Here is a 72,089-nt window from a genome sequence, read left to right as displayed (position 1 = left end):
TTTGGCCTTCTCAAGTCTGTACAGTCTGATCAAGGCTCAAATTTCATGTCTGGAATTCTTCAACAAGTTATGTAAGTATTAGGTATTCAACATTTCAAATCTTCTGACTATCACCTGAGAGCCAAGGGGCATTATAAAGATTCCATCAGACTTTGAAAAATATGATTTGATCATATTTTTAATACGGGTAAAGATTGGGATTAATGCATTCGTTTACTATTGTTTCTGTTAGTTAGGTAATCATTTCAAGAATATTCGGGTTTCAGTCCCATTCAACTGGTTTTTGAAAACACTGCGTGGAACATTGATTATATGAAAGAGACACTTCTTTCTAATGCATTTTCCGAAAGTAATCGTCTTGATTATGTTTCTAGTTTTAAGAAGAAAATGTCAAAGGCTTGTGAGGTCGCAAGATCAAATCTGCACTTTACTATATTCAGAATGATGTCAAGATATGATAAAAACTCGAAGAGAAGGAGCTTTCAGTCTGGTGATAGAGTCCTGGCTCTCTTACCGAAACCACAAAATCATCTTCACGCCAATAAGTATGGTCCTTACGCAGTTGACAGGAAAATAAATGATTCAAACTTCGTCATAAATACTCCTGAGATGCGCAAACAAAAACTACTCAGTCACATAAACATGCTAAAAGAGTATATTGAAAGAGATCGCGAGGTTAAACATGCAATTAATTTAGTTGTACCTGTCCCACTCAGTGACGATTAAAGTGAAGGAATATCATCGGATTATACTGATATAGGAGTGACAAATCTTCGGAATTCAGAAATCATGAAAGATCCGGACCAGAAACTTTCACGTTTGCAAGAACAAGAACGAAATGAACTTAAACAGCTATTATTTGAATATAAGCACTTATTTCAAGAATTTTCTGCATGAACCAAAAACATGAAGTTGAAATTGTAAGTTTTAAGCCTGTGAAACATCATCCGTACAAGATAAACTCTCTCAAACAGGAATATTTTTAAAAAAAAGAAATTTAATATTTGCTGGAGAATGATTTTATAGAGTTATAGAACCTAGAAAAAGTGACTGGAGTTCACCATGTTCCTAAACCAGATGAAACTGTCCGTGTGTGTACTGATTATAGGAAGGTGAATAGTGTGACAAAAACAGTTTAATTCCCATTACCAAGAATCGACGTCTGTATTGATAAGATTTATGAATGCAAAATATGTCACCAAATTTGACCTTTTGAAAGGATTTGGGCAAATTCTACTACCAGAAAGAGCAAAGGAAATTTCGGCATTCATGAGTCCAGATGGACTTTACCAACATAAAGTAATGCCGTTTATGATGAAAGGGTAGCCAATTACATTTCAACGTCTAATGAATATGATTATCTATGGTCTAGAAAATTAGGATGCTTACATCGATAATGTCATCATCTACAACGACAACTGGAAAGAACATTTAGCAACAATTCAGAAATTCTTTGATAGACTCACTTATGCAATTTTGACAATTAACTAATCCAAACGTGAGTTCTGCCGTGCTATTGCAACTTTCCTAGGACACATCGTGGGACATGGACAAGTTAAACCTATAGATGCTGAGGTAAAGGCTGTCTCTGAATTTCCCGTGCCTGTTGATAAAAGCAACTTATGCGACTTTTATATATGGCCTGATAATATTAAAAAGGTTTGTTCCAATTTTTCTGTAATTGCTAAACCTCTGACTAATTTATTGGGTATGAAAAACAAATTCCTTTGGACTGAAAAATGTCAACAATATTTTGACAAGTTGAAAGCCATACTTAAAAGGCGCCAGTTCTAACAGCTCTTAATTTCAGCCAATCATTTAAATCGTATGCCGATGCGAGTGATGTTGTGGTTAGAGCAATTTTTATTAAAGAAGATGAAAATGGTATTGATCATCCAGTGTGCTATTGTTATAAGAAATTAAATAAGCACCAAAGAAATTATTCAATAATCGAGAAAGAATGCTTGGCTTTGTTACTACCATTACAACATTTTTGAAGTTTACCTGAGTTCAGCTCCTTCGATTATTGTGTTTTGTGACCACAATCACCTTACTTTTATCAGCAAGATGACAAATAAAAATCAAAGACTATTAAGGTCGAGTTTGCTGTTACAGGAATATAATCTCGATATCAGGGACAACAAGAGAAAATATAATTTTTCTCGCGTATAACAATGTGCACTGTGTGTAATATATTTGAGTTCTTTACAACCTCATGTATAATTAGCATAGTAAAAAAAAAGCTTTTTGTTTCTATCTTTCTTTTTTAAGGGGAAAGTGTGATGTATATTTGATTTAATTAAATCTGATTTAAGATATGTTCATTTCAAACTTAATTGTTTGTCAGTTTTAATTTTTTTTATTTTCCATTACGTGCTGTTCTAATGTAAATTTATTCACTAAAGATGTTTATTCGAAACAATAGATCACATACTTGGTAACCCGTATTGACAATGCTCAACATCTAAAGTAAATGTGTTCAGTCACGCTATAATTACCATGTCTTTTTCCTGGCGGAATGAAATCTTGATACAGGAAAGTGGGGGTGTGTTCTAAAACCGTTGACATACATTTCTGTTCGTCGAAATGCAAGGGTAGCCGATGAATGCCTAGACTGGTTATACTGTTATAAGTTTCTTGAACGAACATTATCTGGTCACTTTTGTTGACATTAATGTGCATCTCATGCAGATCAGTAACCTTACAAATGTTAATTTCATTGGTTATCATGAAGCACGTAATAATGTAGTTTCGCTACAGCTGAGAGCATAAAATCAAAAAGACGAGATTGGATGAAATGTGGAATCCAATAAAATGAAAAATAAAACACACTCAAATACAAAATTGTCAAGCATTCAAAATTAATTCTTATTGCGAAATAGAAGGAAACGATTGGGCATGGAACAAATAACAAATTATATACGGAATGTATTGAAAATGATAATAAATTACAAAAAAAAACAAAATCTTATAAAACGTTGAAAAAGGAACAACTCTGATAGTAAATTTTACAAGTATTTATGAAATACATTAGCTGCAAATAAACTGTTCATAATTTTCATTACTCGTAATGCCCGACTTAATTGAGTATAGGAAATGGAACATTTATTTTATGAGGAGGGGTGAACGTTTCGTTCGAGCTGAGATATTTGCTTTCCCTTTACCTTATAATCTTTATTTTTTTCAACTAATATAATTGTTCTAATGGTTCTTCTGTTCAGCTAATTCGAGTGTTTACGTAGGTCAAGTTGAATATAAATAATTGTTATATGCATTTGTTGTCATTTCTTGAATAGTTGTTGTCAATTCTTATAATAACTGTTTATACACCAAGATGTAAGTTCACTTTCCTTACTTTATTGGCATCTTGATATTAACAGAAATGCAGCAAAGGACTGTATGAATATGTTTCATGGTACACGAGGCAATATCCTGGTTCACCATCTCAATTGCCAGCGTCTGTTTTATATACAGTACTATGCTCGAATTTCCATGCGTTATCTTTTTCACAATACCGACTCAAACGGGAAACGAAACTTAATCATTGAGGTTATGCTAATTACAAGTTCATATGAACGTCAGTAAACAATTAATCTCAAAATAGTGCATCAGTTTTACATAATTTTATACACTCGAGTTACCGTATTTTATATTATTCGCGATGCCGACTCAAGTAATGCTGCTGATAATTTCATATCCACGATAGTACAAAAATATAAGCAATTTCTCAAATACCGAGTGAAATGTAAAATATCAATGAATCCTGGTTGTTTGTACTTTCAATGTTAAACTTATCTATTTCTGTATTTAATTTTGCTTTTTGCATTTAATGTGTTTTATCTCTGTGTAATTGAAATTTTGTTTTACTATATTATCTCTTAATCTTAATCATATTAGAAAACATTATTTCAAATCCATAAATACATATATGATTTAAACAATATTACAAAACTAGGCAAATAATACGTCGTTGTAATGTTTATTCTTTTACAGAAATGTAGCCATTAACTGGGAATGCGTGGTTAAAATTTATTGATTATCGAATTCATCTACATATATGATTTTCCAAAGCTGTACATCAATTTGGGTGGAAGATAACAAGATAACAAGAAATGTTACCAATGTTCAAGTATTAACAAAACATTTGGTTGCCGATTTGATGCTGAAGAAGTGCCATAACTGTAGGAAATGAAAGATCAGCGTGATCTAGAGTTATTTCCTTGGGCTGTAGCATCATGGTTTTTAAAACAACGCAACCACAAGATATTCGAACGATTTAGTGAATTTGAATGTGTTCATGGACAAATACGCGTCAGAAAGGACAATAATGTGCTTAAGCAAGGACGAACTATTTTAATGTTCACTCCACAAAACGGTGGTCGATGAAATCCAAACGAGAGCAAGGTACATGTAATATATGCATATATATATATATATATATATATATATATATATATATATATATATATATATATATATATATATATATATATATATATATATATATATATATATATATATATACATGTTACGAATATGTAGCAACGACCAAAATCATAATGAAAACTAAAACTGAGTATCTATGACGTAAATAAAAGTATGTGCATGTACCTGACACTTTCATAATCGCAAATATATTTTCTAAAATGAAAATTGCACATATTTTTCTATGTAAAGACCTTTGACACCCTGCCCAGGCAGCAGACTTCAACAGGTTTTGTCTTTCGTTGGTGACACAAAATTTTACAAATACGACAAATGCAAAATGATCGATAGATCCAATGAAGCAAATATTATTGCAGCAATATGTGCATATAAATGTCGCTCATCTTCAAGATCGTAAACGTAACGGACATAATAACTTTCTATAATCCACAAAAAATGAAATGCACATTGTTAATCGGTATCGAGACGACACCACTTAGCTCTACCGTCACTCTATGTTAGCTGCTAGCGGAAATTAAATAAGATGTATGTACTATATTTGGATTGGAAAGTGAGTATCTTAAATATAGTTTATATTTCTGCATATTTATTATGACGACAAGCTCATTAAAGAATAAACATCAATACATTTCTTTATGAGCAGGATTAGCGAAAGATATGAAACTAACGCAAAATTGGGACTTCAGTGGAATATTTTTTATTTTATTTTTTTGTATTTTTTTAAACTAGCCCCTCAGATTTGAAAGTAACATTTTAGAACATTTGAGGCTGATTCATTAAACATGCAAGCGGGATTGTTTCTAAGCATAATACGTCAGAGATAAATAGGAGAAAATCGATTTTGACAAATTAGGTTGCAATCATGTTTTGAACCAAAACACACTCCTTGTCTTATACTAACTGGAATTGTCACTATGTTAGGACCCACCCAGTTTCAATTTATATGTGCTAGTTAATATTTCTTTTCTCTCTCATACTAAATCACTTGATCCTTGTTATTTTTTTTTCTGTCTGCAGTTGCGCCTAATTTCATTGTGCATTTTAAGCTTTTCAGTAGATCATGTGGTAATATATTTTCTCATTTGCACATTGTAAAATGATAGCTTAGTGCATGCAGTGGGAACCGCTTGATTAAATCCATACATGCTATGACATGTATAGTCCGTTTTAAACTGTTTTTGGTATATGTAATGTACGTTCTTGTACATGCTTATTTAGATTGCTTTTCAAAATAGCAGTAAAATCACGCCTTGATCACGAGGTATCAATTTGTCCTGCTAAAGATGGCAAGGTAAAAGCCGTACCACAACTACGAAAATGTTGCTTTGCAGATGCTACTCAATTTATGGATTAAAATGTTTTTACTCAAATGACAATTTCCAATAGCGTAGTCAATTGGCTAAAATAATATGCTAAAATAAAATGCAAATTTAGAACTTCTTCAGTATTCATAGTTGGTGGTGTACCAATGTTTACTTTTCCCAATAGCACGCTGTAGGTTACAGAGACAGCAAACTTTAGCTAAGCAACATACATTGTTATGACGATTTTTTTCAGGCGACATCTGTTTGGAACAAAATGTTTGTTTTTATTTTTGCTAAAATCCATGAATGTATTTTAGCAATTTAAGTTTGATTTTGATTTTGGTGCACATTGCCGTGGTATAAATATATTTTTTGCCTCTGCAATCGTAATAGTTTATCATTTAAATGTCTATATACTGTCATCTGGTATACAGGCACCACGAAAAAGGTAAAGTTAATCCTGCAATTATCTGTCTCTCCACGTTGGTTGGCACATTAATTGCCATGTTCAACATCTTCGAATGCATCTTTATAAAACTGTATAACCTCAAAAATAGAATTTATGTTCATTTTTAACTCGACAATTGGGCGTGGACAATATGCTGGATGGTGACCAATGTGTTGTATCAACTCGCTAAGAGATCCAACCTAAATATGCACTTAAACTCACCGTTCGAAAAAGACATCAAGTAAAGTGCTTCAGGAAATAAGGATGAGAGCAATAAAAGTAAATATCTGTTTAATATATACGTAGGAGAAACCACGACTACAATGTAATATACCACAGCATATATCAAAATGGTGAACTTACAAATGTTGTGAATATTATACACGATACACACGAACAGATGATTTCGGGATGTGTTTATAATGTTCATGTTCTCAAAGCAACAATATGATCTATCCAATCAAATGTTGAGATGAGGAATGAATTGATCACAGGTTGCAAAAATACACCAGCAGATCAATATACCTAGTGCAAGTATAGTTGTAATATTTTCAAAGCACACCTAAACCAGTAATTAAACACCAATATTCACTGGAGATTTTTAGAGAAAGTATTGAAAGGTTTCGTGAAACAATTTCACACCAACTATTGTATGGTAACATTTTGGAACGATTATTGAGATAAAAAGGACTTAACCATTACTCATATATCTGCAAAGATATCAATAATTATAACAAGTGATGTTTTCAACAAATTAGGTAAAATATCTTGTTTTTTAACCTTCCTTAGCCTAGCACTCCACATCTTTATTCCCCGACCAGTCCACCTATGTATCCTACTATATGTCTGTCGAATCCTCATACCTCATGAGAATTGTTATCTTTAGAAAACATTACCTAGAACCATTTGGTAGGTTATGTGCTTAAATTAGCAAACAAATCAAATAGCACGATAAGAATATCCGAAAACGGTGAACGGAATACTGCTCAGGATTGTACCATCTTAAATCCCAAGGAGAAACAGCAGTACTAAATTCCCCACAAGCAGAGGCAATTGACGAGGAGCCTATTTTTCCTGAGGAAGTATAACTGCAGCTAGGTCATAAAAGAAACAAACGTCAGCTGGCCTTGCCAACATACCATCAGAAATGATTCAAGCAGGATGAGAAGAGATAGTCACAATCCTAACATCAGTATACAACAAGATATGGAGGTCAGGAGAATGGCCACCATATGGACTCATTATTTGGTCAACGCGCTTCCCAAGAAAGGAAAACTACAGCTATGCCAAAACTACAGAACCATCAGTCTGATCAGCCACTCAAGCGAAGTCATGATGAAGATAATTCCCAACATAATAAAGCATAGACCAGAGACAATTACTGCCGAAGAGCTGACAGGCTTCCGAACATAAATGATAATCACATATCAAATATTCAGTCTCAGACTCCATTGCAAGAAATAGCTTCAGCATCAGTTTAGTATATGTCATGTCTTTTTACATTTCCTTTACAAGGCCTTTGATAGGGTATGGCATGAGGCCGTATCGGCAACTATTAGGAATTACAACATCAGCTCAAACCTGGTGTGGGTTGTTGAGCAGTTATATGAGAAATCCACCAACGCTATCCTAATCAATGGTAGCTGAGGAGATTGGTTCCGGACAACAATTGGAGTCAGACAGGGTTGTATACTGTTACATACACTCTTCAATATGTTTCTGGAAAGGATCATGGATAATGCCTTGGGAAAGCAAAATGGAACTGTCAGCATTATTGGAAGAACAATTACAAACTTTTGATTAGAAGATGATATTGACATTGCAGCAGAAGACGAAAAAGAAGAGGCTGACTTGGTTGCGCGCCTCGACAGAACCTCCGCAGCGTACGCTAAGCAGATTAGCGACGGACAAGTCATAATGATGGCAAACAATAACAATGTCAACAATAGAAATAAAGGTCAGTGGACAGAAGCTCGAAACAGTCGCAAACTTCAAACACTTAGGATCAGTTATCACCGACAAGGGCTCCAAACCAGAACTACTTTGCAGGATTGCCCAGACAACACATACAATAACAAGGTTGAGACCAATATGGAAAGACGCCAACATTGCTCTTGGTTCCAAAATAAAGCTAATGCGCTCCATTGCCATATCCATTATTATGCATGCTTCTGAAACATGTTCGCTCACATCGAATCTGCAAAAAAGGATTCAAGCCTTCGAAATGAGATGCTACCACAAGATATGGGACATGTAAGACACTGACCTTGTGACCAACAGAGAGGTCCACAGCAGGATTCGGTGAGCTACCACACCCTATGAAGACCAGGTCTGGACCACTGTGGAAACAACTCAAACTGAAGTGGCTTAGTCATGTCCTATATCATCTGGACTGGCAAAACAATCTTGAAAGACACAGTGCAGGGGTGCAGAAGAATAAGCATACAGAAAAATGGGCATGGGGTTTGGAGATTCCTAAAGGGCAGTATAGAACCGGGAAATATGAAGCGAATTGGTTGTAAAGTTAATTTTGTTCCCCAACGACCTCTTGGGTTACGGGATTGCTGCTGCTGCTACTGCTGCTGTTGCTGCTGATGATGATGCTGATGCTGATGCTGATGCTGATGCTGCTGCTGCTGATGATGATGATGATTGTTGGTTATCTGATTAGTTAGTAACTTAGCAGTTCGGGCGAAGATGTTATGCTTTTTCTTATTTCTTGGTATTAATCAGGTGACATTACTTGTTTTTGGCATTAGAGAATTGATATGCTAACTCCATTACGTTTTCAAATGTTTTGTTATTGTGTGTTGTTGTTGTGTTTAATTTCTGTATTGTATCGCTTCGCGTGGCATTTCAAAATATATGTACATAATCAATCTCGGCACATGAATCGCCATTGAGATGGTATGACTGTTTTCTGTGCGTCCTTCATAAATCCTGTAGTGGATTTTCAGTGCCATACTCATGTCATAACGCAAGAAAAGTAGCACCATCCAAAACAAATGTATGAGCAAAAATAGTAGATTTTTGATTAAACCGATATCTCGTGTTTAATCCATTTCTTGGATAACTATGCGGCAACAATTCGGTACACCGAGACTTTAAGAACAATCCTAGAAATATACCAAAACTTGATGATGACGGCGCCTTGAAAGAAGAAAAAACCAAAGCAAAGTTACAGAGGCCAAGAAACTTTTTCTCAAAATCAGTACCTTGGGGTAACAGTTTTGCGTATGTCTCATACAAGTCCATGACTCGATGCTTAGTTTCTGTAATCGATTAAATGGGGCGGGCGAGAGAGAGATTATATGTGATATACTATATTCAACCGTTCCTGTTTCCGCCTTCGAGTCTTTCCAAGGCTTAAAAAGTGCCCCATATTAAGAGATGTCAATTTGGCTTCAAAACACTGACTTGATCACACGTTTTATAAAACAAATATGACCGTTTTTAACACTGGTCCAAATATATATATATATATATATATATATATATATATATATATATATATATATATATATATATATATATATATATATATATATATATATATATATATATATATATATATATATATATATAACTATATATATTCTTATCACATAACAGGGCTCACAAATTCAAATGATCTCATTGACCTTCTATAGATAAATTCGAGATTTGGAATTGCACCTGTACACCAACTAGAAACTTGTTTGTGTAGTAAAATTTGCAACCAGTAAGAATGATGTGGCTTACAAATAATTGGTAATAGGAAATGCAATTCATTATAACAGGGCTGAATTTAACTTAAGTACTCCACTAGATTTACCAAGCATACCTGCCGTGGTTATATCTACGAATCTACCATCGGTGTCCTCTTCCATCCCTGGTCGGACACTAAAAAAGAAATGAGTGAGATGTTTCCAACTTGTATTGAACTAAATGCCCCGAAGAACGTGAACGCAGGGATCCAGGGTGAAATCAGAAGGGTAATATCCAATCAAACCTGACGTCTTGTATTGCAATGCAAGATAGAGAATCATAATGAATGTGCATTGGTTCAAGTTCCACTCTTTATGCAGTCAAAAAAGTCAATGGGCTAGACTCATCATTAATTAGCACACTTTCTGTGATAGTCATCCTTGCTATTATTATTAGAAGTAGCATTTGCAACAGTATAATACATCTGCGGATTCCTACTACTGCATTATTACTACCACAATTGTTAAAACTACTAGTATTACTAAAACTATTGTTACCACTATTTTTATTACTTCTAATAATAATACTACTACTATTACTTATAGTAATGATGGTACTGCTATTATTACTACTACTACTAATACTGATACTACTATTACTAATACTACTAATATTACCGTTACAAGCGGTAAAGCATACATATCATATACTCCAATATCATTTGAGGTCCGATGTGCATGAATTTGTACCCAAAAGTTATCACAAAAGTTTAATATTTCAAACTTTCTTTCTTGAACTTAATCATTTATATTCAGTTGGTATAAAAAACATTCTTACGTAAACTTTCTTTTCTCACTGACTCCGTAATATTACTTCTCTATGCAACTTTTTACACCACAATAATATTTTTTAAAATTATTTTTATATAAAACAACCATAATGTATCATGTCTTGCTCATATCGTATCAATACATCAACTTTTGTGCAAAGATTAGATTTGGAACACTGATTTTAAGTTTATGTGGAAACGATGATATAAAGTAAAGTTTGAAAATTAAATGCATAGTATGAATCTACAAATGTGTTTACAACTAAAATGAATATGAGAGTTATAAATAACATGATCATAAGATTATGACACATGTTTAAGGAAAAGTACATCAACATCAACACTATTAAAGATAAAATCTGTTGAGAGGCACTTGCACATTCTTTCACAACTACTCGACGGGACGTTTAAGATCAACGTAAGGCTCATTTTAACAATAATCTCCACAGGATACAGCTGTTAGCATTACTTCGTATAACATCACTGGATGTTGCAACATTTTCCGCTTCTTTCTTATCAGAAAACCATGTAAGGAACTTAAATTAAATAGCTAGTTTCAGATATCAGTTGTGCAATAAACTATCAATCAACAACTGGGAAAATATTAAAGATTGATTATCCTAAATAATTTTAGAGGGTCGGCAGAAGGTTTCACATTATTAATAACTCTTTCCCAAGAAACCATAGTAAGAAATATCCATGTTCATTTAACACTATCGAAAGTATTGGCTTCAATAAATTAACATTTTACCCAATGCAGAATAAACATTGTGTACAAACTGAAAATTTCGGCAAAACAGCAAACCGAAAAAAATACAGTGTATGTGGCAAAATCTGTATACTATACATACATTCGAATATGTCCAATCTTGAACGAAACACACGTTTGGATCGGTATATAAAATCTACGAATACATTGTCCTCATAAAACCTGTAACCACGCATTGTAATCCGTGAAAATGTTCCAACAGGTGCTTATGCAAGAGAATAGCCATATAGTGTAGAAGACTGACCTTGTTCAGTACCCAAAAAGGCCGCTATTATAACGATAATATGTATAAACGTCCTTAAGATCATTTAAAAACAAAGACAATTATACTGTAATTAAATGCTTATATAATAGCATACATAGCATAAAGTATCTGTAATTGATATTGCAGTGAATGTTATAGTTCTAGTGATTGAGTAGTAAGAGACTCCTCCAGCTGGAACTAGACTCATAAAATGTAGGAAATATTATCCGGATATCATAGCAGCAGATCTAAAGTCACCCATGGGATGAAATCCATCAAGCTCTTTATATATTAATATAAATATTTCAGAGTTTATGTTTCATTTTAGCACCTTGATATCACTGAATTTTATATTCCCATAATTATCAGTTGCAGTATCAATGTCGTGGATTGGCATTTGGACCATCCATCATAAGGTTTTCAAGCGCTGCCTTGCTAGACATTTCAACTTTCAATACCGTATATGTGTAAACGTAGTCGTTGATAAAATCAAAATATACGCCTTTTTTAACTCATTCGTATTCGGTGATTACGGCCAGCTTTTGTGCGAAGCGCTTCGCCGCTTGACAAGAATATATCGACTGTCCAAATTAGACGCTTTAAGTTTTCTGGATCCATTTTCAAAACTAGCAAGCGAGCTCGGCTCAAAGTCATCAACACTTCTGCCGGTAAACTCAACCAAATCCATTTTTATGGTAAACCTGGTTACACCCATATCAGCGCCGCGCCCTTAGACAGTTATTCGTCCAGAAATGTCAATACATAATTTGGTGGTGTAGATCCATACAAGGCAAGATACAAAAGATGTTCGGGTGTCGCAACGTGAGTTCGTTCTTGTGAATATTTTAACGATTCCAGGTTGAAGAACTTACGCTGTCCTAGAATTAGACTCACATATTTCATCAGTTCTCATCATTGCGGATGTTTCTTTCCACAATTGTATTCGTCCGTTCTGTGGTTTCACACGTAATGTTTTTAAAAGTCCGCTGTGAGGTCTTCCCACTCGGATTGTCGCAATGTAGGCATATATATGCAACGTTCACGAACATCTGTATAATCTAAATAATTTTCAGTCGATCATGAACAGCTTTGTTACATCAATCAATTATGACATCGTTTGCAGTTTCGTCTAATAGTAGAACATACATTTGTTTAATCAGTGGGATATTTGAGCAGTCAATCAATCAGGTCAGCCTTGAAATAAATATATAGATCCTGGGATTCGTATGCAAACATGTCTCGTTACTCACCCCACTTGTGGGCAGCATCAATCGAGTTCCAGTCACAATTTGAGAGATCATGCTCTTCAATGCCGCGAAATATCATTAACACTGCTCTCTCTCTCTCTCTCTCTCTTTCTCTCTCTCTCTCTCTCTCTCTCTCTCTCTCTCTCTCTGATAACATTATGCACGTGTGCGTATGGTTGAGTCGCATAGATCATCTTTGTATATGTGTGACGACCTTTCGGTTTGCTAGGTGTTCAAACATCTCATCTTCATAAATTACAATATTATTTGTGCTCGAATCAAGATGAACAATGGTAAGAGATTCATCGAGATTCATCGATTATGGAAAAGGATTAAAAGGTAGATACTTTACTTCTCACGATTACTGAAGTCCAATCAAAGAAACTTCTATAATGTCATGGCTGATCTTCAATTATGCAAATCCGGCCTCATCCATGATCTAAATATAATAAGTTGTACAGTCGTAAAACAAATTGCCAGACACACCACCAAATGAGGCATGAAGGCCAATATTACACTTGGAATTAAATATATATTTAAATGATAGTTTCTTGCAGGACTTTGTTAGAAATATATCACTGTCCCGGCCTTTATTAGGAAGGTGTAGCTGCCTTTGAAACATTAACAAAAGTGGCAAAGGATCCTGAAGGAGCTGCTACAGCGTGGCTGACCAAAAAAGCGTTGAGATAAAACGGCAGATATCCGGTGTTTGGTTGGTATGATGTCAAAATACCTAACGAGGTTTATCAGGGTGGTCTTTTATTTCTGCCACATGATCATTTACCTGACCGACAAGGTTGCTCCCACACAAACGAAGATGAGTCAACGAATGTAGGTGTTGAAAGCAGATAGCTGGTAATATTAGTTTACATTGCGACCAAGTTTTTGTGGAACAATTTAACCGTAACTTCTTGAGCGATTATTTGGACATAACAACAAGCAAATATTATTAACGAGGTCTCGTACCAAGAGTGCGCGATCTCAGGAATATGTAACATGACTTCAATCAGTATAACAAGCACTTAATAAAGTCATCAGATTCCCGATTCGATTAGAATCTGATGGTTGCTGTCCGGCTGAATGCTGTCACCGTTACGTACCAAATGATTTCACAACCACTGCGGTTATAAATATTTCGAAACAATTTGTGTATTCAGTAGGTGGTTAGAGGGCGGGAAACATCGCGCTACGGACCTTGTATAGTCGACCGATGTATTTATAATTTCAGTCAGAACTGATTTTCTAGGAAACCCTACACTTTTCCTTTGGAGTCTTTAGAATGAGTCCATCTATTTGTACGACAAGAATTGCTAATCGCTTCTGGAAATACAGAACTACCACTAAGACCTACATTAGTACGATAATTTGGCGCTTGTGAAGCACAGTTTGTTGCATCAATTAATTGGTGCCCGTAAGTGTAAGTTTTGATTCCATCAGGAATATCCATCGTTTGGTGTCCAACAATGTAACAAGATCTGTATTGGACGTGTTCAGCAAGTTGAACTGTATTTTTCTCGTTTTGGCCTGGACCAGAAATTTCATCTAACCAAATATGAGTTCATCAAAGAATTACCGATATTTCCGTGTCTGGTCTGTTTCTCCTCGCATGGGATAAAAGCAATCAATCGTCATCGCGTTTACCACTCTGAGATATGCATGGCCGTCAGGGATGATACGGCATGTAAGGCAATGGTCGTCCTACATTGTTCAAGTTTATGTAAATAAAAACGAAATCAAAAATACACATGGTTAAAGTGTATGCACTGCATAAGTAGTCTCTTTTATTTCCTATTGAAAAAGAAACCTTTGCTGATCATATTTTTTTAAATTTATTGATTGATTTATTTATTTATATTATATCGTAATTTACTTCTAAAAGCAAGACATTTAATATATTCAATGTGAGAATGTCGACAGACTAAAATTAATTCAACAAAAGTGGACTTCATTTTAGGCAGTCATGGTAATTAGGTAAATAATTTAGGTCACCACGTCTGCATAAACGGAAGGATGTTTAGAAAACTATATATTGCACCTTTTCCGACCATGTTTTTTGTACTTCATGCTTTTAACTTAAATCAAATACTATACCATAAATTTCTGAAATGTGAAAAGAACTTAAAAAACTAGCAATTTGAATCAATTAATCCGTTTTCAAAATTCTTGACCACTGTAATAAGTAAAGAAGGATAATATCGGTATCACTCAAAATGAAGTTTTTTATTTATTGTTTTGAACGTGTACGCATGAGCATTCCAAATTATTGAACTGCCTCTAGTGGATACAAGTTTAAGTGTCAATTCATACATCAAAATCACATATAACAAATTACCCGCACAGACTTCTCACTATTGACTTGACTGTAACGTGTATACAGGAGTTACATATGGTGCTGGTTTGGATGCAGCAATTTAAGAATCAGAAACACAATCATACACAAATTCTCCGTTAGTAATGCCTTAGAAAAGTATGAGACGCAACGCCGTAAAGACGTGTCTCAGCCAAAATATAAGCTTCCACTATTAAAAGTTATACGGAACAAACTTCCAAAAACACAAGAAGAACAACATCATGCACCCGCACCACCACCAGTAACACCAAAACGTACATAGGAAGGAAGAAGAAGACGTAGAATCTAGATTGACCAGAGAACAGTTACAAAACTAGTGACAGTAGCGCACACCAGAAACAAAGAGAGGGCACTGTGTGACTCTAACTATCTTGGTGATCGGTTGGAAGAACTCGTGGGATTAGTTAGTGCGGGCACCCGAAGTCATTAATGAAGCTAGTACGATTTGTCGGCGATTGCTCACTAATGATCTTATGGACCTAAACACATATCGTTTGCTGATGAATACACGTGAGGAAGATACTCATGATGATCAGTTCTGACACAATCGAGACGATGCTTGTGCTGCATGAAATATATGCTTCAATGTAACAGTTGGTAGTAAATACAGACCAGTTCGTGACCCAGATGATTACTATCTCATCCTCAAAACCAGAATTCACTCTGACCTTTTCTACACCTGTGACTGCTGGTGACTTAAGCACACCTGAGATCGCACTAGCATCGTTGCGAGTCTATTACAGTTGGCCTATTATTTGAACCCAACCGTTTGATGGTCTATACGCGAGGAATTCATTTGTGTTTCTGGCAGATACTGGAAGGGAGCTAGCATACTAATGAACTTCACTTTGATGAGAAAAACACAGAATTGATAAATGAAGAAATCTGATGAAACAGTCGGTGTTTGCTGGCAAAGATTCAATAACTTTGATAGGGGCCCATGAAGCCACACTAAGTTCTGTCATTGCCACATAATTTCAAACGAATGCGGTTGATAGTGCACATCAATAATCCAATCAGTTTTATGTTGGTCTTTCAACATTCCACATGATAAACGTTTTTATTTTATTTGTGGGATATCATACCGCGTTTGACATTGTGAGATTACCTCAACAAAGCAAATCGACGAATTTGCGAGTCAATGAGTGGCAGTAATGAAAGTGGTCATCTGGAAAGACAAGCGTTGTAGAACAGGATTATATTTTGTTTGGTGTTTTGCGATATTGCATAAGCTCAGCCAGATTATATCAGATAATGGTTGCTCAAATATTGCCATGAGATAGAATCATCTTATATCAATCAAACACAATTTACAGCTTATAGTTTAGAGCCTTAGGAACCTCGAGAAGGAAAAACTACCGATGCTGAGCTTTAATATCGGACAAATAAAATCAATATGCAAAGACATAAAATCAGTATCCAGTAACACACTTAATTTACTGACAAATATGACTAAAACTACAGCAGAAGCGTTTGTTCAACTCATGATAGTTGCAAATGTTTCAGCAGTAGCCGCACATATTATCATGATATTCATGCAATATAGTCTAAAACAACGACATAGAGTACAACAACGTGAAAAAATGACAAAATAATTTTCTGACAAATAAGTAGGGAATTGTAGTGATTAGTATATTTACATTCAGTAATACAAGCCTATTTGTATGCTGAAGATTAATTCATGTGTCTGTTTATTGATCGCTGCTATAGGCTGGCACAAATAAATACACTCTGCGTTTTTACAATAACACAATAGTTGGAAACGTTAGCTTTTGCCTTTTTCTTTTAAAACCAGTGGGGCACATCCATCGGGACAAGACTCTACCCAATACATGTAAGGATCACGTATGTGCGAGACGTTAATAACCCCGCGGTAAAAAAAAATCTAAAAGTAATTACCTAGCGAAGCTCGTGTTGGAGCTAAATTTTCTCTCTTCTACTTTGTCAGGATATGTTTATCCACTATCAATCTCTCTCTCCCTCTCTCCCTCCTTCTCCGTCTCTCTCTCTGTCTCTGTCTCTATCTATCTATCTATCTATCTATATATATATATATATATATATATATATATATATATATATATATATATATATATATATATATATATATATATATATATATATATATATATATATATATATATATATATATATATATATATATATCTGGATAGGAAATGTGTGTCTTCCTATACCACATGTTATAGCAGACGACCTTTACTTCTTAAGGTAGCATTCGTAGCCACGACCTACTGCCTGCTTGTGCTGGAAGTCCCACTTGAGAACAGTATTAGATATATTGATTAATTAAATAATTCAATGACGGATTCATTATTGGTTCCAATGACAAAACCTCTGTAAACAAGAAAATCAAAAGTGGCTGTATGGATGGACTGGTCTGCACGCAATAAATGTTGCAATTCATGTTTATATCCAGGTGTGCGAGAATTCATTCGCCACAGATTGCAACAAATAAATACCAACTTACGTGAATCTATGAGCAATATTGTCAAAGAAATTGACCTAAACCAATTCTGAAAAAGAGTTGAAAACAAAGATAAAGGCAAATCAGTCAGCTATGATATTGTTATGTTTTTAGGCTCAAATATACAGCAACACAGAAAGAGTGAAAACAACAAGCTTTTTTTAATTTAACAAATAATTTATTTTCCTGGAAAATTCCGTAAAAATGACACAAGGAGAAGAACTTACGAACTCCAAAAATAATCTAAGAATAATCCACAAATGAAATTGCAAAAGTCATAGTAATAAATGTTCTATTAATTTCAACTTCGAATAATGATGGAAAATCCAAGATGGATGACAATGACGGATGCTGTAGTCAGTACTGTGCTTATCAACAGTTCCGTGCAGAAATACAAATAATGGCACTCCAGTGTTGGAAATCCAATTTAAATTTGTAAGCAATGTCTTTGTTCAATTTCTATGTGATGACTCCTCAAAATATTTCCAACGAATAAAGAACTAATCCTTTTAAAATCCAACTGATCTGAAGACGTAGTACTGTATAGCTAAATTCTGGCTACAACAAATTAACTAGACATCTATATGAAAATGCCAAAACTGAGAAATCTCTCTCAAAACAAAGATTATATTGTATCATAAGACGCAGTTTTGAAATTGCCCCAAGTTGCGAAATCCGAGGTGGGTCACATAATCATGTTTATATCACAGACACAGATTACGATCTTGATTAGACCAAAGATTTTATTCCAGAATACAAATTTAAAAAGTGTTTACTTCTTAACCCACGTAGTACCATCATGAACTTGACAGCAACCATTCATTTTAAAATAAAATAGAACTTTGTTTACTAATTCTGAATCCAGGTTATAATTTAAATAAACACATGTTGTTTGTAAACTAATTATCAAGGTGAAACACTTTTCTGAAAAAGCATCATCACTAGTGAATAAATTTACATTACAAAAGCATGTAAGAAAAATAAAATTTGAAAACTGACAAACAAATAGTTAAATTAAAATATATATGTACATTAAATCCTATATACATAACCATATTTAAATCTCAATGATCTTGTTTTCATGAAAGCTATAGCATTCTGTTTGAAGGGATTCCTTACCAAATAATATGACTCCAAAGAATATTGTACATGAAAACAATGAGCTAAACTCAGAGAGTAACCATAATTAAAAGACCATAGTATATAGGTTACACTAATGTGATTTTTATAAAATGGTACATTGCTTCAGATGACAGATGGCACATTTAGACACCATTTTATGTGACTCTTAATGTAATAATTTTGTTGAAAATTACCAATGCGCAAGCTATAACCATAATGTTAGCACCAGACGTAAGGATAGTGGAACAAGATGGGAAGCCCAAAAATGTAATCATTTCATAATTGCCTTTCAGCTCTTAATATTAACTGGATAAATTCTTCCAAAGACAGTAACGGTCTTCACGATAACAGTGCAGTCAATGTGAACATGTCATGTGTGGGTAGTTGTACCATTGGGGTCATTAGCAGTTGCACTATGTGTCTTGGACGTGTCTGTCCTCAAACCAGTTGTGTTTCCATTCACAGCCTTATTAGCGAACCAGTCAAAAACCTTTATAAGTCAATGTAGATGAAGCAGTGTGAATACTTTCAGAGCAAAATTTCGTACATATAAGCCATATTCCAAACTAAATACACCAGCGCAGATTCATCAATACACAACAACACCATTATTGATGCAAACATAACTAATTCCAGAAAAATTTGAACTTGTCGCGTGCTAGACATACTTTTCGAAAGAATATAGCGTTTTTGTGTTCTTAAAATTGAAATTTGGAGTCATATTGTTCATAACAAAAATGTTTCTATTTGATCTGGAATGAATATATTTTGGTATTTTTGTCAATTCTACGAAATTTCGTGATCATGGACTGGATTCATCTGTGCAAATTGTACATGAAATACATCGGATCGAAGATGCGCGAGAGACGCGTGTTGACATTTGCAAATGTGTTTCTGCTTCTGTCATTGAATGTAATGGAAAATATATGAAGTCTTTCAATTGCAATTATCAAAACGACGCTATGGAATTTAATGAGTATTTCATTTTGAGTGCTCTAAGAAGGATGTAATTACACATGGAATATAGTCGAAATAAAAGAACAATTTCGAAATGTGTAATCAAGCTTGAGAACTATTGACATGGCTCATGTAATTCGGATTTGCAGAACTAAGATGTATATTCTGAGGAAATTCATGATGTAAACATGTGAGTATATTTTTGGCAATTCTTATTACCAGCGTAAAAAAGACAAGTTTATGCCTTGTCACTTGCATGTTATTTGTGAGGACCCTATCTTGCATCTACTATGTAGTTATCTTAAATCCAAAACATTGTATCAAAAATTGTTAAACGTGCAAAAGCAGCTAGGATGTGGCAGTCCACGAAACATCTGATTTAGTTCATCAAGAAACAATTTTCATCAACCAAAACGTAAAGCGCCTAATACGCGAGTGTACATGATTTGTTTACAAATCAAAAGTGCTAGTGTCTGCGTACATTGTTTGTTTACAATAGAAAGTAGTTCCTTTGTGTACGTGAATGTAATATATAGGTGTGCAATATCGTAAAATACCGAATGATTGTGATAATGTCAATGTAACGTTAACAGAGAAAACAAAGAGCATATAATCAGTTATGGTTATTGTAACTGAACTTTCACCATTGTTTCAAGAAAAATTGGTCAAACTATACCGATTACATAAGAACAATGCGTTTAGAAGCAATACCAGAGAGTTTCGGTACTACTTAACCTGGATACACTGTAGACATAAAATATCTAACATTCCTAAAACGGTGCTAAAAATGTCTCGTTTACACCGGTATCGATACGCCACGACAGGGTCAAGTTTTGAATATTAAATTTGAAAATAGTGACAACATTTTGGAAGGTGACATCAGTTTCAAATATGAATAACTATTCAAATCATTCAGCTAGGCATGGTTAACCGAGGGTTTAACATCTAAACACATCATTATATAAATCTGCGCTTAGAGTCTGACTGTGGTCAGCACCAGCTACGACGAAATCGAACTTTAATCATATTTTATTGTGGAACAATAAGTATTGTATGTGTCTGGGATAGTTGCAATGACATATCAAAATCAAAGATAATCAACACTCAGTCTGTTTCCCTCGTGTCAGTAATTAAATATAAGTGAACCAGGTTGATAACGCTTCCCGCTTCTTTTTAACATTATACCTTATTTAATAATTTTCACAACTGTATGAATCACAATAAAGAGACAAATTAACGTTTTGTTTCTTCCATCAGTTTGCTCAGCACTGTTAACAAAATATAAATAGAACAATGAAGCATTCACTATAACAATAATAATAACTATTATGAGGTATACTATTTGTTTTAAAGTCAAATTCTACATTATGAAATTACGATGTAATAAAGGTCAGCATTGTAGCCTCTATTCAATACAGTATCTTTGATCGCCACTAAATTATTCCTGAAGTTACAAACATTGAATTTTTTAGAAGTTAGTTACCTAAAAATGTTATCATTCAGAAACTTGCAGAACGTTTAGGGAAACATTTATTACAATTTTACGAAACGGACAGACATAGTACACACAATGCGAAAAAACTTTAAAGAAAACGAACAAATGAAATAATATGACGCTTTGTAAAATATAAATTGAAACTCATGCCTGTCTACTATCAAAGATGTAAAGAAATATATACAACTATTTTGCTATTTCAATATATATACATATTGGTAAATATACACATGATTTAATGTGTGTGGATTGAAAAGCTATTTTCATTTTTTGTAATTTTAGTTGCTTGTTTGACCGTTATTTTAGGTTTGCCCTGCCAACAAATGTGTATAGAATATAAGCTTTCAAATGAATATGACTGCCTGTCTTAAAACGTGTATGGCAACTTCCTTTTTATGTTTGTTTTCGATGTTGTTGTTTTTTTTTAAAGACATGACAATAATGTGAATAGCTGAATTAAATTATTTTCAAACATGAATTCACCAGACACACGCGGTGGCTGAAACTACTATTTGCATCATTTTTGTTTAATTATTAAGGGGGATGCTGTCCTGATTTTAGAAGAAAGTAACAATGATGTTAAACTCCTATCATTCTTGAAAAAGCTTCTATTGCATTTATATAATTTAGACTGAAATGTTACTGATGGAACTGACCACTTTGAGCATAAACATTATATTCCATAGCGTCGTTTTGATAATTGCAATTGTAAGACTTCATATTATTTCCTCATTGTCATTTCAACATTTCAATGACAGAACAGGAATGCACTTGCACATGTCAACACTCTTCTCCCTCGCTTCTTCAATCCGATGTATTGCATGTAACACTGGCACATATAATCCAGTCTATAATCACGGAATTTCGTAGAATCGACAAAAATACCAAATCTATTCATTCCAGATCAAATGGAAAAGTTATTGCAATGCGCATTCATTCACAATATAACTCCAAATTTCAATTTTAAGTAGACCAATACTCCATTTTCTCGCGACAAAGTTCAAACTTATCTGGGCAGAGTTATGTGCGCATTAATAATGTTGTTTTTGTGTAATGATGAATATGAGCTTGCGTATTTAGTTTGGATTACGGCATATATTCAGTTATATTTTTTCTCTTAGTATATTTTTCGTTTATATAATTAAGCATTGGTATAAAAGGAAAATGAGCATATAATAAAATCTTTACTCCATTTGTATGGGAAATTATGAAGTCGTTTGTCGGATGGATATACTGCACCCCCAAGGTCATGTAGTATTTCCATCCCAAAAACTCGCTCATATTTTCCCATACAAATGCTGTAACATATAAATATCAAATGAGCACAAGCTTTTTGTACGTAATAATAATGTATCATCCATGTGTAATATTGGGGATTGTAAAGTTTAGACAATTATGACCACTGTATAAGTTGATATTGCACTCCGATCATAGCGCTCGTATCGTTATACATTTAAGGTCATACTAATGCATTGTGAAACGAGTCCATAACGTTCTATGATACACAGTAAGAATGTTAGTATATATAAAACGCTACATACAGTAAACATAATCAGTTAAAAACTGGTTGGTGAGTGATTGCTGTTATTTTCGACTATTCTAGCAGTTTATGTCCTCGTTGCGATTTTAAAAGCGTAAAGCATCAAAGATAAAACAAATGCACATAACGCACTCAATTTATTTATTTTATATCCTGATTATCAACAGGTTTTCCTAACATCATCGTTTAGGTTGGCGCTTCAAACAAACATGTTAAATGTACACATTTAGCGTGCTGGATGGATTTCTTTTTGTCTTCTTCCAGGCAACATCCAATTTCAGTGGAGCCGTGAGACTCAGAGGACAACACATACATTGGAGATAACAACTGTGTTGTTTGCATTCAATATATGTGCAACTATTAGTTTTAGCACCGATGTCAATTTCATTTGCAAAACCATTAAAACGCAAAAGATATGCATTAGACTGGAAAATTAAAGCACAACAAAGACATTGACCTTATATGGTTCCTTATATTTGTGATAACGAAAACTTAAATTATATTTGTGAATTAAATCGCATCGCATGAAACTCGGCCACTGAAGCTTTATAGATTTTATAAACTTATAAAGAGACAAATTAAGGATTTTCTCAACTCCAAGAACTAACCTAGTTAACGCATCCGCCGCAATCAAAAGCTGTCATGTCATTGATATCAAAACATTGGTATACATGTGACTTGTCTGTTTACAGTGGAACACGTATAAATATCCTTCTACCAAACATATAAAACAGTTATCTTTAAACATGAAATAAAAAGGATATGAATGCACCATTAAGCTTGAGCACTTTATTTCGAGTGGCACAACATTATTTTGGAAAGCTTACTGACATAAATATAATATTTAAGTCAAATAAACAAAATGTATTAACATTATTTCTGCCTCTTTTCAATAAGTCAAAAAATGCAGGCTGTTTTAGACAACAATTAAGTGTCTCTGTAAAATGAAATATAAAAGCAATGGAACCAAACATATAGAAATGGGAAGGAACATGCTATAATTGTACACATTTCTAAAGTTTTTGTTTCTATATTTACAAAATACATAATATCAGTAAACTGTGTAGCAGATTCCATTTTCAACACTTTAGTTTATTGTAGAATTTTGGCATGTCTTTGTGAGCAATGTCTAATGTATTCGTTTGCGTTTATCTATTGTAATAGGGAATGTGCATCAATAGTCTTTATCTAAGGTTGTTGTAAAACAGACACATAATTTATTTTGAATCTATTGTTGCATGATGTTAAATTTTAAGTACCCTTTAAAAATCTATGAAATTAAAGCAAACTGAAAACATTTTAAAGTATCAAAGCCTGTCTAAAAGTCATTTTCATAACAAACGTTTTACAAATGTATTGACTTTCTGAAACTATAGATTGCAACACACTCTTTTCTCTATGATCATAAAAGCTTGAGTTGTTACCGTATGGTATAGGTATTTCTAAAAATGTTTCAAACGCTTCATGCGAAATATGATTCAGATAGATTTTATTGACTTTGGTAAATCTATTTAGTAAATCTATTTACCATTAAAAGAAACTTATTTTTCTTAAATATTGTAACAGTTTTTCAATTTAGATTGCTTAGACAACATTCTTCACAGCCAGGCAAGTTTCAAAACATTCATAAAATGAAAGTTTTGATGAATATGTAAGAGGTGAAATGTTTCATAACTTATTTGGAAAGTTAATATTTCGGAAAATATTTAACTTTGCTGTTCGTTGAACTTCCGAACAAAACCACTTTTTGCATTACTTATAAGGCATAAACAAAAAATGAGAAGAATTGATGTTAAAAATTTCAAACAGACTTCATATATTTATCTGTACCATCAAAAGAGATTCAAAAGTAATCAGCAATTTAAGAAATGACATATGTTATGGTACATACATGTATTCCCCTAATATCTGTATTCTTCGTTTAACACGGACAGGAAAGAATACACTAGATGCGATCCCCCTGTCTACGCCCTCTTTTCATACCGACCCAGTCAGGGACTTTAGTTTGAGTAAATACACAAGTTTCGATGTTTCGATTAAAACGTTCAATCCAGTTTCTTAATGGGTATTCAAAATTGTAAAAACAAATTATAATTATATTTATAAACCATTATGAGACTGAGTCTATAGCCTTTTTAAATTCAACTAAAAGAATCAATCCAGGAACTCCTACGCATTTTAGTTTCAAATATGAAGTAGTATGAGTTTTCATCATTCGTCACTACATTGTATCATTATTATAAGAAATACACGTTATAATTTTATGTGTAACTGTGGGTTGCAAAAGTTCTAAAATTGCTTGTCATGCATACAGAATGTGCTTCTTTCCATTCATTTAGAAGTGAAACGGGTATCAAAATATTCCGCCTTTGTTGATTTCCTTTTTCCATATATATGATTGCTTCATCTTTCTGTGTCGAAGACATTTCTTTAAGTTAGTACTATAGGTTAATAGCCCTAAATAGAACTGTTCAATATTCTTCAAAATATTGCATCGTTCTAACGTAAATCTATCCGATCCTGGGCTTTTTCTTCAATCAATTATTTGCAAAAACATTGTCACTTACTAAGTGACATAGAACCTTGTATTGAATGTTTACGTCTATCATTTATTTCAAGATAGAAGAATAAATTACCTATGTTTGCAATTAGCTTCCTTTCCTACCGATCCTACTTTTTTGCTAAATGATATATATCCAATTCTCGTAGCATCATATCAAAGGAAAACTAGTACTTATTTAGCAGATCTGGGATCCGGAATGTGCAAGGTCTCGAACGTATCTGGCTGGTTAGAGGATCTCTGTTAATGTATAACTTTAAGGCTGTCTTCTTTTGTTCTTAACACACATTCATGGTCTTTCTGAAATAAATGTATTAAATTTAAAGGATGTGCTTTGCTTAATTTCTATTCTGAAATCAATCCTCATTTTTCCAATCGAATAATCTGTACTAAATCATGTTTCAGCATTTACATACCAGCATGCTTTATCGGCTCTTTTTCCTACATGTTTACCTTGGGATTTCTATACTATGTGTCATCAAAACTTTTACAAACATATGTTCGATACATATATGCAATACCAATTCTGATTCATTTGAGTTTTACACTTCTTTATAATATAGTCGGTACAGTTTTCTTATAGTAGGTGCAGTTTTATGGTGTTGATACCACAACATGTTACATAGAACTTAATGTGATTTTGACTGATAAAATAAGCCAATGAAATTATTGTTCAGTATTCTGATTAGCTCGATCGTGGGACAGATAATGTATCTCACTCTTCTTTAATTTTTAATGAACATTTTAATATTTTAGCGGCCATTTTTCGACTCTAACTGGGGGAAAATGGTCTCCTCTGTATAAATATGGCACATTTACCTCAGCAGGTGCTAGTTATGCAGAATATATAATCATATGATAAACGGCGTGAAACCCATAAACAAGTACAACGATACTAAGTTAACTTAAGGGTATTGTTCAGTTGATAATGGGTGTGTGGAGGTAGGATGGAGGGCAGTATAGCTGTAACCTGGAATAAACCCTGTATGCAAGAGAGGTTTAAATGTTAACTTAAAAAGGTAAATAAACTCGGCTCTTGTCACGGAACAATCTAGAAATAAACCGGTCTCCCAACTGACAGACCTTTTTGAAACCATATCATATTTGCGCGATACATATGTGATGACATGTGACTTTTACATCTCAAGAAAAACGTCTTGACATTGTCTATTTGGTCTATTTGGCTCATATATATTGATAAATCTAAACCTTTAGTTTACAGTGATTATATCCATGATACCCAGATTGCCTACAATATCTGTTTTTATTTAACTGAAGCTGAAATTGTTTCAAGTAATATAGTTACACTGCTTGACACAGCACAACATGAATCAAACAAACCATTAATATTCGCATTCACTGATGTGGGCAGCATGAGGAAAGTACATTTCATTCTTATATTCTTAGGAATAGGAAATACGTCTCTCTTTTTCTTGAGATCCCCTAACAGCTGACAGTTCAGTGTATAAATAGCTAATGACTGCACGAAGGATTCTTTTAATTAAAAGAAGAACTTGTATAGGTTAGATTATATAAATCAACAAAGCCCATTACAACGTCTGACAATAATGACGTACATTGGAAAACATAAAAAGAAGATGTTGATCTGGTGGACCAACTAAGATCTGGATGCAAGGTGGCAGAGTAAGATGAAAAACGGATAAACAACTGTTATAATATGTAACTAGGTAGTAAGTATAACAGAAAGTAGATTTGAAAGTATGTAGAGAAGAGAACAAAAACTAGACAAGAAAATTGGCTAGAAGCAAAGTGTAGAAAAGGTGACATAATAATATTACGTATCAATACGCAGTTATTACTAAAAATAGAAGAAAGAGAAACGCATATATTAAGAACATAAATATGGTCTAATGGTTTTACCATCTTTGGAACGTCTACAAAAAGTTGCGTATCAGTATCAAATGTGTTTATATAAATATAATAGTGCAGAAGCAGTATATACGTGAAGTCCTTTTAATATACTGAAATAGTACATACATACACACATTATAAAAAGGAAAGATACGATTTTACTGATCCAAACAATGATTAAGGGCAATGCAAACTATAACATAGCGTGACTTCAATTATTAAAGACAGAGCATTCACATTTAAACACCATACAATTTTCGCAAGACGATATTTCATTCATTTAGTTTTAGATCTCTGCTGTTCTCATCATGTTTTTCTTTTGTGTTCACTTGCAACATTTCTCCATTCTTCCATGGCCTTTAACACTCGTTCAAATAATTACAGGCATGTAATATCATCTTCAATGTCTATGATTGTTCTATTTCCATTCCGTCTCCATTATATTAAGTTGGTTTATCTGAATGAAATAAAATACATTGTAGCTGATTATATTGACTATGTTTGATTTCAACACATTGGACGTATTTTGAATCTTTGAATAACTGGATATCGCAACTAATTTAAATTGGTGCAAGTTTAAATTAATGTATATTGAAACACGAGTTGTCGATGAAGAAGTGTGCAGCAAAAATTCATTAAAATCAATCAATTCTTCAAGAGATTCTGAGCAAGTACAAACCTATTCATGTGCAGTTTATCGTGGAATAAAGAGAACCTTCGATTCTTACGCATCTTGAAGTTCCTGAAAAAGGAGATAAAATTGTAACATTATGTAACTTTAGGTGTAATAAGTTTCCTCGTGCACGTTCAGGTCTGGAATATTCATCTCCTAGAAGCATCATAAACGGATACAATATATGCATTCTGATTAGCATGGATGTAGCACTTATAAATCTCGCAATATCACTAGAAAGTTATATATTTGGCATCCGTCTTTAGATAGATATAGCTTTTACTTCCCTCTGTCTAATTTTATTATATTTATCTTCTTTCTAAATCAATTCTCAAACTTTGACGATGACGAATGCAACTTTGTAAATACAGAGCTTAAGTAACTTGTAATTATTCGAGGCACGTAAAATTATTCTCCGAATTCGACTGTGTCCAAATAATTAAGGGAAAGTGTAAGATCCACTGGGACATTATTCCTTCAGACTTTAATTAGTATTGGTAACATGATAACTTACATGAATAACGGTACATTTTGGATTCTAATACGCTAATTAACGAAACGAAGGCCGCTTCTTTAGGTTATTTGTAATAAGTGCAATATATTTTAAATCTATCAGTGATAACAAAATATATACAAAGTTTCCTTTTCATATAAATGGGATATTATCAATATAATGTTCTCATAGCGAATGCACTGTATAAATTCTCAGTGACTATGGTTAAACATTTTGCAAAGTTGGCCTCAATATTAACTCATGAAGACAACTCATGTTAGAAATAATACAGATGTAGAATGAATAAAATTGATCTTAAAATAGATCGTTTCTATAACGTATGCTAATATTTTATTTACTGGAAGACAGGCGTCTTCTGTATCAATGTTTCTTAGAACATGTTTTTTGTGTACCTAATTTGTATAGATATTTAATATAGCCAGGTAAGGAAAAATGACAAGAAATATTTACAAGACAAATATTCACACCAGACTTTACAGATAATACATTAATTATGAATAAATTGAATTTCTGAACTTTTATATATAAAAATACAATGAACGTTTAATTTTAAGTTTATAAAATTGCAAACGAAAATGTCCAATGGAACTGAAATGCTATGCGCAACCGAGAACATGAAACCCAGAGCGACTTCCCCTATATCATGTAGGCATAATTATTCCGGTATACATGCTGAGAAATGCTTCTAGGCCAAAGAAGGTCAAGCCCTTGAGTTGGTTAAGGATTGAAATAATCCTTTTGTGAATGTTACATTGTTCACTTCAATACCACTGGCAAAAACATGAAGAGACAATATTATATTAATGGATTTCACTCGGTATTGTAACTATTATATATATATATATTGTTAAGGTATCAGTATTAAACGATTGTGACCGAAATAAAATATCCAAGTTTTTACGGTTTCTAAAAATTAAGATATATTTGACTCTAATAATACTGGACCAGAAATAATTATTCCTATCGTCAGTATTATTATATCATCTTGATTTAATAACAACAGTCTAACCTACCAAGAAAAAACAGACTAAAACAAACAAATACATATTGATTGCCAGATGGTGCATATTATTTTTTGAATGTCTGTGTTAATTACTATAGTTGGCTTAACGTTTCCTTTTTCTTACCATATATTCAGGCTCTGATATTGGAATAACCTTATGTGCACTGTCATCCCTGGTGGCAGTCCCTAAATGGAAGGATAACAGAGACTGTAGGGAAAATGATTAAAAGGCTTTGAACTGCAAAGTTGCAGTTTTCATATATGAAATCATGATCTTAAGAAGTATGAAATCATGATCTTAAGAAGTATATTATACTTGCTTATCACAGTCATCCATTTATTCACTATATTCATTCAATACATGCCTTCAACAAACTAAATAAATTTAAATTTCACAAAATTAGATCACAAGATATGATGAATGAATTCAGATTTCTTCAACAACGTTAGATCATTCCTTGGATAAAAGACAAACGTCACTTTAAAAAAGTATCATAATGTATTTAAAATAATGTATACATAAGCTATAATAATACCTCTATTATGCAAAACTAGTGAACTTGTTGAATATGTCGATAATGAGGCAATAAATGAACGAACGTTGTTCACACACATACTATATATATATATATATATATATATATATATATATATATATATATATATATATATATATATATATATATATATATATATATATATATATATATATATATATATATATATATATATATATATATATATCGACCTCTTCATTAACAAATAATTCACAAATATATTTATGCACACTTTTCTTTACATATTGCAACATCCCGTTCTCTGTCATCCCTTGTGACAGTCGCGAAATTGGATGAATGAAGAGAGTGTTGGAAAATAATGGCATGACTTGAACTAAAGACTTGCTCTTTTCATATATGGAATCATGATCGTAAGAATTATATTTGTCACATTCATACATGCATTAACGACATTCATTCAATATAATTAGTCTGGCATACAATTCCTCGTTCCAAAAGTGATATAGTATGACGTTTTCATCATATTTTCTTTACGAATCTTTAAACAAATACATTTGTGCATATATCTAAATGTGATTTTATGTAAAATTTATGCCATAATACAAACTACATGACTTCATTTTCACAATAGTGTATCGCACGACAGGGTGAACGAATTCAGATTTCCTAAACAATTTTGGTTATGATATGAAAAAGAGACATTTCATTCATTTGAAAGATGTATCATAATGCAGTTGAAATAAATAATGTATACGTGATATATAATAACATCCCTATTATGCAAAACTCATGAACGGGTAGAATGGGACAATATATAAATGAACATTATTCACACACATGCTAAATATCTTGACGCATTCACTAACAAATAATTTACACGTATTTTGATCGTCGGCAACTGCAGAATTCAATGCACACTGACAATGTTATTTCTGAAACTCGTTAATTTTAAAAATGTCAGATGATTAAAGTGGCAATTCACCATCGACAGGATCGAATTCACGCTTTTTATAACAGGTCAAACAAAATGATGTCCCTTCATCCAAACTTTCGTCTGACTGTCTGGTAAAGAACTGTTGGTTTTCATGAGAAGCGGCGTTATTTTCCTTGCTTCGAAACTGCATAAATATCTGGCCACTTTCAATCAGTATATCTCTAGAAATAATCGCCATACCATCAATGTTTGTATTTCTTCTGTGTTTGTTTTTCCTTTACACGGCTGTTTGCTTCTAAATTTTCCTTGTATGTGCATTAGCTAATATTTCTGCTGATATGGCAATTTATTATACAAAAGTATGGCTGTGAATTTACTGTACCTTTAATTTTCAATAGAAGCAATTCAAAAACATATTGATACATCTTATATCAGATTTGACTTCATATATAGTTACGTTCTCAAAGGTATCGAACTATTCAAATAATATATATTATTATATATTTTTTCGATATCTTCTTTAACTCATTTGACATATTCATGGACTTTTAAAAACGAATTGTTTAATTTCAGAAAACTATCTTCATGTTTGCAAAAGAATAATCAGTCATATATTCCGCATCAGCAACTTCAATCTAGTGTCGCTTGTTCTACTGGCCTGGGTTACTTTTCCTTCATTGCTTTCCGATGGATACCTATATAAATGTATCGTCATAACATCTACTAACTTCGGTTCGGTTCATATATCTAATATAGTTTCTCATGCTGTTGAGCTTTACACAACTTATAAATGAAAACATCCATGTGTGGACAGACCACAAAGTTAAACTCTCCTCCAGTCAAGACATTATCACTTTAGCAATGCAGGGTGTTTATAGTTTTATCTGAACATAAAATTATGTATGTTGTATATATGATCCTTAAATATACATTACTGTAAATATGTAGTTTTCAATAGTTACATCTATACTAATTGTATTATTCGTTGCATCCGATTTTATTCGACTGAAGATTAAATGAAAACTATAATTAAATAATATAGCTTCGCTTCTAGAAGTAGCATAACATAAATCTAATAAACCATTTATATCCCTAATCAAATATGTGGATGTCTTTGGGGACAGGAAATTTAATTATTGTATTCTCAAAGGACATTAAACACATATCGTCGTTTCTTGAGATCCCTAAGACTTGACAGTTCAATGTATAAATATTTATTAAATCAGAGATAAACGTCATGTAGGAATACAGCACTACCAATATTATGTATTTGAGGACCAGACAGAGCTTGTATTGTATTAATTTGTAAATAAACCATGCCCCTGAATGTCGTTTATCAATTCTAATGTACGTTGAACAATATTAAGAATAGTGTTGATTGATTTGATGTTGATCCAATGGACCAGCTAAGACTGGGGAGATGTATGCAAGTGAACAATAGCAAACATGGATACAAATATATAACATGACGTTTGAGAAAATAGCCAAAGGATTATAGTATTCAATGTATGAAGATAAGATCAAAGACAAACAATACCAGAAAACAGGATGGACATACAGTGTAGAAGAGGAATTCATAACATTACATATTAGACAATGCAGCAATTGCAAAAAAAAGAAGAAACATAAACACGTTTGTAATAAAGGTCTAAAATGCGGTTAGAGGATTATTCACAATTACTTACACCCACAAAATGATGCAAAGCGGTATATGGTGTGCATATATCGGTATGCAAGTGTAAACACACTCATGACATGTGGCTGTATATAATGGACTGAACTAATGCATAAATGATTCTATTTCATACATTATACAACTGAAACAAACGAATTTAGTACCGTACACCATGTGCGGAGGCAACAAACATTTATTACAAGGCACATTGTAACTTAAATCCTTAAGGACATCCCATTCACATTTAAATACCAAAAACATATGCCAGACGATATTTCATCTTTGACGCTCGTTTATTCTCAGCCTGTTTAAGATTGGTTTATTTTGCTGCTCAATGACGACTTTTGTTTTTCCATTGCTTTAAACTCAATTTCAATTAATTGTAGACTCTCACTATTCACCTTCGCTACCTACGCTTGATTATATTCCTCATCCATCTTTATTGACTTCATTTGGTCCATCTGATTCTAATTGTTATGTTTCATTTACAAACATTTCAGCATAATTTTCAGTCGTATAATAATCCGATGTCACAAACAATTTACACAAAGTGCAACTTTATATTAACATTTTGTACATAGGCTTTGCCTATGAACAACCGCACCTAAATAAGATATTTAAATCAATTTTCAAGTGCCTCTGAAAAAATACTAACCCATTTCCGTGCAGTTTATATTCCAGTAAGTAGAATTCTCGAGTCTGCTGTTATCTGGAATTTCCTGGAAAAAGACTACTAATTGTAGTAATGTATTGCATTAGATGGAGGCAATCTTGTCATTCACATTCAGTTCTTGAAATTATCATATACATTATAGACGGAGATACATTATAGGCATTGTGATTAGTGTGGATGTCGCAATTCTAGATCTCACATTTTATTTGGCCCAATTTATACTTGTCTCAGACAATTAAAATTGTCCTCCAGATTCGACTGTATCAAGACTATCGTGACAAATTCTTTGATCTAGACTTAATATGATATAAGTGCTAGCCTAAAATGTATTACAGCACGTTTCAGATCATAGTAAATGCTTATCTCGAGAAATGGATACTTTGTTTGACACTTGGTAGAATCGCAATGTATTTTTGCAGGATCAGTGATATCAAATCATATAGTAAAGTGCCCGTTTTAGATAAATGGGATATGATTTGAAGGACGTTTTCAAAGAGAATCCACGTGTAAGGCCTCAGTGACAATGATTAATTATTTTTATAAAGCTGTCCTCCAACCTTTTAACAATAATCTTGTCACAGCACTTTATAGATACGTGTATTAGTAAGTAGATCGTGCGTTCAGCCTCGTTCAGCATTGTTAGCTATGGCTAGACACGAAACATCAAAAGGCCAATGATCGATAGCGTCAATATTTAATACAGCAACAGAAACACCAACAAATAACAAAGGCGAGATATGGTAGTGGCTTATAAAGGAGGGAGTTTACATTAAACATTATTTGCCACGACACTATTAACTGTTGGGGAAAATATATGCCAGAAATGATGCAACTATGCAATGAATTGAGTTGATATTAAATCAGATTGTTCATATCTAGAAAGTTCTTATTATAATTCATGTAACAATCGTCTACTGCATCCGACCTTCAAAGTGAAATTGTGTTATTGAAAGGTTTTAAAATGCAAACGGAAATAAGAAATGAAACGGAAATATTGAGCACAAACGATAAACAATAACCCAATATCCTTTCATATCTGAAGTTCATGTTTATTTGTTCCGCAATGCATGGAGATTAAGGTTTATTTGCAAAAGAAGACCAAGCTATTTGAAAATGTATGCTCATGGGTTGGTTGAGTTATAAAATCATCCTCCTTTAAATGTGACATTTACCTCTATCCAACTTGGAAAAATCTAAATTAACGAATTTAATGGATTTCACTCCGTATCAATATTAAAGGATTGTGGCCAAATAACCATTTCTAAAATATAACGTTTGCAAGTGCTAAGAATGGAAATACTTTTGCGTCCAATAACACTAGTTTTAATTCGGCCTTTTGCTTTAAGAGGAGCAGTCTTACCTACTACAAATGTACATTACTAGAGACACAAAGATATAAATATGTGCTGCCAGAAGATATATTTACAATCCCAGACAAACTGTATTGCTTGGTAAAGGTCTATTCTAAGCTGGCTTAAAATCAATTTTGTCGTACCTCACATTCAGCCTCGTTATCCTCAGTAGCCTCACATAGGGTATCAACCCCGATGACAGTCACTAAAGAGAAAGAATACAGGGACCGTAAGGAAATAATGTATTTGTTTTAGAACTACATTCTTGCTGTTTTTATATGTGGACGTACGCAATTAACAAATACATATTACCCTTATATCATAGCTATCCATTCATTACATACTTTGTTAGAATATAATCAGCATAGCGTGTAATTCCTTTCTCCATATAGGATATAGCATCGCGTTTATTTTCATTATATTTACTTTAAGCAACTTTATTTAAATGCATTTAGGCATACATCAGAATGTGATTATTTATTAAATGAATGCTTCGAAACAAAGTTTATGATGTAAAGTATAACGATATTGTATCACAGGACAGAATGTTTTAATTCAGAGCTCTTAAACAACGTTTGAGCATACGAACGTTATAAAATATCATTTTTAATAAATATAATGATCTAATTTTAAAACATTCAAGTATGCATACGATATATTAATACCCCATTTAGGCAAAACTTTTGTACTTGTATAATATGGTGATAATGTGTTAAGATATGAACTTTAAATGTATTCTCATTTATGCTAAACATGTAGACATATATTTATTTTAGCTGAGCCAAAATGTAGTCTTTGTATCCATATTCTATATTGATCTTACGTTATGTAATGAAATTCATTCTAAAGTAATCATTCAACAAAATGAAATAGTTATTACAAGAGAAGCAAACAAGCGACATTCTGAAATGTTGGTGTTTTCTAAATAGTAATAATTCTTCCTTGTTTCAGTCATATATAATACATATTTATAAAGACCCAATGGTTTGCATGCATAATGAAGCGACGTTATAATAAGTTGGAGTTATTCTGTCATTGGGTGTACCTTCTCTCAACGTATTTTCTCTAATTCTATCTATCTCGTTCAGTTCCATGTTTGAGTCACCAGCATCATTGTTCCTAGAAAGTAAAAGAAGAAAATGAAATTATTACACCTACCATATATTATTTTAAGATATAACCAAAGACATATTTTCAGGTTTTTGGCCACATGCTTTGCAAATGCCCAAACACATGCACTACAGCGAGTGTACCGTTTAATCGCACTTCATTATGCATTATGTATTTGACTTTTCTTACGTGAGTTCAGAGACATAATGATCATAGCAACTTAAAGTCATTAGACCATAATATTATACATTTCTTTGTCTCTAGTATTAACCCCAGGTAATTGATCAAAATAAGATGATACCAAACATCCGAAAAGAAATTGTTACATGCATTTTTTTTTAGATGCCTAGACAAATTAGTGGCTCATGTCTTATGTTGATGCTGCAAATATAACTAACATTATCCAAATCATCGACACTTTAGCACGACAATAAATACATGAATAACTTTATCTCAGTAGTAGTAATGTCGCACAAAAGTTACGAACTATACTGAATCTTAAAAGTTAAAAAATTACGACATATCTTGTTTAACGGGAACAAAAAACTATTAATATTCATTATACTAACCTACGAGTTCTAGTAATGCAACAAATGCATCCCTTGAGGGTACATTTTAGATGAAATATTTGCATAAAATTATGTCATCATTACATTAGATTATTCGCAAAATAAATGAAAATTGAGATTAATAGCTTTGAACAACTGTAACAGTCTCAAGCTTCCGCTTCTAATGTAGACAAAAACAAATGTATCATCTTTACTAATAAAAAAGAGATAAACGTGGACATCTTTTAGCTACTTCGTTAGAAATAATTTTGATCTCCTTTTGACAGTGGCCACAGTAAGATGTGAGATAATCACTGAGAGAAACTTGACATTCTAAGTAATGGAGACAATATACGTTAGATGTGCATATGTTGTATCTAACTATATTATACAGTTGTATTCGTTATACTTCTGAAATCTTTTTCTCATGTAAAGAACAAAGATTGCTCTTAACATGTGTTCCATCTTATACAGGAAACTGGAGATATATATATATATATATATATATATATATATATATATATATATATATATATATATATATATATATATATATATATATATATATATATATATATATATATATATATATATATATATATATATATATATATACATATATATATATATATATATATATATATATATATATATATATATAGAGAGAGAGAGAGAGAGAGAGAGAGAGAGAGAGAGAGAGAGAGAGAGAGAGAGAGAGAGAGAGAGAGAGAGATCCAGTTTCCTGTATAGGATGGAACAATTGTTATCAATATTCGTCAATTATAACACTAAAGACTATGCAATATAATCTTATGAAGGTCAATATATATACATTTTAAGTCTTTAGATATTTATTTATGTGTACATTTTAAAAACATAAGAACATTTTACGCTGCTGCTAACAAGAAATTTCCGTGCATAAATTAAACTCCAAAAACGCGAAATGGTTCGTCGTACCTTCTCTAAATAGTGATAAAAGTCACTGTTCCTGCTGTCAAGCTATGATTCGTACAAACTGCATATAAGGTCCGAAATGAGTCATCAATGTTATCTTATATCATTTCTCGCTACAAATATTACAGAGATAGCATAAATCCTTGAGACGCGCCTACAATTGTCCTCTCTCTCTCTCTCTCTCTCTCTCTCTCTCTCTCTCTCTGTTAAGTATGAAAACAGTTACTGACAGTGAATTATCAAATATATAGCCCAAATCACTGTATGAGGCTCACCTTCTTTTCTTCAAAACAGCAATAATAATGACGCTAATGGTAAGGGCACCAACACACGTTCCAATGACTAATCCTAGTATCACCGCCATATCTTCCCTGGATATCGCTGGTGTGAGCTTTTTAGATGAGTCTGCAGTATGAACACTACACTATGTATGTCTGTTTATCATAACAACAAATAGCAAGCAGGAAAACGTATTTAATGGAAGAGTTAAAAATGTCCACATTTTCAATGAAATGCATTGATTTCGACAAACAGAATAACACATTATAGACACAAAACAGAAAATAAACTATTTCTCGGTTTATGTCATGTCTTGTCCATTTGAGTTTGCAATGAATAGAGTGGACTGTAACATTAGTATTAATTGTCCCAAATGACCAAAAAACAACAATATTTATCTTTCATCGCCTCCCCATGTCGACTAAGGTTAAGCATAATTCAATACCTAAGTCATATGTTAATCTGTGTCATGATGTTCCCACCAGAAAAATCGATATCACTCCATCTATGACAGATACTCACAGGCACAAACACACGCTCGCATTTTCACGGGAACTGTGCCAACAGGGATCGCTTCTCTTGTAATTATCACTTTCAGCCTTAATATTATTGTTCGCAATATTTCGATTTAAAAGCAACATGTATATTCGCAATTTGCTTCGTTGAGGGACATGGATTCTCACTTCAAATTTTAAATTCTTCAATCGATCCTATGTGACAATGTCGTATCATTGGAACCAAAAGGGTACAATGTTAGCTGCATGATTAAGCAACGCACGACGTTTCCATTCTTAGTCTTGCAAGTTACACAAATTATCAAACTATACAATGCGTCATATTTCCTTCAAACAAGAAGCTTATCAAAAAATTGAAATACGTTTAACTATGCTCACTTCCAAACCCAATCAAAATAACAAATTATGTAAACGATCGTGCCATTAAGCAATTCAAAAGACACATCCAATTAGATATTTATTACATTTCTTCTTATATTTGGTACTATTATATGACGCTGACCTGAAAATTTACTAAGTTACAGATAGGATAATGTTTGCCATTCTGTGTGGAACGAAAACTAGTTTATAGGTCTTACTCTGTTCTGTGATTGAAATTTTGTTTTGTTATTTATTTTAACTTGTTGATGTTCTTTGACTTCATAAGAACTACGTTAAGCACAAATGCAGATAACAAAGGTTTTCTTTCTTCAAGACATTTCCTAGCAGGTGGAACGCATGCCTGAGAGGTCAAGACAGAGATAACCAGACTAGGATAAGAAACGTAAGATCAACAGAACAGCAAGAATTTTTGTCACATGGGTTAGAAATTTATATTTCATATGGACAGTTAATATCTGTTTCTTCCACCTTAGGACTAATCCTCTAAATAAATAAAAGAAAAAGAGCTCTGGCACTTAAAACAATATCAACTGTTCTTCGCACATTTCAATAGGTACTTTGTTGGCAACGTTTCAAACTTCTGAAGAAAATCGACAAGTGGCATTCAAAATGCATAAGGATTGTATCTACTAAATGATTTACAAATGCACAATACTTATACTAGTAGTACAGCAAAACCACTGCATATAATAACCATAATTAATACTTATATTATTTTTGCCGGAGCAGGTTGCCGATTAATTGATAGTATTTTGAGAATGCGAAATCATATTCGTTCCATACATAAGTCAGTCTACGTACAGTATTTAAATAAACACAACAAAAAGTAAAATCATAACTGACGATTAGTGCTTAAACAGTTCAATAGTATTTATGAGGTCACAATAGGAAAAGTAAATATATTTTTGACAAAATACAGATATACAATGCACCTCGTTACATCGATATCATTTCAACTTAATTTTGATCAAAGACTCACCTGTGAGAAATATTTCATCAGCTAGACTGCTTTCAATGAATCCCGCAATGGCCATATTTTGAGTGGATCACGCCATAATATGTGCAAATTTACGGATGAAAGATCACACGAATATATCCTTTTTGTCCGTCAGTAAGACTTTCATTTATCCTACAGGGCCATTGAAACTAGAAGTGTTAGCTGGACAACAAAGGCAATAGAGATATAACTGTTTTATATGCGTAATATGATATATCCTTTTCGTTATGATACACCAGAGAGTGTTCATATGATATCATTATCTTTGGTAGACAAAAAGGATAAAGTATTGTTGATGCCTTTTGCTTTTTTTAAACAAAATTATATGTACAGATGAAAATGTTTATATACATCATCTTGGTAACTATATTATAAACTAAGCTTTACAAATGTAGCAGGAACAGGCAGAAATGCTTCAACATTGCTTAAACACTGCCGGCAATCAGAACTTCCTTATATTCAAAATTGTGAAAAGATAGTTTCTATGACTGAAGAAATCAATTTCCATGTTTGTTTTGTTTCCTTTTGTTTTACTATTTGTCTTTTCGGGGTGGGTGGGTGTGGAACACGTATTTGCCATTGTTGAACCATTTGAAAAACAAGCGTTCATGTAGAAAAGTATACATAGACGCAGCGGGGCGTCTCGAGAATCATGGAGAGATCAGAGGAATAATATAAATTATAATTTAATAAATCGAAACCTGTTCCAAGAGAAAACAATTGTTCACGTTATGAATGGTAAGCAAAAACTATTTGATAGAAACTTCCTTTGCTAAAGCTTGCTTTCTAACCACTTATTTGACAACATTGTGTGCTTTAATGATGACACATTCACTAAAATTCAAATAGGTCTTACTATTCCACTCAAGCGTTTCACTCTAATATTTTAGTGTATTAAAAAAAGGCACCCACTCGGCTAAAATCGGTTGTCATAAAGAACTTTCAATATCTACTTCACTTGCTTATGAGTTTCACATTAAGTATTCGACCTACAGCTTTTGCATATTTCGCCATGCCATCCTTCCTGACATCCCATACTGCAGCGACCGTCCACTGCTGAACAGGTTTTGTTACCATTCAAACACAGGCTGCATTTATACTTGCATTCACTTCCGTAGGTTCCCTTTCACACCTTGTTTATACAATCGGAAAACTACTTTAGCAATCTGATTGTAAAGAAGATCGAAACAATGTTTCCTTTTGTCGTCTGATTTATTTATTTTTTGGTTATTTTATTTTTGGTTTTTATACCCTAAACATTTACTCTTTCCCATTCCATCAACTTTCTACTTGAATTTATTAAAAGTATCGGAGTTTTCAACCATTTAACGACAAAAATCTTTTTAACACTTTGTCGCTTCCATTTTAGGGCTTTTTGCGGTTATTTGTTTGTTTGTTTGTTTCAACAGCTGAAAATATTTAAAAGAGGTACATTTCACATCTTTCACGATTGTCACAGAATTAGGCAAAGAAATAACTTGGTTTTGTCTGAAAACAATTAGACTATTTCTCGTTGTACATACGTACAACGTTATATAGGGTGAATGTGTTTTTCCAGGTAAGCGACTGTATTACATGTACCTAGACACAGATTACTTGTGTCGGGTATCATGACTAACATGAGGTGCACGGATATTCTACCCCGACTTGTACTCACTCTCATATGGATTTAAGTAAGACGATTCCCGAAAAACCACACTGGTCATTTTTTGGATCACGTCAAGGAGTATACACTCGACTTTATTCTCCAGCCATAGGGGTAAATGTTAAATTTACATTCTATTTATTTGATAGGCGAAGCTTATTCGGTTTGTACTGTGTTATCGCGTAATGTTTATTACACCGCAGATGTTTAAAGTAATATCATATATATAGAAATTATGCATAAACTATTATGTCCCATTTGGTTTTCTTGTAGCTGCGTCTGTGCGTCTGTGCGTCTGCGTATGTGAATCTGTAGATGCGTCTGCGTCTGTGCGTCTGTGTGTCTGTGTTGGCAGCTGTGTCTGTGTTGGAAGCTGTTTCTGACTGTGTTTGAAGATGATTCTGACTGTTTGTAGCTGACTGTTATAGTAGCTGTCTATTATGGTAGCTGACCGTGTCTGTAGCCGTGAATGTATATGAAATATTATAGTGAATATAACTAGAGCGGTCCGAAGCTGTACGAAGCAGTCTATAAAGTTTCATGGAGTCATCTGGAGCTTCCAGAACAACGCTGTCTGTTGTGATAGCAATATTGTGAATCTTAGTCGTGATAAGATTGTTTTGAATTTTTAGTTGTGTCAAAGATTATTGTGAATCTTTAGTTGTTTCAAAGATTGTTTTGAATCTTTAGGTGTGTCAAAGATTATTTTGAATCTTTAGTTGTGTCAAAGATTATTGTGAATCTTTAGGTGTGTCAAGGATTATTTTTAATCTTAAGTTGTTTCAAAGACTATTTTTGAATCTTTATAATTTTGTTCTTGTTGAACAACATACTGTTTAAGTGGTAAGTGCAGCCCATGAGGGTTCTTGGATCTGCACTTCATTTTATTCAATATTTGTTTTGTTTATTTTCAATTGTATTTTACATCATATATTTATCATTATTAACTCATTCATAAATTTCCATCTTTCTTACATTGTGTTTGGCTTGTTCATTTCGTCCAAAAACCCACTCGGTTACAATTCTGTGACAATGGTGTCAGAAGTGGGATATTTGGATTAAGTGAACCGTCATCACATTGTTTGTGAAAGTAAACTCTTATTGTTTATATTCGTGTGTGACCTTCTTGAGAAGACAATCAAGAAGGTGTTTATTTTGTTTAGTAGTTCTAGGTCTGTGGGTCTAGTATAAATACTTATTCATTTTTGTTTTGAGTTGCCTTCATTAGAAATAGTTTCTTTTGTTAAATTTTTTTTTGTTACTATTAATCATGTCATCACTTAAGGACTTGGTCGCCTTAGGCAAAGAACTTGGGTATGAGGGTGAAAGTTTAAGGGAATTTATTAAGGAAGAACAAGCCAGGGAGAGGAATGAAAGGGTAAGGGCGAGGGAATTAGAAAGGGAAGACCAAGCCCGAGAGAGGGATGAAAGGGTAAAGGAGATGGAAATGACCAAACAACTTGAAAGGGAAAAGAGGGAAACAGAGGAAAGGCGGGCAGAATTAGAAAGGGAAAAGATAGAACTAGAAAAACAGGCCGAAAAGGAAAGGATAGAATGGGAAAGGGGAGCTGAGAGGGAGACGATAGAGTTAGAAAAACAAGCAAGGTTAGAAGCGTTGGAGGTAGAAGAAAGATTAAGACAACGAGATCATGAACGTAAGGTAGAGTTAGCAACAGCTAGAAATGGAGAACACGATTCTGCCTCTAGTAAATTAAAGGGTCCCAAACTACCCCCCTTTGACGATGAAAAAGATAACATGGATAGTTATCTTCTTCGGTTTGAGCGCTATGCCGAGAACCAGAAGTCGAGTCGGAGTGACTGGGCACTGCATCTCAGTGCTTTATTAAAAGGTAAAGCGCTGGATGTGTACTCGCGACTTCCTAGAGACGATGTGTTTAAATACTACGTTCTGAAGGAAGCACTTCTAAAAAGGTACGAGCTGACTGAACAGGGTTTTCGTAAAAAGTTCAGGAGTAGCAAGCCCGAGAAGGGAGAAACCTTTGATCAGTTCATCGTTAGAATAGTGAACTATTTTCAGCGGTGGATTGAATGCGGCAAAGCGGTGAAAACGTTTGAAGGGTTGACTGATTCCTTGCTCAGAGATCAACTGTTGAACACAGTGGGGCGGGAACTAGGTCAGTTTCTGAAAGAGAAAGTCTATTCAAACTTACAGGATATGGCTAAACAAGCCGATTTCTATGCCGAGGCTCATGGGAGAACCCAGAACGTGGTTTCAAAAGATTTTAAGTCTGGAAACCAGTCTACGAGACCGATGCCTAGGGAGCTTGTGAAATCTGCTGAGGCAAGTAGGTCAGTTAGAGACACAGGTCGTCAGGGTGTACAATGTTTCTTGTGTAAGGAATGGGGTCATATTCAAGTAAAATGTCCTAAAAGAAAGGGATTTATGCATAAGGTAACGGTGGCTGTACAGAGTAAAAGTGTATCTGGTAATAGGGTGCAGGTAGAACCAGGTATTCATACACTTGGCAGGTGTTTTTTTCCCGAAGCGCGAGTACCAACCGCGAGAGGTTTCGTGAACGGTCGAGAAATCGTAGCATTACGTGACACTGGTTGCACGGCTGTAGTGATCAAACGCAGTCTCGTGCAGGATAAGCAAATGCTCGGGTGGGAGTCCCCATGCATGCTACTCGATCCAACGATCGGTCGCATCCCCGTAGCAAGGATCACGGTAGAAACACCTTTCTTAACCGGAACTGTAGATGCCCTTTGTATGGGAAACCCTATTTACGATCTGACGATCGGTAATGTTGAAGGTTCTCGTCTTCCAACCATGGCAGATTTCAGGATACCTTTGGCTCAGGCAGTCGAAACGCGAGCGCAAACCAGGCGAGAGAAAAACGCGTTTCAGAAATTAATAGTCCCTGAATCGATCTCCGGAATTTCGCGTGATGAATTCAAACGAGAACAAGAACGTGACGAATCCATCAAGATTGTCATTGAGAAAATCGCGTCCGGCGTAATTAGACACTGCAAGGGTGGGGGCAGCTCGAGATTCATTCGTAGGAACGGGCTAATTCATAGGGAGTTTATCACTCCGGAGGGTAAGAGGTATTGGCAAGTGGTCGTACCCCAGAGATACAGATCTGAAGTACTTAGGGTGGCCCATGAGTCTAGCATGGCAGGACACCTAGGTAAGGCGAAGACCACCAGTAGAGTAGTCGCTGAATTCTACTGGCCTTGTGTTAATGGCGATGTCACACGCTTCTGTAGGTCTTGTGACGTATGCCAGAAAACCGTATGTAAGGGAAGGGTTACAAGGGTACCCTTGGGACAGATGCCATTAATAAATACACCGTTTAAAAGAGTGGCGGTGGATACTGTAGGCCCAATACAACCAGTTACCGAAAGGAAGAACAGGTATATTCTTACTCTTGTGGATTACGCAACCAGATATCCCGAAGTGTAGCGTTACCAACTATTGAAACAGAACGGGTGGCTGAAGCATTGGTTGAGATCTTCAGTAGGGTAGGGGTGCCAGAAGAAATCCTTACGGATTGTGGTGCCCCATTCACCTTCGACCTCATGGGTGAAATAAGTAGACTGTTATCAATCAAATAGCTAAACACTACCCCATACCATCCGATGTGCAATGGACTGGTAGAGAAATTTAATGGAACCCTAAAAAGTATGCTACGAAAGATGTGCGAGGAACGTCCTCAAGACTGGGACCGTTATTTGAACGCGGTTCTGTTCGCGTACGGTGAAGTACCGCAAGCAAGTTTAGGATTTTCGCCCTTCGAATTGCTGTACGGAAGAACAGTTCGAGGCCCGATGCGGATACTACGCGAACTGTGGACAGGTGACGTCGCGAGCGAGGAAATAAAAACTACATACCAGTACGTGTTAGATCTGCGAGAGAAACTGGAAAGTACATACCAGATGGCACGCGATGAATTAATGAAATCGGGACGTAGATATGCCAAGTATTATAACCGCAGAGCGCGAAATAGGAAATTTCTTGTAGGAGATCAGGTTTTATTACTACTTCCTACCAGCACAAATAAATTACTAGTCCAGTGGAAAGGTCCCTACGAAGTTAAGGAGGTCAAGAATGACATGGACTACAAAAATGACATAGACGGCAATTTAAAGACATTCCATGCTAACATGCTTAAGTTGTACATCAAGAAACAGAGCGACAAAGTAGAAAAAGGAGTCTTGAATGTCGTACGGCAGTCATCGACGACGACTTGGGAGAATCAGAACACGAGGTTCCCCTTGAATGTCCCTTAGGTGTTGCAAGGGAAAGGGTAGATCAAGTCGATGTGAGTGCAGAGTTGACCAATGACCAGCGTCAACAAATTAATGCCCTTTTGGTTAAATACTCTGATGTATTCACCGACAGACCAGGTTGTACAACCTTAGTAGTCCTCAAAATTAAACTGAATACATCTGACCCCATTAGAATCAAAGATTATCCGGTACCATACAACGCACGAGAAGCTGTGGACGAAGAGGTGAGTAAAATGTTAGATCTGGGGGTGATTGAACCCTCCAACTCACCATATTCTTCTCCCGTAGTGCTAGTCAGAAAAAAAGATGGGACGAACCGATTCTGTATCGACTTTCGACAGTTAAATAAAATCACGGTGTTCGATGCAGAACCAATGCCAGATATGGAGGGTCTATTTGCGAAGTTGTCGGGCAACCGATGGATTTCCAAATTAGATCTGTCCAAGGGATATTGGCAGGTTCCCATTGTTCAAGAGTCCCTTACATTGACAGCATTTGCGACCCAGAAAGGATTATATCAATTCAAGGTAATGCCATTTGGGTTAGTAGGTGCCAGTGCCACCTGTTGTCGTTTGATGCGCAAGTTGCTAAGGGGTTTAGCAAGCGTTGATAGCTTTGTAGGTGACATATTTGTGTACATGAATACTTGGAGTAAGCACGTGTCCGTCTTGGGGGAACTCTTCGATAGATTCCGCAGAGCGAACCTCACAGTCAGACCCACTAAATGCAGTATTGGCTATACAGATTTAGATTGTCTGGGTCATAGGATCAGTGATTTGGGTCAGTTGAAACCTCACCCCAAGCAAGTGGAAGCGATTGGGAACGCACCTAAACCGGACAACAAAACGCAAGTTCGTTCGTTTCTAGGTCTAGTAGGGTTTTATAGAAAGTTTATACCAAACTTTGCAGCCATTGCTAGCCCACTGTCTGATCTGACAAAGAAGGGGCAACCCAACAAAGTAGAGTGGGGACCACCACAGGATATAGCTTTTTGCACGCTTAAAGAAACACTCGTCAGTGCATCTATATTAATATTGCCAGATATTAGCAAACCCTTCATTTTAAGAACAGATGCCTCTGAAACTGGGTTGGGAGCAGTTTTACTGCAACATCAAGATAACAATAAGTTACCCGTAGCTTACTCGAGTAGAAAATTGCTACCCAGGGAGAAAAACTATTCAGTTATTGAGAAAGAGTGTTTGGCCGTAGTGTGGGGAATTGGGAAGTATCATGCTTATCTTTTTGGGAGAGATTTTGTTCTCGAAACTGATCACCAACCCCTATTGTATTTAAACAAGGCCAAGGTCGCTAACTCTCGATTGATGCGTTGGGCGCTGACACTACAACCATATCGCTTCCGTGTAGAGGCAATAAGAGGGGTTGAGAATATAGGGGCAGACTACTTGAGTAGGGCATGATTGAAAATTTGGATAATATTTTTTTTATATAGAAAATCCAGATGGCGGTATTACCGGTGTAAATAGTGTAACATATCGATAGTAGTTATTTTTCTTTTTATTCTGTGAGGGTTTTTATAAAAAAAGATGTGTGCACTTTTTTTTCTGAGGGGGGAGGTATTGTCACAGAATTAGGCAAAGAAATAACTTTGTTTTGTCTGAAAACAATTAGACTATTTCTCGTTGTACATACGTACAATGTTATATAGGGTGAATGTGCTTTTCCAGGTAAGCGACTGTATTACATGTACCTAGACACAGATTACTTGTGTCGGGTATCATGACTAACATGAGGTGCACGGGTATTCTACCCCGACTTGTACTCACTCTCATATGGATTTAAGTAAGACGATTCCCGAAAAACCACACTGGTCATTTTTTGGATCACGTCAAGGAGTATACACTCGCCTTTATTCTCCAGCCATAGGGGTAAATGTTAAATTTACATTCTATTTATTTGATAGGCGAAGCTTATTCGGTTTGTACTGTGTTATCGCGTAATGTTTATTACACCGCAGATGTTTAAAGTAACATCATATATATAGATATTATGCATAAACTATTATATCCCATTTGGTTTTATTGTAGCTGCGTCTGTGCGTCTGCGTATGTGAATCTGTAGCTGCGTCTGCGTCTGTGCGTCTGTGTGTCTGTGTTGGCAGCTGTGTCTGTGTTGGAAGCTGTGACTGTGTTTGAAGCTGTTTCTGACTGTGTTTGAAGATGATTCTGACTGTTTGTAGCTAACTGTTATAGTAGCTGTCTATTATGGTAGCTGACCGTGCCTGTAGCCGTGAATGTATATGAAATGTTATAGTGAATATAACTAGAGCGGTCCGAAGCTGTACGAAGCAGTCTAAAGTTTCATGGAGTCATCTGGAGCTTCCAGAACAACGCTGTCTGTTGTGATAGTATTATTGTGAATCTTAGTCGTGATAAGATTATTATGAATCTTAGTCATGATAAGATTGTTTTGAATCTTTAGTTGTGTCAAAGATTATTGTGAATCTTTACTTGTTTCAAAGATTGTTTTGAATCTTTAGGTATTATTTTGAATCTTTAGGTGTGTCAAAGATTATTTTGAATCTTTAGTTGTGTCAAAGATTATTTTGAATCTTTAGTTGTGTCAAAGATTATTGTGAATCTTTAGGTGTGTCAAAGATTATTTTTAATCTTAAGTTGTTTCAAAGACTATTTTTGAATCTTTATAATTTTGTTCTTGTTGAACAACATACTGTTTAAGTGGTAAGTGCAGTCCATGAGGGTTCTTGGATCTGCACTTCATTTTATTCAATATTTGTTTTGTTTATTTTCAATTGTATTTTACATCATATATTTATCATTATTAACTCATTCATAAATTTCCATCTTTCTTACATTGTGTTTGGCTTATTCATTTCGTCCAAAAACCCACTCGGTTACAATTCTGTGACAACGATATGTTGCCAAGCCTACATTTATTTTGTTTTGAGTATACTTGATACGTTTCTTTCTTTGTTAATGAATGTTCACTTTACTAGAAAAGCGTTTCACCCGCTTACAACAATCAAAGAAACAAATAATACGCCTACAACATTGCTCCTGTTGTTTTTACTTGTTTGATACATTTAATTATTTAGAATAAATGGTTTTTGAGATATTTGTACATGTACAAGTGTTGAAACAAAAAGTAATGGAAACAATTTTAATAATCACAGGGATTTACAAAGCCACAATTTTATGCTATTGTTCGAGGCCTAATACAACCTCCTTTTCAAACAACTGACTTTGAAAATGAATAACATTCGTCAACATTATATAGGGTTATCCAATTTTGTGCGGGTGACACTGCGATAAAACAATTCATAAGACACGTCCAATCAGATTTTTACTTCATTTCTGATGATATAAGGTATTTTAGCTGACTCTGACCTGAAACTGTATTGTCGGGCAGATAGGATAAAATTTGACACGCCGTGTGGAACGCGATATAGCCAATCAATACAATAATTCTATAAAGCTCAACTTCCTGTGCTTATTTGTGTCTGTCTCTCTCAAAATGTTTTGTCTTTGTGTTATCAGTGCTGGCGTGGCCTTAAGTTGCTTTTAAATTATTTTGTTTTGTTTCGTTGATGATTTTGTCACTGTTTATATTGTTTGATTTTATAAAGTTAGGGAAAAAAACAGACAAGGGTTTAATATTTTTAAAAGTAATTCCTATGTCGTAGACGACATGGCAGAGACGACCCGATTGATATAACCAGATCAGGAGAGGTAAGTTTAACCGAACAGCTAGAATTGTCTGTCGCTTGTTTTAGAAATGGACAAGGACAATTGACATTTACTTCGTCTTCTTGGCGCCTAATCCTGTAAATAAAAACGATGGCATTTAACACAATATCACTCATTCTTCTTACGGCACTCGTTTAACATAGGATCAAAGGTCTGCACTATATCGATATGTGACAATTACAACCATAACGATCATATATATAACATGATTTAGACGCATTGCTTATTTGAGATAAACTGTGACAATCATGTACCAATCATCTACCAGTATTTCAGCAAAAAGTACTTCCCATTATAATCATAATTAGTACTTACACTGATATGCACGAGCAGGTTGAGGACTAGGTCATAAGCTTATTTTAGAGAATGTGAAATCATCTCTGTTCCAGATAAAGGCCCGTGTATCATATTTACAGAGACAAAACAAACAGTAAAATTATGCATGATGCATAGTACTGCAATATATCGATATCATTTACAAGGTCAAAAAATAAAAGTAGATATTTTGAGACATTATTTTCCACTGCCAAATGTCTTCGGTCCTGAAAATGTTTAATTCCCCCATTACATCGATATGAGTTCAATCGAACTTAATATTAAACAAAGATTCAACTGTGAGAAAAATACCACAAATAGCACATCTTTAAGTTTATGTCATTATGACTATCAGTTGAAGGGAACACGCCCTAATAAATGCAAATTTACTAATAAAAGGTCATTATGATAGATAGATTTTGTCTGTCAATAAGCCATCACTTTCTCTTACAAAAACTGTGAAACTGATTTACACTGGAAGTGTTAGGTGGAAAATAATGAGAGTGCAGATAACACTGTTCTATGCGAAATCCTAATGGTCAGTGCACTGCTGTACATTTGTCATATTATATGACCTTTTCCTTATCATCTTCTTTCAAGTACTTACACAATAGTCTTATCTTTGGTGGAAAAAATATAAAACATTGTTGGTGCCGCTTTGATTTGCTTAATTCTATGTACACAGCAATGTATTCATACACACTAGTTTGGTACCTATATTCTACAATTATTCTTGAAAAACAAGTTCACTATAAACAGGAATAAATGCCTAGACATTGTCTAGACAGAGTTCAGCGTATAGCATATAAAGAAACAAAATAAAGAGTAAAAACACCATGATGCCTGGTATTGATACGTTTCTATATCATTTAAAAAGTTACAATTCGAAAAGTAGATAGTTTAAGACTAGATTTTTCAGTGCCACACACTCGCTTTTTCTGAAAATGTTTAAATCTGAGTAATATACTGTCGCCGGATAACATCAATATCAGTTCAATCGAACTTAATATTAACCAAATATTCAACATTGAGAAATATGCTCTCAATGGGACAGCTATAAGTGCATGTCATTCGGAATGGGACAAGCCCTAATATATGCAAATTTACTAATGAAAAGTCGCAAAATTTGTGTCCGTCAATAAGCTACTTCTCTTGGGTAGGAGTATTGAACTAATGCGACTACACTGGAAGCGTTAGTGGGCAATAACGTCAATGCAGATATAACTGTCCTGTTTTATAATATTCTTATTTATGCTAGCAAATAGACAACATATTTTTGCTGCCTGTTTGGTTTTATTAATTTTATGCGTAAATAAATATATTCACCTACATTATAAAATCGATTCTTTAAAGAGACAACATAGAACAGGAAGAAATGCATAGATATTGTTTTAATACTAGCTGTAATGAGCACTACACTAAATCCAGAAGTGTTTCAAGAAAGATTTTATATTGTATACATCTATGTCGTTCTTATTGTGAGACTCTTGAAAGTAAAACCATTTAAAGTAGTTAAACAAAGATCTACGTTATTGTACAAAAAAATGTATATTTACTCAACGGGCTTTACAAAACTGACGCAGACATCTGGGATAATTTAACATTTAGAATGTATAATACAGTTCCAGAGAAAAAGATTGTTGACGCTATAAATGATCAAACCAATCGAAATTATAGAAACTTCCTTTAATAAAAGCTCATTATTTAACCATTTATTTAACCAAATATTGTGCTTCACTGGTGAAATGTTCCACTGAACTTCCAATTACTCTCATTCAAGTCAAGCACTTGCTCCTGATTTTTCAGATTACTGAGAAAGGTACATGCTAGGCTAATCTTCGTCTCTAATTAAGAACTTTCAATATCTTTTTCACTTGCTTGTGTGATTTACATTAAATATTTTACAATCCGCTTTTGCAAGTTTCGCCCTACCATCCTTCCTGACATCCCATGCTGCAGCGACCGTCCACTACTGAACAAGTTTCGTTACCATTCAAACACATGCCACATGTATATCTGCATCCACTTCCGTAAGTTCCCTTGTAGCACTCTGTTCAGACAATCAAAACATTGAAACTTACATGAGGGAAAACAAATTGTAATCACTCCGTGTGTACAATGCTGTATTTATGCTATCGGTCGAGACTGTCCACTGCTGAACAAGTTTAGTTAACGTTCAAACACAGACCACATGAATATATACATCCATTTCCTAAAGTTCCCTTTTCACACTATGTTCATACAATCAAAAGTAATTTAGCAATCTGACTTAAAGATAATCAATACTATATGGAGGGAGTTTGTTTCTAATAGCCGTAGCCTTTACTCCTTCTCACTGGATTTAATTTCTTCTTAAATTTACTAATACGTATTGGAACTTTGAACCATTTCAAAATAAGGACAATTGTAATAGTATATTGTATCCAGGTTCAGCCTATTTTTGCTTTTATGATGATTGAACAGTGTTAGTTACTTATAAGAGGAACATGTTACTTCTTTGCTGATAGTTTTCATCCCTACATTTACTTTGTGTTTTGTGGTTTAATGTTTTCGTCTTTGTTAATGATAGTTTTCTAGAAATACGCTTCTCCTTTTAACAATGTCAACGAAACAATGACGACTCTGGCACCCTAGCAGAAGCTGTTTGTTTTTTTTTTATATACAACATTAAACTGCGGACAGGAAATTATTTTTGCAACAGTTATACATGAGCAAGTGCTGAAACACAAATACTTGGGAGATTCTTTATAACTACTCTGGGTATACAATGCACATTTTTATGCTAGCGTTTGAGGCCTTGAAAATGTTTTATTTTCAACCTATTGGCTTTGAAAATGAATCACAATGACATTGATGATAACTAATGACACCGTTCAATATTAGAAACAGTAATGTACTATTGTGTGGGTTACCGTGCTATTAAGATAATTAACAGACGTATTCAAATATATATATCTACGATATTTCTGCTGTTAATAAGTAATTTTAGCTAACACATACTCAGACCTAAAAATGTACTGAACTATAGGTAAGATAAAAAATATGTGTGGAACGAACTATAGTTTTCATCTTGATATCAACAACCGTGGGTTTGTGTGTCTGTCGCTTTCATTTTGTTGTGTATTTTGTGCTACAAAAATGTAAGAGTTCCTTATGAGTGAATTTCTTTTTGTAATATATGTGTTGTTTTTGTATGACTTAAAAACAATTCTGTCAGGAACAGAAGAAGATACCTAGGGATTCTTCTTTCTAAAAATATTTTCTAGCGAGTGGACAACATGACCGAAACGACCGCATTGAGAAAGGAAAGTAAGGTTAGCACAACAGCTAGATTTCACTGTCTTATGGGATAGACATTGATATCCCATATTGACAATTACCAACTAGTTGGTCTTCTAGGATCATAATACTATAAAACAAACTATCGCACTTAAACCCTACAATATGATAGATATTCCTTTTCGATAAGATAAACGCTCTGCAAACAATTGACAAGTAATACCTAGAACTTAAAAGTCATATTTTTGCATGACTTGAACTGCGATATAAATGTAATATACGTCTCCTAGCAGAGCAGCAAATACTACTACCAATCATGATAATAAGTGGTATTTCTACTGATATTCCCAAACAGGTAACAGATTGGTAGGAAAACGTATGTTAGAAAATATGAGAGCATTCTTGTTCCATACAGAGGTCAGTGTATAGCATTTAAAGAAATGAAACAAAGAGTAAAATCATACATGATGCCCAGTACTGAGAGAGTTCAATATTGTTTACAAAGCCAAAACATGAAAGTATACATGTTCATTCCAATTTTTCCAGTGCCACTATTTCGCCGGTTTTACTAATATTTGAATCAGAGTTATACACTGCCCCGCGCTACAAGGACTAAAATGCGACTAATATACAGTGACGGCTGAAAATGCATGCCAGCATGCCTATATCATCAAAATTATCATGATAAATGCTGATACGTTATCCTTGAGATCTCCTCGAAAGACTGAATGTTAGACTTTCAACGTATTACGAGAGTCAAGTCGGTCTCCTTAACAATTAATTCTTGCTCCAACAGAACTTTTATTTTTGATCAAATGTTTGGATTCATCCGAGTTTGTGATTCTCGGCCATACTCGTTTATATGTACGTTAAAGACCATTTGGAGTAGAAAACAAAACACTTAAGGATAGCAAGGACAGACATTGGCTCACATTTCCAGTCAGATAAGTTTGGTTGTTGTTGTTGTTGTTGTTGTTCGGTTTAACGCCATTTTTCAGCACACGATAGGCTATGCATGGCGGGCAGTATTAATGGTCGAGGAAGAACCCGGGAAAACCCCGGGAAGAACCACCGACCCACGAGAAGCTACTGGAAAGCTGTCTCACATACCCACATTGGCCGAATGCTAGATTTGAACCCACGCAGACAGAAGTGAGATGGCAGTGATCCGTAACTGTGAGCGCTTTAGACCACTTGGCCACTCGGGGCCCCTTCGTAATAAGTTTGGTTCGAAACATTCGTTGTTGCAGTTCAGATATGGAGCCCACTGGGGTTTATGGTTTCTAAAATTGTCTGTAGTTTTTATGTCGATCAAGATATAATTTTTCAGTACGTGGCTATTTAAAGAAAGGGCTATGTAATATCACTTCTTTCTGACCCATATTTGGTTCTTCGTTTATTATAAATTTACGGTTTGCTAAACTGGATTGTTTACTCTGACTGACCTTAACATATGCCAATTCATTTCTTCAATTTTGTTCTTACCAGGATTGAACAGTTACATATTTAAAGGAAGGGGAGTTTAGTCTTCCATAATGTCAAAGTAAACCAGAAGTTGGGGGTAAGTTTTAAGTTCACTGTAAGTTTTGACGGTTTTGGTTTGTCTTTTCTGAAAAGCGCAGAGACTAATGTACAACGCAGTTGTGATTGATACAAAACAAATTTGTTACCTTAAAATGTAGTGTCATCTCCTAGGTCCCGATTCATTGTAACTTACCTACAATCCTTACAAGACAAACAACCCCTTAACTACTGTAATCCTTATAACTCTACCACTGTTGTGTAAGAAAAGACAATAATACGGTACGAAATGTACACTACATATGTGTTCACTATCACACAAATCGTTATGGAAAAGAACGGTGCATTTGTATTCATACAAAGCCAAACGTACTTATACTCCGTTATGCAAGGAATGAAGGAAACGATAAGGACACGACTGCATACACACACAAGCGAGCATTGCCTTATATAGGCATTAAACAGGATGGAGAGAAGGACAAATCGAGTTAATGAGAAGTAACATCTTAACATTACAACCAACGAAGTGTATTATGTCGTATCCACATCGACATCAATATGAATTTTAACTTTTTAATATAAATTAGCTTAACGCCAATGCTTCTTTTGTCTTTTCTTGCAAGCACTGGATGACTATATATGGTGCTAAGATGATTATGGATAATTCATACCTTAGCCACACATAAATTGTGAAATTGGTCCTTTTCTATGTGGCAAACATATTGTTTCCTTTCTGCCTTATTTTGTAATGTAATTTCTCTCACGTATTAAAAAAATGAAAAAATCTATTGATATTGTTTATGAGTATTATGGATATGCAATATGCATGTACATGCATTACATGACTACTTACCATCAAACTGTTAAGTAGCTTTAACATCTCACGTTTAACTTATGTCGTGCAATGCGACAATGGAAAATTAACTTAATAACCGTGTGCGTAATCCATCTCGTAAATCGCATAGTTGACGATAGTGGATATACTTATTAAAAAAAACAGCACAGTATAATTCCTTCACTAATTTGTAGAACTATTGAAAAGGCTGACTAAATGACAGGCTATTAATTGTGGCATCTCAAGTTTCGCTAATAGTCGTACGAAATAAATAGGATTTTTAACTCTGACAGTCGCGTAATATTGATATGAATCCTATTACGCGCATCGGTATTAGCATCAGCAATATAAGCTCAGTGGTATTGTGGACGTGGTGGTCATGGTTATGACGGTAGTAGTAGTTGCAGCCGCAATAATGGTAATAGTCATAATAGCAAGTATGGTATTGGAGTACTAGAAGTAATAATAGCCGCGGTGATAGCAACTTTTGTTAACGAAATGGAAATATGAAAATAGTATTAGTTGAAACACTCCAGGTGCCAATTATTGTGTTCGCCCATCGTCAGACATGTACTAGAAAATGTTATCTCTCATGAAACTGGGAAATGAGAGTTACAATGAATGTAAACATCAATATATTCTAAAGGACAGTGAACACTTGTGAATTAATGTTAAATCGATGACGCTGAGTTTAATTAAGGAGTGTGTCAATTGTAAGCGAGAATAGTTTCAGTATCTGTAACATGTCACTACATTGGATGAAATCCATGTGAAGGGTTATGTCAAGAAAATCGCATATGTTACAATGAAAATTATGTCATGTTGAATTAGGTCAATATACTGCTGCTTGCATTTTAGACATAAAAAAACACACGCTGGGATGGCTTCTGGACTCACATGTAGGCTAAAAACTTAATTTAGACTGGTAATTGTTAGTGTGCAATTAAGCAAAGGATGGAGAAAATAATGTATGTACGAGGAAGTCAATTATCATAATTAGAGCCTATTCTTAACAACCTTTTTAACTTCCTGAGAACTATTCTCTTCCACTTACATTTCTTTTGGAAGCATGTCTTGTTCATGAAATATAAGAGGAAGTCAGTGATTGCATACGTCTGATGTGTATAAAAAAGGTCGATAATACGACCGTTTAACTGAAAGTGTGCTACCCTATTACCTAAAATGACACATTATAAATATATGTTATGATGGACACATTTCCGTGCACAGTTTTAATTGTGGATATCCGTGATAACTTGAGTTTATTACATGTATCATGCCAAACACTTTATTTGCATGTTAATGGATAAAAGTATATTATCAGCCATCAGCCTTTATTCTAATTATTTGCCTTATAATATACATCTTGTACTCTCCAACTTCAAATGTATGCAATCACGTATGACAAATGTAAATAGGTTTTCTTTTCTCTGTTTTTATATCAAAATTATATGTGTATTTCATATGAACAGTTAACATCCATTTCGCATACCGATAGCATACTAGGTTAGAAAAAATATGGCACTAAAAACAAATCTGTCTTTCTTCCCTCGTTTAATATCTGCTCCAATTACGTTGAACCAAAATTATGCAGAAAGTGAACTGATGATATAGTTCATTTTAGAGGATGTGAAATGATCTTGGTTCCAGATAGAAGTCAGCGTACATTATGTATAGAAACAAAAAAAGACAAAATTCATGAATAATGCCAACAGCCGAAGCATTTTGATATAATTCAGAAAATGACAACAGTGAAAGGTATATATTTTTAGATAAAATGTTCTAGTGCCACCAGCTCGCCATTTCCGAAATCAGCTTAAGTACTAGCTATACACTGCTCCGAGTTATATCAGTTCAATTGATCTTAATATCAACGAAAGATTTACCAATCGGAAGTATTCCATCATTAAAAAGGCTACACCTTTATATAAATAAATTTGGTAATAAAACACATACATATCGCTCGTGTCCGTTAATATACCACTCCCTTTTTGTGTATGATCTTTGATACAAAATAAAAGGCAGAAGTCTTAGGAAACCTACGACAATCCAAAAAAAGGTATTATGCGAAAACCGAATGATCAGTATAGTGTTGGTCATGGTATCATAATATATAACCTTTTTCAATATGATATTCTTTTCAGTTAATGTACAATAGTATTGTCTTTGGTAGAAAACTAATCAAATATCATTTTTAAAAATCGTGTTACCTCCTCTTATGTTTATTTAGTTTTAAATTGCATTTGTTAACAAAAGTTTATAAAAACAGAAAGAAATACTTAGACGTTGCTTAAATATTGGCTGTAATCAGCACTTTCCCATCTCCAAAAGTTTGTCCAAATAAAATTTTATCTTGTACACAAAACTTTGTGTTTCGTGAAACACGTTAATCACCAACGTAATACCATATAAAGTATTTAAATAGATACACGTATCCTTAGAAAAGATGCACATTTACCCAGCAAGATTCTCAAGAATCAGGAAGAGATCAGGCCTAAATTATAAAGAATAGTTTTGGTAAAACGATAATATTTGCCAGATAAAATATATTGACGTTTTAAGACGTATAAAAAGCTGACATTGATAGAGGCTTCACTTGTTAATTCTTGCTTTATGTCCATTTATTTAACCACATAGTGAGCTGAAAGGTTGACTAATTCCATTAAATTCCATCACCATTTGAAGCAGTCTTTCCATGGGGAGATTTTATTGTATTACGAAAAGCGCCTACAAAGTAATGGTCGGTTGCAAATAAGAACTTCAATTACATTTTTATCTCCGTTCTCCATTTTACGTGTAATGTTGGACGTATATTTTATGCATCTTTTGCCCTACCCATTCATCCTGACATCCCAGGATACCCACTGTCGCTCACTTTAAATCACATTTAATGTATACGTCGGTCATGAATAAGAACAAGACTGCTCTAATACTACAATTTCTCTATATCTTTGACTGCTGGAATTTTCATTTACATGCGTAGCCCCTCACTGTGAAGAAATACGAAACTTTACGGGTTTTCATTTCTTCTTTTTTTTAGACGCTCTGAGATAAAGCCTCCTTTAATTTCTGTACTGATTGGTTTATTGTTTCTTAGAAGTGAGAACTTTCAGTTACATCATGCATTTCTAAGTTAATAGTAAATCCTAATAGTGAATTATAAAAATGTTACTGACTCACAAAGAAATGAGTTTTAAGCAAGCAATGGGTATACTTTTAAGTGCGGATGAGATTTGCTATCTTAAATTGCAATGATTTTAGGTGTTGCTCTAGAAGTATATGAAAGCAGTTACCAATCGTTTAAAAGGGGTAGTGACAATGATAATAGTAATGTTGCGGCATTGATGGTTAAAAGGTTTCACGATACTGTAAGACACAGACACACACTAAATAAGAGAGACAAGTAATGACTGACCTGTATTACATAATATTCCACGCCAACCAGGGTCACATCCGTCAGGACAAATTCCAAACTCTTTTTCACATGGATTACCATTGCGACACCGTCCGCAGGTTTTGTTACAATATTCAGAGAAAACGCCGTCAAGACACTCTGAAATAATTCACAAATTTTAATACATTTACGGAACACAATATTAAACACGATTGATCGAGTGATATATAACCTAAAAAAAATAAGTTGTAATCTTAGATGGCCATGATTTATTAACGCGTGTTAACCATGTTTGTATTTGCCTCGCATAGGAGACTTCTTCAAGTTTTCTTCATGTTATAAAAAATAAGACTGAATTGCTAGAAAATAAAGTTTAAGCTTTTCATCATTTCGATAGAAACTTAGTAATGAACTATTAACACTCACTCTTTCACAAGGGAAGTATTGAATGAATTCATCCTTGGATATATATTATTTTCATTTAATTAACATCAGGTGCAGATTTGAAATGTAAAATGGGGTGCCGTAAAATGAGAATACAATTTTGATTGTATCTATGACATTGTTTAATTTTATAGCGTGAAGCAAAACAGTGAATAGCAATGATATTTAAAGCAAATCCAATTTCTTCCTGAAAAAATGAATTGCCAGCTAAAAATCGACAAAACAAAACTTTATACCAAGCAAACTTCAAAACTTCAGATCTAGTTTGAGGAACTGTAAATAACAAAACTATAGCGAAATGAATCCCACTACTTGAGCAAGCGTTGAGTTGTTTATATTCATTAATTTTGTATTTCTCAAAACTTGCATTAATTTTCAACGTGCCTTGTTTGTGTTGAACTGTCAAACAATCGGTGTCCATAAGAGACATGCGAACCTATTTTATTTCAGGTAATGATGGAACTCTTGGTGCAGTCGGTCAAGGTCCTTATGAACTCACTTTCATCTTTGTGTAACGGTTCATTAATACGTGTTGTACACCTCTTCACATGACTGTTTTGAAATAACGTGTTTGTATATGTTATTTCAAAACAGTCATGTGAAGAGGTGTAGAGCAAATATTTAGTTCAGCATATGCATTTGTTCCATTTAGCTATGATATCCTCTTTTGGTTCCTCATTTGACGGAAATTGCAACTGGAGGAGAGTACAGCGCAATCAACTGCTTAGAGGATCATACCAAGTACTAAAATGTAAAAATATCAGATATGTACATAATAAGTTCTGCTAATCTGGAAGACAGAGGTAGGCTCTGCTACTTTTCCATGTCAGTTGTGCTTAGCACGTCGGATGTCGTCTATCTATCAACGGGTGCTGTTTGTAAAATAATATTTTTGTAAACGGTTTCAATATTATTTCTTTATAAATAAAAATAGAGGTATGTTTTAAAGAAGCCGGTATTCATAAAAATATATCAGTTCTTACAGCACATATAAGTGTCAAATTTATTTCCGAATTACGGTTTAAAAATGGAGACGATAGTTGACGGTTATATGTCTTGACTAAACTTTTAAAATTCACGCTTAACTGTATGAACGATATCATTAAAATTAGGAAAAGAGATTCAGCGACTTTCACTGTGGCAATTTTGACCAACTTTGAGAAGTCCAGTCAAACACGTCGGATCTTACGTCATATGATAGTAACTTCAGGTCACTTCTTTCAAATCAGTTAGGATCAAATGTTATAGAGCGTATATTTTGATATCATGGCTCTTGATTGTTATTGAGCAATATACCAGTCTGTACTGCAATACATAATATACAATAACATTTTCATAACTAAGTTTGACAAATTTGATGAACTTGAGATATCAAGAATTCAGCGTTACATAAAATATATTTGTGGCTAAATGTCTCTAATGTCGAAAAGGTTTGTTTAAAACACTGGAATTGTATTAATCAGATTTTGTAATTATTATTATCAAATGATAGTTCTATTAATTTTTACCCCTATATGGTACCGGCAAATTTACTTCATACAAAATTGTGTTTCCAAACACGAGTTTGTTATTTTGAGCCGAGCTAAGAATTCAGTAAGGAATGGACGTCACTCAGTTCAACAACTTCACCAGGTCACAAACAACCGTTGTTTGTAGATATCATGCATCTTATGGTAAATAATGTCGTAAATTGAATCAATTTTGTATTAATGTATGCAAAATCATTAGTATTGCCATTACTGTGAATATTTTGTGCTTACCCCCTTCGACGGTCACCTCACATAAAACAAGACCAAATATATTGCGTCGTTGGACGGTGATTACACTGGCAGAATGATTAATATTGTCAACGCTGTATATGTTGTATTGCTTATCAACTCTGAATGATGTCAGCTTGGTTAATCGTGGATGGGACTCATTACCAATGTAAAGTTCCAAACCTGAAAGCCAGTCTACATCTAAAAGAAACGAAAGTATTAAAGTTATATGCAACATATATTTCCATGCAATTATGTAGTAAGCTATGACGTAATTTGTTACATTCTTTAATTTTTACATTTTTATATTTTAACTTGTTTTCTTTCTACTTTGCAACCAACGTCTGGATCGATTGTATTGCTCTGTGGATGTCTTTGTTGAATAACATCATGACAGTTCTTTTTAAAAAGTATTAGCAACGTATTTGCATAGTTTGGCTACATTAGGTTATTATTAGATTTGTAAATTAATGAAAAGGACTCGTTTTATCTTACACTTTTCTTTTATTTTGGGCATAACTGCATGTGTGTTACCAATATAGTGATTCATCTAGTCAAAACTACCGAATATATTATTTGGCTGTGAAATCCAGCAAATTTTCAAATGCCAAGCCCTTTAAAAGACAAATAGTATCTAGACCAGGATAGCATATGCTATAAATAATCATTCGCTTATGTTAAATACTAGAATAAACCTAGACAAATTTTGCTAAATTGTTTGTTTTCCTAGATTGTAAACCTTTCATTACCCAGAATATGAAAAGATGGAGATATGTATTATTTAAATGAGGAGTGAGACAGTGATTGACTGATTGATTGGTTGTAATGCAATAGCATTTCGGAAAACAAGAAAATCATCAATGGCTCTACGGTCAGACTGCTTACTATAAATGTTGTAATTCATGTATATTCAAAACTGTTCAGACTCGTGAGGATCCATTCAACCGCATATTGAAATATGTAAATACTAACTAATACATGATCATTAGTATCCAAGAAAAGGATATAATTCAAAGCCACACCATAGCAAAAACTAGTCCAACTAAAACGTAATTTCATATGTCTCTTATATGTCTCAATTACTTAATTTTTACAGATGGCTATCGGATTGACCTTGACGCGATTCAATGTCATGTAATGTGACTCCAAAGGAAATTGTATATGAAAAAATAAGTCAGACACAAAGATTAGCGATAATCAATGGACCCTAAAATATAAATTACATTCACCTAATAGTTATCGAAAGGTGCATTGGTTGACATGACACGTTTAAGTATAAATCTATGTGACTTAGAATATAACAATGCCTGTGAAGATTACCAATGCGTACGCCCTGACAGTGAAAAGACCGATATGCGAACTGTGGGGTGGATGGGAAAAATATCATCATTTCGCATAGTGAAGAAACTTTGCATTGAGGCTAATAAAATCAAACTTTTGTATTACCTATATTAACTGTTCCATAAATAGTAATATTCTTTACAATCACAACAAATCCAATTTGAACCTGCCATATGTGCATTGTGGGGCCAGACTCTGTTGCACTACATGTATCGGACTGGACTCGATCCAAACCCATTGTATGTCCATCAACAGCTTTATCAGCGGACCAGTCAGAATCAGGTGAAATCAATGTAGATGACTGGTTCGCAAATTTGTTCAGAGCGAAATTCCTCATACCTTTAGAAGAAGAATAAAACATTATGTTCTGCATTTTATGAGTAAAATTGATACACATGACATTTCGTGTAATCCATCTATATATGCAAATATAAACAATTACATGACTGAACATCCACTGTCATACATATATACATACATGCATACATACATACATACATACATACATACATACATACATACATACATACATGCATACATACATACATACATGCATGCATGCATGCATGCATGCATACATACTTACATACATACATACATACATACATACATACATACATACATACATACATACATACATACATACCGCTAGAAAGCCAGACCAATAGGCATTTATAATGCGAAAAACATCTAATAATAATAATTACAAAATAATAATAACAACAACGACACTTCCATTCATTATGGTTACATTATTTAGGAAAATCAACTTTTCTATCGATAGGCATCACCATTATAGTTGTATGAATATGCATTCCTATTAATATATTATGTGTATATTCTATTCTGCGTGTTATATGCTTGCATGATATACATTCCGAGTTGTATCGTTGCAACTGCCAAAACGTATTTTAAATCATATATGGGATATTAATATATTGCAATTGCATACCTTTTGATTCCAAAATTGTAATATTCCACATGTCAGCATTTCATGCTGCAGCATTCCATCGCTAAATATCCTCACTTTGTTTCTTTGATTCGTTTTATGACATGTGCTTGCCACTATTACAGTGAAAATATGTAACATCTTGAACGTTCGATGTAGAGAAGGGAACGTTACAATTAAAATATTGCCAGAAAGCGAGCAGGACAATGTATTTAATATCATATGCTATCATAATGGGACATTTGTTCTGTATATTTAATATGCGTTATTTCTTAGTTTCATGTATTTTTATTCTTATTTTAGTATATGATATTGCAATGTAACATTGTAGGTTGGACATAGCCTTCTAAACAATCAAGTTTATTTTCTGCTTGAAATGATTTATTGATGTTTTATATTCGGTAAACAGCTGATGCAAAGCTATGCGTATTGGTTTAATATCAGAATCTTCTTTGATAAAATATAAACATGTTTATTTGGGTATGGGTCAACGTTATTGGGACTCCTTTACAATTTACCTGACGACCTGACATAGTCCAGGTTATATATTATAATCTTAGTAACATATTTGTATTTATAATCAACATTTTATTTTGCGACGATTAAAAAGTTTATAGAAGCTCCCTTTATGTATGGTAATAATGATTTTTAGACAATGCTAATTATGACCTGAGGTCAATTACATGACTATATACTATTGTCAATGGATAAGTTAAATATTCATGCTTTAACGTCCTAGTAGAATGAAGTTACTGTTATGTAGAATGTTTGATTTAGAATTATCAAAATTATTTCTTAACTGGAAATACAAAAATCGCTCCCTGACAACGTTCGTGGAAATGAACATTTCAATTTATACTGAAATTTCTAATAAGTTTCTTCTTGGATTGTGTTAATGTGATCCAACAAAAAGATGTTGGCACATCAACATTTTGCTAGCAATCACAGGCACATCAACATTTACTGTGTTGGACTTCATCTGGATTTCCATAAAGTTTATTCAGAACTTTTATTATTAGGACTATTTTGTAATTATTATATTATTTGTGATTTAATTCGCAATACCGTAAGTTTCATTTTAACATTTTCTCTATTTATTCTAGAGAAATACTTTATCTGTTGAATTTTACAAAAAGTTTTTGCTTTTCATTATGTTCTATTATTTATTTTAATACAATAGTGTCGCGATAGAAAATTGGTGGCTTGTCAGAGAAATGGATAGTCTTTAAAATATTCCAGAAAACATTTTTTAAATGTTAGATTTACCTTATTTTGGAATTTCCTAAATCCGATGTATGTTTTGGCATTTTAATAATCTTAAGTGAAAACAAAAGGCTGTTACAATTTTATCTAACTTGGATATCTTTATTTCAAATCCTAACCAGGAACAGTTAGACTCCTTGGAAAAAAGGATGAATTACTTCAGCCTGAGCAAAAATATGATGTTTCTGAGGCAGAGGCTTACTTAACGTTGCAATAAATAAAACATATTTTGGTCCAATGTTAGTTGGACATAATTGTTTGGATAAAAGTGCATTGGTTTTAATTTGTCAGTCTATATTTGTGTCTAACTTACAAGTTATCGAATTGAAACTAAAATCAGAGAAAGAAATTGAGTTAAGAAAGCTTTAGCTTCTATAAAGACAATTGCACCTACAGAAAGAGACAGAAGAGAACAAAATGCATTTAGATAAAAATTAAAGAGGGAGACAGAGAGAGTACATGCATTTGCAGAACGATGGGAGAGAGACTAATGCAGTTACAGAAAGAAGACGAAACAAATACAGTTAGATAAAAAGGAAAGAGACAAACAAACGCAAATGCAATTGGAGAAAGAGGAAAGAGAGAAACAACTCAGTTTCACAAAGAGAAAGAGAACGGGAAGAAAGGGAATTTCCATTTAGATTAAAATAATCAGGCCTATCACGAGTAAAGCAATCCTCCACTTTACACACAGATTCAGGTCCGATATTACTAAGAATAGTATGTTAGTACACCTTTTCAGAAAAAACTAGATCACTATTTCCTCGTTTTGAAAAATGCTGTAAATTTGAAATAGAACTGGAGCATCGGAGATCACTTTTGGCAAAGTGCTTGACATCTCCACATCGCTGTCAATACAACAAAATACTGATTATGATATGGTAAAGGAATGCATCTTGAAGTGTTATGAGTTAGTACCTGTGATTTATCAAAAACGTTTAGAAACTATAAAACTGAAATAGTGCAAACCCATGTCGAATTTGCATTAGAAAAGAGTAGTTATTTGATGTATTGTACTTAGCCAAGAATTTTGGTCGAAATTAACAAAATGTCAGACATCTTATATTATTTTAAGAGTTTAAGCAGTGCGTCAATAGTGACGTTAAGACTTACACTAAAGAGCATTAATGAGCACAAGGTCGAAAACCTAGAAAATGCTACTCGTACAACTGAAGGGTATTATTTAACGCATAGAGTTTATTTTGTCAGAAAGTCTTCCATTAAGCAGTCGTCTGGTAAATAACGGAAGTACTTATTTTTTCCCACGTGTACGTATTGCAAGAAGAAAGGGTTCTTTATTGCTACAAATTAATAAATAAAGAACAGAGTCAATAACGACATAAACTGTTCTTATTTCTAATAGGTCAAGGTCAGTGTGATGGCATTGAAAGCACTACATTTGCTGGGTCAAACCAACCCCAGTCTGATATTATTATGGATAATTATAAACCATTTGTTTCTATGTTACTCATTAGTGATTTTGACAATCTCATCCGTATTAAGATTGTAAGGGACACATGACCTTCTCAGAGACTTCTGTTATCAGGTGCTTTTCCTTCTTTGAGAAGTTTGTGTTCGTGTTCAGAGATTAGAGTGCGACTTTGTTAATATTCCACTGCATTGTGTAAATTTGCAGACAGACTTAATCTCCGGACCCGTGGCGGTTGAAACAGCCTCACCTTTACCCGTCAATGGTATTCAGTTATTAATAGGCAATGACCTAGCAACAGAAAAGGTTGATTTTAATCCACTTGTAACTAAGAAGCCTTGCTTAGATTTTAAAAAATGTCGATTCTGTTGAGAAAGACATTCCTGAGTTATACCCAGCTTTGCACTTATTCATGCTGTGGCAACAAAGTCATGTTGCTCAGACGAATATTCCTTTAGCTGACACATGTGTTCGTCAAGCTTTGTAATGATGCCAAGTTTACTCCTCGTTTGGTTTGATCAAATTGCATTGATCACAGTGATCCTCTTTAAACTATTAATTCGTTTTATTCCAGTTAGAGTGACAACTGTAACTCACTTGTCATCGAACAGAAATAGGATCTACATAGCTTTTTTGCTTCAGGTGGGTATTAGTTAAACTGAAGCTGCAGACGTTCCTGTTTGGTATTTTGAGAAAAATGGAGTCCTTTTGAGGAAACAGAGATCACCATAACTACAACGGAATAACATTTTTAATATGGTGTTGTGGTGTCCAAACCATTGCTGTGTGTTCAACAATGCACTAAAGTGAGTTTGTCCCCGCTTATTACGATGCGATCGATACTCCCTAATGTTATTAGCACGTTTGAACATCATGCTACTGTAATTCACTAGTGCATGAAACACATATATTGTTGGCATTTCCGTAGTGGCTAGAACGACTTGCAATTCCTTTCACACAAATGTGCGGCTTGGTGGTATTGCCTCACGTGGCCAAAATATAACATGTTGGTTGACTCTGTGTATCAATTCGTTCCGAAATGGAAATGACGTCTAAAAGGACCATACTGGATCTGTAGTACAACATTGCTTACCTTCTAACTCTATATGTACATACAAATACCGAACAAATATGTTTCCGAGTCGTTGCAACGGTAGCGGTTCTGAAATCATTTTCTGAGCAAATGTGACAAGTTATGGTCGAATCGCATTAGCTGAATTTAATGCAATCTTGCATGCTTTTTCGTTTTTCAAGTATGATAAGACTCAAGTAAATCGTGTTAATCATTGTGAGATTGCTCAAAAGTGCTAGCACTTTGGGTCCGAGATTGCGTTGCACTTGACGGGTTTGTCCTCTGCATCCTAGACCTCACTGACAATTACTGCACATAATAATATCCAATAAATCGTTTTGCAACTGTATGTTTACATGTCAACTTATGCATGCTGTTTTCATAACCGTGCAACAGACTGGATAAACTATTCACCAAGATTCACTAATAATAATCTTGACCATGTTACGAGTGAATGTTAGGAGTACTGTACCGATTCTAATGCAGAGAGTCTAGAACATGCAATACTGCTTTGGACTAAAATAAACTTTCTATTAGACACTATATTCTTCAAAGATTCCGGACGATTCTATGAAAATGTCTGGTGTATGAAGTACTTATACCAAATGAACAAAACTTTTCGTACGTAATAATAACGACTTATTCATGTGTAATATCTGAGATTGCAACGTATAGACATGTATGACCACTGTATCAGTTAATACTGCACTCGGATCATACTGTTTGTATCGCTATGTTGATGTATGCTACTGTGATGTAACACTGTCTGTTGGACTTAACCATGTATATGTTGTAATTGACTCGAAATATAAATGTGCTCTGATAACATTATTGAAAATAGAGACTTGAATTTAAATTGATGTTTCAAATAAAGTTTCGTCTTGGATTGTGTTTTTTGCGATACAACAAAAGAGTTTTGTCACATCAACACTTTACGAGCCATCGCAGGCACATCAACATTTTCTGAATAGGACTTCATTTGGATTTCCACTAAAGATTATTTAGAACTTATATTATTAGGACTTGTGTCTGTAACTCTTGGATTATTTGCGATTTAATTCACACTACCTTAAGTTCCCTTTTTATACACTTTCACATTGTATTTTCAGAAATAAATTATTTGTTGAATTTTACAAAGCTTATTGTCTCTCACTCTCTTCTGCTATTTATTTTAAGACAATAGAGTAGAAATGGGAAACTGTGGGCTCATCCGTGATAGGAATTCCTTTCAAATATTTGCACGAGATGACCCACAAGGGTTTTGAAGAAAAACACATATGGAAAAAGATCAACAGAGCACTAGGTGGCAGTCCTAACGGGAACATAGGAAGAACTTGGTTAAGTTCATAGCTTTGCGAAACTCACCAAGGACATAAAGAAAGCCACTAGAGCAACTGTAGAGACTATTACATGCTTGACAGCTGCGTTAGAAGAAGTCAAAGAAGACGTAGGAGGAATTGGAAAAGCTTTTGGCGTAGTTGCTAAAGGTATATGTGTACGTGATAAAGACGTTAGAGTGATAGTTGCCAGAATACCACATATGCAACGCGCCGCGAGTGCCTGTCATAGATGCAAACACCGGTTCAATACTATAACCATGGCATCTTTAGAAATCTTATAAATATTGCGTTTAACAAACTCAGCAACTGGAAAGAGTACTTGGCGATAACACAAGCAAAGACACATGATACACGTGCATGAGGAATGTCATATAATGGTATTCAGGGAGTTTACTGGAAAATATGTACTGGTTATCAATGGGCGCCATTTGTAGAAAAGCTTAATGTATTTATTGCAATTAAAACCACTAAACAGCTTCTTAAAGATCCCGTCCTTGAACATGCTACAAAAAAAACTGCAACGCAAAATCGAAAAACAAAGTGTATATGAGAAGGAACAACGGTTGCTAATATAGCATGTGCACTGCAGAATCATGCATCCCAAATAACGGCAGCTGTACAAGCACATATGGAAGAAACACATGCTGCTAAACACCAGGAAAAGTATACAGCACTAACTGTAGAAACTGCAAAAGAATTACGAAACCATCAATAAACTCATAATAAAGAAATGCAATAAGGAAAACATACAGAAAAACAACAAACACAACGAGAAATGCAACAATATATAAAAGCGTCTTCACCCACACAGGAACAAAAACCAAACCAAGGAGTATGCCTTAGTGAACAATGTGACCCTAGCTACTTGACGGATCGATTGGAAGCATGCATAGGATCAGATAGTGCAGACAAAAGTGCACCAGAAGTTATTAATTAGGCCACATCTATTTGACAGATGTTGCTCGTGATTGACCTCCTTGGACAGAAAACTCACATAGCGCGTTGATGCATGAACTATTAGAATGTAGCAGTATACGACGAAATTAATTTGTACGACACCGATGATGAGTTATGTTGCTTTTTTGCGCGACGTCTATGCTCTAATGTAACATATTATGGTAAATACAACCACTACCGTTTAATCGATGATCAACCCTCATTTATAAGAGCAGAATTCAGAGTTTCTTTTGTATTCATCTGTCACTGCTGGAGAAAAAATCATACTCCAGCTGGCTTAAATGTCCATGATAGTTTATTTCAGTTTACCAAAGATCATAAGACTCCAAGAAGAAGTTTGGTGTTGTTGACCTGTACATGCGCTAACATTTCTAGAGTTGAACATGATCTCTCACTCCGCGTCGTTATCGTAATTGAATTTCCACAATATTTGCTTCACATTGGACAGTCGTTGTTGAGAACAATTCTTCATTTTTTTAAAAAAGTCATCCGAAAATGAATAAGTTTGGCTTGCAGGATCTTAAAGCATATCACGCCAGACACAATCAGAACTACCTCAGATACGCAGATCAATCTAACCTGTGACACCATCAGTAGTTCTGAAGGCAAGTCTGAAATAACATGCGTAGCAGTTCAGGGCTACATACTGATTGGGTTTTCACCATCTGTGTAACAAGGTGATTTAATAGGAATAATCCTTCGGCGCATGTGTATCTTCTGTGTCATAATAATCGTTCAAAACATATTCATGTTTGCCCTTGTAGATGAAGGAGGCACGATGATGCAACCATCGAAGTTAAATATTGACGCTACAACTGCACATTAGGGACCGAGCAGATGTTAAGTAGAATGACAGTCGTACGGGGATATGTGAAACTCGTGCGTGTTGTTAACGTGATAAATTCCGTTTACGCGACATATATTAGAACAAGCCTGGTGGTATGTTCGTGGATTGTTGACAAGTGCACCAAAGGTACTCAAGGCATTGTCTTCACTTACTTCACCGATCGCTAAACAAGTTTAAATACAAGTCTTTGATAGCAACATAATCTATCCTAGATGTTGTTGGTAAAATTATTATTGAAGCCAGTCAGTAGCGAATGTTTGGTTCGGTGTTTGCACATCTAGCAATGGGAAGTGGAACACCATTAAGGATGTAAATGGTGTAGAGTGCAATATGAGGTTTAGTCAATTACTGCCTTGCGTCTGCCCTGTGTAACTCTAGCTGCTTGTTTACACTAGTTTACTTTCATGGATTGCTAATCCTCATACTTGAAGGGTTGCACAATGTTTGTGGGTTGTTTGCTAAATAAGAAAACGTTCTGGGTAAGGAGTAGATGGTATGACCTACAAAAGAAAATAAAGTCCTTATTCGCTATTAAAACACTACTGATCGGGTCGATGCCACGGAGAAAAAAATATTGTCAGGCACAAATCGAGACCATGTTAAACATTCAGATGGTCAAATAATGTATAGGCCAGCAGCGTGAGTCTGGGTTGGTGATAAACTGTATATCTTGCATAATAGTACATTTGCAGGTAGATATGTAGCATCATCAGCCTGAAACAGTTGCGAAAAATATGTAATGTCGTTTATGAACAATAAAGCTATACTACATAGATCTGGGGGTTGTACATCTAACATAAATATCCCTTAGAAGAGCTAGGTCCCACTAATAATTTGGTGCTTCGGTATACCGAGGTATTTCTGATCATACCACGATATGTACCACGGCATACCTCATCATAAAAAGGACCAACAAGTCCATGTCCTGAAGCAGATTGCGGTCACTTTAAAAAGGTACATTCTGTCTGTCAATTGCTGGAATAAAATATGATGCTCTGATTTATTGGACAATAATATAGAATAAAAAATATTATCTGAAAAGGAAAAGTATCTTTACATAGCAGGAAATAGGATATAGCGAATACCTTACATTAGCTGGATTTTATATGTCTGTATTCATTGCTTTATTATGTGTACACTAAAGAATCTAACTAATGTGGCCGATTAAGCTTTGATTACAACTTACTACCTAAACTATTAATCTAATAGTCAGGGAAATAACGAGTGGGGTGCTATTATCAGAGAGGTCCAGGAAATATAAAACAAACTTACCAAACAAACTAGAATTATTTAGTGAAAATGAGACATTACCTAGAATTCAAACTGAAAACAATTTCTCGCTTGACCATCTTAGAATAAGTATGAGTCTTACAATGAAAAACGTGTAGTTTACATATTAACTTACGCTAGCAAATAACCGTTGAAAAATAACACTTATAAAAACAAAAACATTCTAAAAGTTCAATTTTGTCTGAATATCACTCACAACATCCCATTTGTCCATAACGTTAAAGGATTATAACTAAAATTATAATTTTAATATAAAAAAATTAAGTTGTGCCAAATAGAAGGTTTTGAAGTATTCGGTCATGAAAATTGTTGTTAACATAATTTAATAGGTTATAAGGTTACTCTGGTGTATCAAAAGCTTCCTTACTGACGGAAACTAAGGATGTACCGGAACAGTGAAAAAGTACGGTAGAACCTACCATCAGAAATAAAAACCTGTATAACGTTAATATCGCGGAATACTTAGACTAAGGTACAATTCTTCTTTGACAATTAATATAGTATCTGGCATGCTTTTCACAATCCTTCACAATACGAAATGTAATCTTAATACCCATTATTGAAGAGTCGAGGGCAAAACGGATGTAATTATAATTCCTAAAGGAGGTCAAGTGACCAGGTAATATTTGTCTTTTGAATAATGCGTTCAACAATATATCCATCTTTTGCTTATAATAGTAAGCTTATAATTATATAATAAACAAAAATATCGAAAAAATATATTAGCATATTAAAGAGTATCTGGTATCTGCACAGTCAAACATAGCATGTTCAGTTACAGTAACTCTGAGTTAAAACCGCAATAGTATACTTACAGTTTGCTATGTGGAAACGACCAATCAGCAGAAATACAATGTATATCATCCCTGACATCGATTATGGCTCTGATATGAAACAGAAAATCTCTTTCCAGTAGAAATGTACAAAAAAATAATATGTTGTTGAATTGTT

The 72,089-nt window shown here is 34.1% G+C and overlaps 1 protein-coding gene, 1 long non-coding RNA gene and 1 pseudogene across 3 annotated transcripts; 1 reads left to right on the top strand and 2 right to left on the bottom strand.

The window, feature by feature from the left end:
- Positions 1-25,063: 25,063 nt before the first annotated feature.
- On the bottom strand, positions 25,064-35,860 carry LOC149796552 (uncharacterized). Of its 2 annotated transcripts, none has more exons than XR_016421446.1 (6): positions 35,743-35,860; positions 34,841-34,902; positions 33,328-33,391; positions 29,670-29,731; positions 28,035-28,097; positions 25,064-25,783 (listed from the first exon to the last, which is right to left on the bottom strand). It is a non-coding gene; the product is annotated as an uncharacterized LOC149796552 (long non-coding RNA). The 2 variants fall into 2 exon arrangements; XR_016421445.1 differs by lacking the exon at positions 25,064-25,783 and adding an exon at positions 27,334-27,812.
- Positions 35,861-37,580: 1,720 nt separating this feature from the next.
- LOC149796550 (uncharacterized) lies at positions 37,581-62,974 on the bottom strand. The gene is made up of 5 exons (XM_089960627.1): positions 62,944-62,974; positions 62,097-62,330; positions 60,654-60,851; positions 58,471-58,608; positions 37,581-37,714 (listed from the first exon to the last, which is right to left on the bottom strand). The coding sequence occupies exons 1-5, from the start codon at positions 62,972-62,974 to the stop codon at positions 37,581-37,583; spliced, it is 735 nt and encodes a 244-aa protein (XP_089816753.1).
- LOC149796551 (uncharacterized) lies at positions 42,397-46,809 on the top strand (annotated as a pseudogene).
- Positions 62,975-72,089: the final 9,115 nt, after the last annotated feature.

The sequence above is a fragment of the Sinohyriopsis cumingii genome, chromosome 6 (assembly GCF_028554795.1).
Source record: "Sinohyriopsis cumingii isolate HCF-2022 chromosome 6, ASM2855479v2, whole genome shotgun sequence".
NCBI classification, from domain to species: domain Eukaryota; kingdom Metazoa; phylum Mollusca; class Bivalvia; order Unionida; family Unionidae; genus Sinohyriopsis; species Sinohyriopsis cumingii.
The sequence above is the reverse complement of the archived record's forward strand: the minus strand, read 5'-3'. Positions and strand labels throughout refer to the sequence as shown.

What these genes read in the sequence shown, in the direction of transcription:
- LOC149796550 (XM_089960627.1), bottom strand. Translation starts at nt 62,974, where the DNA reads ATGTGGAATATTACAATTTTGGAATCAAAAG. An exon ending in TACAATTTTGGAATCAAAAG is followed by an intron (nt 62,331 to 62,943) that starts GTATGCAATTGC and finishes CTTCTTCTAAAG; the next exon opens with GTATGAGGAATTTCGCTCTG. An exon ending in TGAGGTGACCGTCGAAGGGG is followed by an intron (nt 58,609 to 60,653) that starts GTAAGCACAAAA and finishes GAATTATTTCAG; the next exon opens with AGTGTCTTGACGGCGTTTTC.